The sequence below is a fragment of the Gymnoscopelus microlampas genome (genome assembly GCF_963454915.1).
Source record: "Gymnoscopelus microlampas genome assembly, chromosome: 14".
NCBI lineage: Eukaryota > Metazoa > Chordata > Actinopteri > Myctophiformes > Myctophidae > Gymnoscopelus > Gymnoscopelus microlampas.
This window is the reverse complement of record NC_139951.1, coordinates 50,142,887-50,214,975: the sequence shown is the minus strand read 5'-3', so window position 1 is coordinate 50,214,975 and position 72,089 is coordinate 50,142,887. Positions and strand designations below refer to the sequence as shown.

General features: G+C 43.3%; 1 protein-coding gene across 1 annotated transcript; it reads left to right on the top strand.

The window, feature by feature from the left end:
• The first annotated feature begins 30,480 nt into the window (after positions 1 to 30,480).
• LOC311061040 (uncharacterized protein) lies at positions 30,481 to 67,996 on the top strand. The gene is made up of 22 exons (XM_084079520.1): positions 30,481 to 30,531; positions 32,607 to 33,308; positions 44,730 to 44,848; positions 51,540 to 52,383; positions 52,676 to 53,098; positions 53,402 to 53,538; positions 55,139 to 55,187; positions 55,279 to 55,329; positions 55,445 to 55,480; positions 55,739 to 55,788; positions 55,993 to 56,045; positions 56,365 to 56,612; positions 56,837 to 57,123; positions 57,942 to 58,061; positions 58,259 to 58,394; positions 58,603 to 58,677; positions 58,796 to 58,867; positions 59,826 to 59,911; positions 66,682 to 66,775; positions 67,382 to 67,423; positions 67,570 to 67,818; positions 67,908 to 67,996. Exons 1-22 carry the CDS (start codon positions 30,501 to 30,503, stop codon positions 67,925 to 67,927), a joined length of 3,924 nt encoding a protein of 1,307 aa, XP_083935646.1. The 5' UTR covers positions 30,481 to 30,500; the 3' UTR covers positions 67,928 to 67,996.
• The last annotated feature ends 4,093 nt before the right edge of the window (positions 67,997 to 72,089 follow it).

Below are 72,089 nucleotides of genomic sequence, written 5' to 3'. Positions count from 1 at the left end.
TGTGTCCTCAAGAAGCACCCTGAATGTCTCTATGTAGTGTGTCCTCAAGAAGCACCCTGAATGTCTCTATGTAGTGTGTCCTCAAGAAGCACCTTGAATGTCTCTATGTAGTGTGTCCTCAAGAAGCACCTGTTTGGGCCACAGCTAGAGCCTTCTCTGGTGGTTCTGGACAACCGCCTCTCCGACTGAGTCGATTCCGGGCACTGACACTCCCTCGGGTCGTCTGTGATGTCTGTGCCGGATTTGCAGTCGGGCGGTCGTGCGGTTCTCGAGAAACGTGCATTACACACATACATACAGAGATTCGGTGCATTTATAGTAAGATGTTAGTTTGTCGTCAGTCGCTAACAAAGAACCTGTTAATTAAAACCAGAGAGAGAGGGGGGAGAGACAGACAGACAGAGAGACAGACAGACAGACAGGCGGTATCTGTCTACTGGAGCATTGAAATGAAGGCTACAGAGTGTAAAATTAAACCTTGTGAATAGAATAATGATGATTTATGTAAATCATATCAACAGAATAATGATGATTTATGTAAATCATATCAACAAAGCACAGTTAATAAACTGACTCTTATTTCAGATTAATTAGCAGCCAGTCAAGTGTGTCTGTTATAATAAAATATAGTTGAATATTACTTTCTCATTTAATCCATTGTTGATTTGATTTAATTTGGCTTCCTGGCAAACATTCTATGCAAGTACATATAAGACAATCAATAATCATTGAAACATTATGTTCAGTTATTGACCTTTTTTAGACAGTTTTTAGACAGAGATGTAAAGTTGATTTTTGAGGCGGTGTAACCGCCCCCTATAAGTGAGTTTTGGACACCGACCAAAACATTTGTATAACCCCTAGCCCTTCCATTGTTAATGCAAATCGATACTTTTGCAAAGTCAGCCAATCACATTACAGCTAGTGTCATCACCACTAACTGTAATGTGATTGGCTGACTTTGCAAATTCAGGACTGTGATTGGCTAGCGAAACACATGACACATGTGAAGCCCTATGAATAGCAGTATGGACTTTAAAAAATGTAATTTATCCTTTTTTTAAAGTGAGTCATGTTGTGATGACCACACACCGCCCACTTCACACTGGGTGTGATTTTTTTTTAATTCATAGATTTTGTGTCATTTTGTCAAGTTAGGGTGTTTGGGTCTGACAAATGGAACCAAATGGACCCTTACAGGTCTGTAACTCTGAGAGTGTACAAATGGAACCAAATGGACCCTTACAGGTCTGTAACTCTGAGAGTGTACAAATGGAACCAAATGGACCCTTACGGGTCCATTTGTACACTGTGACTCAGACATAACCATAAACAAACCTGATATGCCCATACATGGCCGTGTCACCATAGATATATATATATATATAAAGGCTAGATGACTCACCCACGCTGCTGGGCAATGGAGTGCGACGTTGCCAAATGGCGGCCACATGGTGGCCATCTTTCAACAGTCATTCATAATACATGTACATGTACTATGAAATAACCATAGCGGGCTCAATTTTCATCCGATTTTCAAACGGTTTGGTGTGTTGTAAACGCCAAGGATGTAGTTATGATACTGCATACTTAATGTTTTTTTTTTTTTAAACATAATTACAATTATGAGTATGCAGTATCATAACTACAACTTTGGTGTTTACAGCACACCAAACCGTTTGAAAACCGAATAAAAATTGAGCACGCTATGGTTATTTCATAGTATGTACCATATACATAATGTTATGAATGACTGTCGCAAGATGGCTGCGGTTGAGCTGCACTTGCGACGCCCCGTTGAGCCATCTAGCCATCTATATATATCTATGCGTGTCACTATGACTCAGACAGCCAAAAACAAACCCGATATGCCCATACATGTATATGACCACGAGAATCGGCCATATGTGGGGGGGGGGGGGGGGTTGGGCGTGCTGTCGGAATAGTCCGTTCCATAGTTATGGGCAGTTGAATGTGGCTTTTTTCCCACCAAAAACGAGCATTGTTATAATATAATAATTTAGATCCACAAAGTAACTAGTAACTAAAGTTTTCAAATAATTGTAGTGGAGTAAAAGCACAATATTTTCCTCTGAGATGTAGTGGAGTAAAGTAAAAGTATTGAAAATTGGAAATACTCCAGTATAGTAAAAGTACCTCAAATTGTACTCAAGTACAGTACCTGAGTAAATGTTCTTAGTTACTTTACACCACTGGTTCGTGGAAAGTGTTGAAAGTGTTGTGAAGGAGGTTGTGAATTCACGTCCTGTTTTGTAAATGACGAAACAAAAGCCTTTTTCATCATAAGAAAGAGAAGACAACACTTCCCTTTTCTTCAGTGTGTCGTGTGGAAGTCGACCGTACCAGATACCTGCGAGAACACTTAAAGATAGGGTAAGTGATATTTTTTGGTTAAAACAAAAGTTTTTTTTTAAGAGGTGGTGCCATGGTTTTGCACCTCTGTTTTTCATGTGTCTATGAGGTTGATAGAACTTCATTAAGCCCCCTGGTGGTGTTTTTATGGTGTTTTATGTCTTCTCTGACTATTTTGAGTTTCTTCCTGGAGGCTGAAACCTTGAGGGTCAAACGTGCCAATAGAGACACAGCGCTTTAATGACGCAGTAGAAATATACCCTCCCCCTCATTATCATAACACAACAGGTGTGGGCATGAGGAGGACGGAGGGACTAGGACAGGTGGGTGGTCTTGTAGGAGGAGGCGGAGGGACTGGTTCAGGTGGGAGGTGCTATGGTGAAAACCAGGTATACTTAATGAACTGGAAGCGTGTCCACATAAAAACATAATTTTAACACTTTCTGTACACTTTAAAACAAAAAAATCTTCCTCCTAGTATAACCATAATACCTGATGATCATGCTTTAGGGGGGGTAAAAATCACTGAAAATCACGGCATCACAGTAATCATTACTAGAGTGTTTGTTCAGTAACAGTGTTAAATAGATCTATATTGTGATAGTAATCATTGCTCACAGACATTTCACCAGGGGGAGCCCTACTGATTTTAAGCCCTACAAATTTTCCACCAATCTGGGAAAAACATCATTCCTTTACTCAGCAGCAGTTCAATGGAATGATTTGCCTTCCAGCCTCAAATTGACTGGTTCTTTTGACAATTTTAAAATGGCATTAAAGAGATGGTTGGCCATTAACATGATGTAACTTTTAAACAAAAACATTTAGATGTTTTTAAAAGTAAAAGAGAGAGAGGGATCTTAGGTTTTGTTTAGTTAATGTTTAGTCTTCTGTTTGTCCTTTTTGAATTTGTAAGTTTTATTTGGCCTTGTTTTATGTTTTTTATGTTATTATATTGTATTGTATTGTATTGTTGCTCCCTATGTCCCCTTTCCCAAAGGACCACAATTGAAACAAGCCTACGGGCTTTCTTGTATTTTTTTTATCCTTTTGAATTTTAATATTCAATAAACTGATCAATCAATCAATCAATGCTATAGAGTGTGTGTTCAGTAACAGTGTTAAATAGCTCTATATTGTGATAGTAATCATTACTATAGAGTGTTTGTTCAGTAACAGTGTTAAATAGCTCTATATTGTGATAGTAATCATTACTATAGAGTGTTTGTTCAGTAACAGTGTTAAATAGCTCTATATTGTGATAGTAATCATTACTATAGAGTGTTTGTTCAGTAACAGTGTTAAATAGATCTATATTGTGATAGTAATCATTACTATAGAGTGTTTGTTCAGTAACAGTGTTAAATAGCTCTATATTGTGATAGTAATCATTACTATAGAGTGTTTGTTCAGTAACAGTGTTAAATAGCTCTATATTGTGATAGTAATCATTACTATAGAGTGTTTGTTCAGTAACAGTGTTAAATAGATCTATATTGTGATAGTAATCATTACTATAGAGTGTTTGTTCAGTAACAGTGTTAAATAAATAGCTCTATATTGTGATAGTAATCATTACTATAGAGTGTTTGTTCAGTAACAGTGTTAAATAGATCTATATTGTGATAGTAATCATTACTATAGAGTGTTTGTTCAGTAACAGTGTTAAATAGCTCTATATTGTGATAGTAATCATTACTATAGAGTGTTTGTTCAGTAACAGTGTTAAATAGATCTATATTGTGATAGTAATCATTACTATAGAGTGTTTGTTCAGTAACAGTGTTAAATAAATAGCTCTATATTGTGATAGTAATCATTACTATAGAGTGTTTGTTAAGTAACAGTGTTAAATAGATCTATATTGTGATAGTAATCATTACTATAGAGTGTTTGTTCAGTAACAGTGTTAAATAGATCTATATTGTGATAGTAATCATTACTATAGAGTGTTTGTTCAGTAACAGTGTTAAATAGATCTATATTGTGATAGTAATCATTACTATAGAGTGTTTGTTCAGTAACAGTGTTAAATAGCTCTATATTGTGATAGTAATCATTACTATAGAGTGTTTGTTCAGTAACAGTGTTAAATAGATCTATATTGTGATAGTAATCATTACTATAGAGTGTTTGTTCAGTAACAGTGTTAAATAGCTCTATATTGTGATAGTAATCATTGCTTTAACGTCTTAAAGGTAGAAATGGCCGTGGCTTTCCACTCTGATGACATCGAAATCCAAGAGGAAGACTACGACGATATCGACGCCCAGACTGCAGAAGAAGACGTGAAACGTGATAATGTGGACGAGCAGACTCCAGCTCCGCTGGAACAACCACCCAAGAAACGCAAGTCTGGTAAGAAATGTTATTAAAAAAAAACATTCAAATATGAATGTATAATGTGTTATTAAAACATGCACATATAACTTTATATGTTATTAAAACATGCATATATAACTTTAACTAATTTAATTATCCATATATTAATATATGTTTCTAGATTTTCACATCCAGTCAGAGCATGGTCACTGAGTTATGGCCGTTTGACAGTTGTGAAAAAAGTACTCACATTTGTTAGAATACTGCAATGTAGAAATACTCTGTTACAAGTAAAAGTCCGTAATTCAAAATTCACTTGAGTAAAAGTACAAAAGTATTGGCATCAAAATATACTTAAGAATACTTATGAGTATTTCCTTATGCAGAATGACCCATTTCACAAGTTTTCAAATGTATACAAATCTTTTGAAAATGGCCTCGATCTACAAGCTCACAATGATCACGGCGCATTGTGAGCTTGTAGATCTGCTATTTTCAAATGGCCGGAATGTATAAAGGGCTGAAGTGGTTAATGTATGTTTTGTAATAATACAGCCTTGTGTCACTAGTTGTGACACAAGGTCCTCCGGACAGGATTGCATCAGAAAAACAGCCTTCAGAAACTGTAACTTCCTCTCAGTGTTGTAAAGTAACTAAGTACATTTACTTAATTAAGTACTGTACTTAAGTACACAGGCATTTTTACTTTACTGGAGTATTTCCAATTTTCAGTACTTTTGCTTCTACTCCACTACATCTCAGAGGCAAATATTATACTTATACTCCATTACAATTATTTGAAAACTTTAGTTACTTTGTAGATTTTGATTATTATTACAAAACATACATTAACCACTTCAGCCCTATATATATTTCTGCCATTTGAAAATAGCTCACAATGCGTCGCGATGCGACGCATTGTGAGCTTGTAGATCTGCTATTTTCAAAATATTTTTTCATACATTTTGAACGTGTGAAATGGGACATTCTGCACAATGAGTACTTTTACTTTTGGTAGTTTACATTTTGATGCCAATACTATTGTACTTCACTCAAGTACATTATTAATTCCAGACTTTTACTTGTAACAGAGTATTTCTATGTTGCAGTATTGATACTTTTACTTAAGTAAGAAATGTGAGTAGGCCTACTTTTTCCACCACTGGTTGTGACACAAGGACCTCCGGACAGGGATTGCATCATCAAAACCAACAGCCTTCAGAAACTTCCTCTCATTAATGACTTTCTGAGTTCCTGACAGTGGAGGAAAAAGTACTCACAAGGATAATTCCTTTTAACAGGTCGTTCATGAAAGTCCTTGCGGTCTTGTTTCCAATGAGAACCTGTGAGCAATTAGGGGTTAAGAGTCTTGCTCAGGGACAAATTTCATTTCATCGACACATATGCTGGCCTGGCCTGGAATCAAACCTGGGGCAACCAGGGCCTCTGGCTCCCTAGGCTCCCTAGGCGGGCTCACTAACCACTCAGTGAGTGGTCAGTCATGTTTTACTTAAGTAAAAGTATCAATTCTGCAATGTAGAAATGTAATGTAAAACGTCCAGAATTCAACGTTTACTTGAGTAAAAGTACAAAAGTATTGCATCAAAATGTACTTAAACTACCAAAAGTAAAAGTATGCATTATGCAGAATGTCCCATATCAAGTGTTCAACTGTATACAAATCTTTTCGACGCATTGTGAGCTTGTAGATCTGCTATTTTCAAATCACCAAAATATATATATAGGGCTGAAGTGGTTAATGTCTGTTTTGTAATAATCAAAATCTACAAAGTAACTAGTAACTAAAGTTTTCAAATAATTGTAGTGGAGTAAAAGTACTGACAATTGGAAATACTCCAGTAAAGTACAAATACTTCAAAATGATACTTGAGTACAGTACTGTACTTAGTTACTTTCCACCACTGGCTGTTTCTGACAATGTGCTGTTAAGTTACAGTATGAGCGGTTGGTATGGTTACAGCTGCAGTGTTTATGACTTAGGGCTGAAGCAATGCCATATAAGGTTTGTCTGATGTAATCAAAACAAATAAATAAATACTGCTTCAATATTCTGTCATAATAACATTAAACTACATTCTGGTGAGAGAGGGGATTAAAAATATAAATCACAAAGTGATTGAAAATATTTGTATTTCATTGCTGACCGCATTCCCTCATTTCTCTCTCACTGTGTGTGTGTGGGTGTGTGTGTGTGTGTGTGTGTGTGTGTGTGTGTGTGTGTGTGTGTGTGTGTGTGTGTGTGTGTGTGTGTGTGTGTGTGTGTGTGTGTGTGTGTGTGTGTGTGTGTGTGTGTGTGTGTGTGTGTGTGTGTGTGTGTGGGTGGGTGTGCAGTCAGTAGAAGGGTCAAGCTGGTAGGACTGGCTGTTGGGTTGCTGTGTGTTGTTCAAGCTCTCCTCAACATCGGTCTCAGACTGTCTCTCTGTAAGTCAACTTTCATAACAACGTTTTATACGTCTGTGATATGACATGTTTTATACGTCTGTGATATCATTCAATCATATATTGTGGAAGTGCGCCCCCTATCGTAATTGTTTTTCTTAAATTACGGAAATTTCCAGCAATGGCAGGGAATGTGTTAATTGATGAAAAGTTGTGACTTTTTAAATCTTTTGAAATGATATAGCTCAGCTCAGGGTCCTGTTAGAGTTAACATACAGTACAGTAGAGCTGAGGGAACATAGACAACCTACCCCACAACCTCATGAAGGGTAACATACAGTAGAGCTGAGGGAACAATCTTCCTCACAACCTCATTATTGAGGTCAGACCTGTGTGTAAAAGTCATCAGTTTGTTGATTGTCCTTCTAACAGATTCTGAATGGATGAAAGAGAAAGACAACCTGGTCAAAGACCTGGACCAGATGACTGACCAGAAGGACCAGCTACAGTCCAGATACGACAACCTGACTGACCAGAATGACCAGCTACAGTCCAGTTTTGAGCAGCTACAGTCCAGATACCACAACCTGACTGACCAGAATGACCAGCTACAGTCCAGATGCAACCGACTAATTGAACGAGATGACATCATGAGGGCCATTTGTGGTCAGTGAGACATCAATGTTTTTATTCATTGTTATATCATGTTTTTCATCATGTTATCGTTCATTAGAGCAAATGGGGAAAAACAGTGGCTAACTTTATCATTTTTGTTATTAGAAACAGATGGATTTACCTTCGATGGTGGTGTGTGCTATTACATCTCTTCTACTGAGGGGAAATCCTGGGATGAGAGCAGACAATACTGTAGAGACAAACAAGCAGACCTGATCATCATAAACAGCAAAGAAAAACAGGTGTGTGTGTGTGTGTGTGTGTGTGTGTGTGTGTGTGTGTGTGTGTGTGTGTGTGTGTGTGTGTGTGTGTGTGTGTGTGTGTGTGTGTGTGTGTGTGTGTGTGTGTGTGTGTGTGTGTGTGTGTGTGTGTGTGTGTGCGCGTGTGCGTGTGCGTGTGTGTGCACGTGCTAGTTTGTACCTCAGTAACCAGTAGCTTTTCTGTCCAGGACCTTGTTGACAGAGTTGCTCCCAGACACTTCTTGTGGATTGGTTTGACTGACAGAGAAGAGGAAGGAATCTTTAAGTGGGTGGATGGAACACCACTGGCCTCACCAACGTAAGACTTTACCTTCATTAATAATAATTCATTTACGAAAATACACGAAAAGGTTTCTGCCCGACAGCAACAATATGTATGTTTGCCTTAAGACACACACACACACACACACACACACACACACACACACACACACACACACACACACACACACACACACACACACACACACACACACACACACACACACACACACACACACACACACACACACAAATTAAGATGTAAAAAATAAATAATTGTAAGGAATGAAATGTTCTTTATTTCTACAGGTTCTGGGGATCTGGTCAGCCTGATGTCAAAGGAGGAAACCAAAACTGTGTTTACAATAATAATGCAGGGTCTGGTGGACAATGGGTTGACTCATCATGTTCTCCCACTCACCATTGGATGTGTGAAAGAGTTGTGTAGCAAATCATCATGAAATCATCATACTGAAACATGTATTAATGCCATGTTTCATTATTCAATCAACACTGGTTGTGTACTGAAACATGTATTAATGCCATTAAATCATTACTGGTTATCTGTACTGAAACATGTATTGATTAATTAATTAAGTCACATTGTCTGTGACTTAGGCTAAATTATATGTCCTAAGTCTCAATTACACCCCTGCCCGACCACTTCGGTCTGCCTGAACTCCCCACTGATGTCAGGAAAGCAGAGTCACTGCCCATTTTTCGCCGCAGGCTGAAAACCCACCTCTTCAGGAGACACTACCCTGACCCTTCCTCTTAGCCTTGCCTACTTGTTGTCAATTAGTTGTACAAGCTCTTGTTTTGTTGGATCTTGTTTATTTGATACACTTATTGGTTTTAGCTCTTGCTACTTTATCTCATCTGTTTAAGAACGTAGGTCGCTGATATATTACACTTTTACCTTAGCGCTAGGTATACTCTTAGTTGCTTGTTTTAGAGGAGAATGCACTTAAGACTTATGGTGATTAGTAGTTTTCTTCCCTACCTATGTTGAATGCACTTATTGTAAGTCTCTTTGGATAAAAGTGTCTGCTAAATGACTGTAATGTAACGTCTGCTACATGGGACGCATGTCATTAGAATGACTTATTCTTCATGCTAAATCAATTACAATACTGCCAAACCTCAAATAAAATATGTGTGTGCCCAACATGTGTCAAACGGTTTATTGCTTTGATAGACATGATGCAAATTCAACCCATTTTCATTTATTTTCAGTTGACATATTTAGAGCTGAATTATTAGTTCCCTCGGCATTTGCATCATAAGTCTTAGACTTAGACATCATTAAAAGTCCTAAGTTCTGTTTTTATGTCTTTAATGTAAATCACTTTGAGCTGCTCATGCTTTGTATTAAATACTAAATAATAAAGTTTCCTTTGGAGACACCAATAATGTGTATTATTATTATTATCATCATCATCATCATCATCATCATCATCATCATCATTATTATCATTACATTTATTATTATTTATGGTGTAAAGTAACTAAGTACAATTACTCAAGTACTGTACTTAAGTACAATTTTGAGGTATTTTTATTTTACTGGAGTATTTCCAATTGTCTGTACTTTTACTTCTACTCCACTACATCTCAGAGGCAAAATTGTACTTTTACTCCACTACTATTATTTGACAACTTTAGTTACTTTGCATTACATTACATTACAGTCATTTAGCAGACGCTTTTATCCAAAGCGACTTACAATAAGTGCATTCAACATAGGTAGGGAACGAAACTACTAATCACCAGAGGTCTTAAGTGTATTTCCTGTAAAAACAAGCAACCAAGAGTATACCTAGCGCTAAGGTAAAAGTGCAATATATCAGCTATCTACTTTCAAGCACATGAGATAAAATAGCCAAATCAAATGAGCACGAGCTAATCGATCCAATACAACAATACAACAATAGTTCCTAATTTAGTTAACAAGTAGGCCAGGCAGAGAGGAAGGGTAGTGTTTCCTGAAGAGGTGGGTTTTCAGCCTGCGGCGAAAGATGGCCAGTGACTCTGCTGTCCTGACATCAGTGGGAAGTTCATTCCACCACTGTGGGGCCAGAACAGAAAAAAGTCGTGACCGTGTCGATCGACCAGAAGGACCGTTGAGTGGCGGGGGAGTCAGTCGCCCCTTGGTGGCAGACCGGAGTGGTCGGGCAGGGTTGTGGGCATTGACCAATACCCGGAGGTAAGAGGGAGCTGTTCCTTTCACTGCCCTATAGGCTAGCACCAGGGTTTTAAACTGAATGCGAGCCGCTACGGGGAGCCAGTGCAGGGATATAAATGAGGCACCGTAGGCTGCAATGCCAGCCTGAGAGCGTGTCGCGGGTTCGACTCCCGTTCCCGACGACCTTTGCTGCGTGTCACCCACCCCCCCATCTCTCTCACCCTCTCCTGTCAGCCTACTTTCCCTCTCCACATAAAGCCATAACCCCCCCCCCCCCCCCCCCGAAAGAAAAATAGAAAACAAAAAAACTTAAAAAATAATAATAATAATAATAAAACATACATTAACCTATTAAGACCTGAGGCGATTCTTAACAGGTGCAACGTTATGGAAAAGTTGCTTTACAATAAATCTCTATAAGAGAATATCACGGAACTGTCCTTTAAGGCAGGGGTCTTCAAAAGGTGGTGCTGGACCCCCGGGGGGTCCTCACAGTTACTGCAGGGTCGTAGCCAAATCGTTGTGTGATAAGAACCTTTTTCTTTTTTGTATTTTGTGAGGGGAACATTAGACACTAAATCAGCAGATCTACAAGCCTGGATTGAGGGGAAAAAGAGACCTAAGAGAAAAAAATGTCACGTTTTGAGGGTTTAATTGGTTCAATGTGTGAAAATACAATGAATCCAACATGTTAACAGAACATACAATTTGTAAAATAAAACAAAATGATCAAACATGAATCTAACACTGATGACAGTGTGTGTCAAACAAGTCTATGAAGATATCTATGAAATCTATGGAAAGGTTTAATCTGCAACACAATGTTATACAATATGTTGTGTTTCATCTCTCTCTCAGCTAAGGGGTCTTAGAGCCTTGTTTTAAGGCATTTTTATTGATATATAAATTGGCTTGTTACACCGCAGAGCACAGGGACGTGCACAGATAGACTCTAGGTGGTGCTAGAGCACCTGCCCTTTGCCCTCTTGACCAGAAGTGCCCTTTTGAAAAAAAGGGGGAAAAAAGTTTTTTTTTTTTCAGTTTACAGCAGGGGTCTACAATAGGGGGTCCGGGACCCCTAGGGGGTCCTCAGAGCTACTACAGGGGGTCCGCCAAATCTTTATGTTTTCTTTTTACCATAACCACTCGAAACCTAGCATCCCTTTTCTGAGGAGAACTTTAGCGAAAAAATAGCCGATCTACAAGCTCACAACGCCTCGCGCTGCGAGGCGTTGTGGGCTTGTAGATCGGCTATTTTTGGCAAAGAGGCATAGGTGTAGAGGGAAAAAAGAGCAGACCAAGTAAACAAAAAAAAGTATAATTTACTTGAGCACCTGCCCCTCAAAATGTCTGTGCACGCCACTGTCAGAGCAGACATAACAACGTACGCGTTTGGGCATCGAGCCTTCATCAGCGAGCGTCGTATCTTCCAGCAGACACACCACTGGCTGCTTGTAAAGAACAAAACAGCTGCCTTGGTGAGAGCTCTGTGTAAAAAGCATCTCATGTTTCCCTGTTAAATGGCCCCAGCCTGCTGTGTAGCGGTGCGGGTCTGGCTGCAGAGAGCTGTGTTGCAGCAGCACTTTGAAACGAGCTCAGTGGCGTTTTTATGGAGACAAAGTGTCATCTTTATGGACGTTGTAACATTGTGGCCATCATTGCCGTCGTCGCGGCGTCGTTGTCGCTGATGCATGCAGGTAGCCGTGTGCTCCTCCTGTCTGCAGTAGATTTTAATGTGCAGCAGCATCCAGTATGGTGGATATCAGCAGTGGTGTAAAGTAACTAAGTACATTTACTCAAGCACTGTACTTAAGTTCAATTTTTAAGCGTTATTACTTTACTGGAGTGTTTACAATTTTCAATACTTTTGCTTCTACTCCACTACATCTCAGAGGCAAATATTGTACTTTTACTCCACTACAATTATTTGAAATCTTACTAGTTACTTTGAAGATTTAGATCATTATTACAAAACATACATTAACCACTTCAGCCCTATGTACATTTCAGCCATTTGAGAATAGCCGATCTACAAGCTCACTGTGTGTGTGTGTGTGTGTGTGTGTGTGTGTGTGTGTGTGTGTGTGTGTGTGCGTGCGTGCGTGCGTGCGTGCGTGCGTGTGTGCGTGCGTCAATGGTGCTTTTACTTCTACTCCACTACATCTCAGAGGAAAATATTGTACTTTTACTCCACTACAATTGTTTGAAAACTTTAGTTACTAGTTACTTTGTAGATTTTGATTATAATTACAAAACCACTTCATTTCGGTCATTTGAAAATAGCAGATCTACAAGCTCACAATGCGTCGCGATGCAACACATTGTGAGCTTGTAGATCTGCTATTTTCAAAGGATTTGTATACATTTTTTGCACTTTACTCAAGTGCCACAAATGTCGTCACCTTGCTAAACTAATGGCCTAGGCAATTTGTTTACAAGTTAAAAAAAAAAAAAACTGATCCAAAACTATATGATATTTCTATGTCATTTCACCCAAAAATGTTATAACAAATTATGACTATTAACATAAAAATAACACTGTCTGTCAGTTATGTAACATAGAGTAAAACCCTACTCTCCTTCAAAACTGCCCTAAAGATACACCTTCAGGAGGCTGCAATTGGAAAATGGCCCCTGTCTAAGTCCTAAAGATACACCTTCAGGAGGCTGCAATTGGAAAATGGCCCCTGTCTAAGTCCTAACCTAACCTACCCCCCCCCCCCTCTCCTTCTTCTTTTGTACATATTTCTCACTCTTTATACCAGTAACCTGTAAACTGATTGTATGACATTCTATAGTAGTTGTGTATATCTGTCTGTCTCTTATATGTCACCATGATTTGTGTGCATGGGGAACTAATTTGAAACAAGCTCAGTGCTTTTATGAGTCTTCCAGTTTAGTAGACCTCGTATTGTGAATTTGTACTTCCATGTACTGTTGTTCTCATGTCTTACTAAATAAAGTACATCAATCAATCAATCAGAGATTTAAATAGGTTTAAATAGGATTAAACCTGACTTAGGCCATTATTTTGGCCTAAGTCACAAAACCATGTGACTTGGAACAGCATGATCCTTTTCAATTAGGATATAGTCGATTTTACCAGACGTGCAGTGTCATGAAGAGCTGACTTTAAGGCAAAAATATAATTTTCTTCAAAAAATGACTTATGCCATTAGTTTAGCAAGGAGACGCAATGTTAGCAAGTTGATTCTGTATAGTTTGTTTACGCGTTAACACAGTTAAAGAACATTCCGTGTAGTTTTGTTTGCATGTCGTTTTAAGGGACTTTGGGCCCTATAAATCATCTCTTCTTTGGCTGTAAGAGGCACTGTTATCAAACGGGTCTTTTCTCTCTAAACAAAAGGAAACACTAACGCTAATGATGAGGCTCAGGAGACAGACGTTGTTTGTGTTTATTCAAATCAATTAACCGCGGGTCAAACTTTTCATCATATTAACCCATTAAGACCTGAAGAAGCATCTGTGTCACTTTTTCATTTGAGCTAAAAAGCATTATTTTACACAAAGTTTGAGCACCACTGATATAGAAACATAGGTATTTCAGAAAACTGTTGGAATTTAGAAGACATTTTGTAGATGTCGGCTTCAGGTGTTAATGCGCTAACCGCGGGTCAAGCTTTTAATCATATTAACGGCGGGTCAAGCTTTTAACCGCAAGTTTGAGGATTTAATAATTGCTGACGTGTTAAACAATGCTTAACCTTCTTCTGGTTAGTGTGATCCTCGTATGACAGAAACCCATAGAGTGGATCAGCTGCACACGGAGTCACTTATTACATTACAATGCAACAGAAGAGGTGTGTGTGTGTGTGTGTGTGTGTGTGTGTGTGTGTGTGTGTGTGTGTGTGTGTGTGTGTGTGTGTGTGTGTGTGTGTGTGTGTGTGTGTGTTTGTGCGTGAGAGAGAGATGGATTAATCATGGTGTTTAGGCTGCCAGTCATTTCCTTTAATTATAGATCAACAGAGTTGATCCAGCAGTGCATTATGATGACATAATTAGTCTAAATGATGTTGAATTAAAAAGCTAATCAAATAAATAGAGGAGGAGTGGTGAATTGGAATGGATGTGTCGTCCATCAGGATTTGAGTGCGTGGGGATCTCGTTTTAAAGCCGTTGTGCTTTTATGGGCGCTCCAGTTTAGAGGACCTTGTATTGTTAACTGTACTTCCATGTACTTTTTCCATGTCTTTCTAAATAAAGTAATCAATCAATCAATCAATCAATCAGAGTCAACATCCGTCTAGCCTCGATCTTCAGGCATTTTTGTTCCTTCGCATTTTGCTCAACAAAAACAAAGAGCCTGGACCAGGCTGTTGACATTTCTGGCAAAGGAAGTGGGAGTCAACCTTTCATTTCCCCAACCAACCAGAGTCCAGTGGGCGTCGCTCCAAATGTTGTGACGTCAGGGCTCTCAATGCTGCACAGTGGGGGAGGAGGAGGGGGGCGGGGGCGCGCACGCGCATATCGATTAACCAATGGGAGCCCACGGATGTTTTCTTTTAAGTACCCAAAGTCGCTTTAAATGTCTACAGTAGCACAACATTGTCATGGGCTAAATAAACAAGCATGTTGTTCAAAATAGTTTTTTTCTTTTTTTTATGCGTGTGAGAGCGGCTGACCCGCTCACCCGCAGCCCGCATAATTGCCTGACTCGACCACCCACGCCATGGGTTGACCCGCGGGACCCGCGGGTTACGGGTCGGCCCGCTCATCACTACAGGCTACCATCCGTCTGATACAGACATATAGAACGTTATGTGAGAGCGAGGTCTAGAGAACACCAGCTCAGGACTCCTGTATTGCTGCCCTCCACACCCTGCACTCCAGCCCAGTGGTTCTCAAACTGTTTCATGTCAAGGACCCCCAAATTGACACTTATTAGCCGGCGGACCCCCTTTTGAAAAGATATGCCCCAGGGACCCCCATAAGAGAAGATGTTTTACAGCTCTAGCAGTGATTTTCCACCATTTTAATTTCAAGGTTCCCCAGTTTGAAATGCATTAGGGCTACGGACCCCCCATTTAATGGTATTTCTATCTCTGGGGCCGCAATTATTATTGTAAAAGCAATGTTAATTAAACTCTGAGAGTGAACATATGGAACCAAATGGACCCGTTAGGGTCCATTTGGTTCCATGCAACCACCCAGTGCCATCGGCTTCTCTGATTGGCCAACCCCCAAGCCATCAGGCTTCATGGATTGGACAGGGTTTGCGTCACGTTTGTGCCACTGTATCAATATAAGTGGCAACACGTTCACAAGTTCTGTATTCTGTTTACAGACTCTATCCTCAGTGGCTCCTCTCTAATTCTAGTTTTTAACTGTCGTCTGAAATGCTGCTCTGGACACTGCATCTGGAAGGAGAGGAAAAGGAGGGTGTTTATCCAAAGGGAGAACACCATGCTGCTATAGCGGTGAGGCACAAAGTGTACTTTTTCGAAGGGTGCTCCTTTGATGGTCTTGGGTACAAGAATAACATGGAGAATATGAAGAGTCAGGAGATTGGCGTTTGTGTTTTCAACACAGTGTCTTTATGCTGGGTGAAGCTGCCTCCACTGACACCTGGAAGAGGAGAACATCACCCTGAGGTACCATCCATACGTGAGGGACACACAGCTGTGCTGATAGAAGATACAGTCTACATCTGGGGAGGATTCTGGAGACAGGAGTACTACAATGTGCTTTATGCATTTGATGTCAACACCCACAGATGGTTGAAACCCAGGGTTTCTGGGGCTGTTCCAGAGGAGAGGTACTACCACTCAGCCTGTGTGTTGGAGAAGGTCATGTTTATCTATGGAGGATACAACAAGCTGACTGGATGGACTAATGACATGTACAAGTTGGACACCAGCACAATGGTCTGGTCTTTAATTAACACCAGAGGAACTCCACCACCTGGCTCATCTAGGCACTCTGCCACCATCATCGGAACAAAGATGTTTGTATTTGGGGTCTTGGAGGGGAACCAGTTGGCCTACAACACCATCAGAGTGTTTGACACAGAGACCAACTGCTGGCTGAACACACCTTCTGCACAGCTTCTTCCAGAAAGGCGCTGCTGTCATTCAGCCTTTACCTACAATGGAGAGCTGTACATATTTGGTGGCTACAATGATAACCAGACCTTCAATGATCTGTGGAGATTCAGTCCAGAGACCTTCTCCTGGAAGAAGGTTGAGCCCAAGGGGAAAGGACCGCGTCCAATGTATGACATGTGCTGTTGCATGATGGGAGATCGTATCATCCTCTTTGGAGGAAACAAACACAGAGTCTACACACCCTCTGATGATCTGTATATCTTAGACTTAAGTCCTAGTCTTAAGACACTATGTAAGTTAGCAGTTATTCAGTACAGTCAGTGGAGCTGTCTGAACTCCCACACAACATCAGGTGGGAACTGGCAGCCACCAAAAGAACATTTGTGGCAGGTTTTGCAAAGCGGGTCACTCCTGCAAACTCCTCCCGCCAAGCACTCCCTCCCCGCTGACATGCTCCGCCCCCCCCCCCCCCCCCCAGCCCTGTGGAATATCACCCTCCTCCCGCCCCGGCTTCCCTTCCCCCAAAAAAAGGTCAGATTGTGTTCAATATAGACGCCTGACAAAGCCGGATGCTCCGTGCGGGATTCGAACTCACAACCTCTGTGGTGGTGGGCAGGGACTTCATCACTGCGCCACACTGAGTGCCGGAAATATATATATTTTTACCACATCGAGTGCCAGGTATTATCATCCTAATCATCCTCAGAGTGCCAGCGTTTTGACTCTGTCTCAGCGATGTTTAGACGGCTGTAGAAGCCACAACCAGGACCCGGATGTAAACAAAAGACCTCCGGGCGATGGGGTAGCGTCCCGTCTATCGACTGGAACAATAACTACCGCGATCCGCCATTGCAGAGTGAACACCCGTCAAAAATGGCCTGTTTTGACCACTGTAAAAAGATATGGGGATATGGACCTTTTTCTCAAGATCCCATCATTGGGGCGGATGCACGTCAGTTTTTTTGGCTGACGTCACATCCGTCCATTCCCTTTTAAAGGGTCCTAGGATCGTTTCTAAGTTACGTTAGAGCGCCCCCTTGTGGGAATATATATATATATATATTTGCAAAATTGTAGATACTCGTTTTTGGTAAGTTGAAATATGGAGCTATGAGGTTTATGGGCAATGCTGTTTTTTTTTTTTAATGTAGGAAACAAAAAAAGGGGATATTTACTTGCGACTCACATGAAAACCTCATACGTCCAAAACATACTTTCAATCGTCAGGATTCAATTTCAATAAAAAAATGCATAAACAGCAGATCTACAAGCTCAAAGGGCCTTTTGAGCTTGTAGATCTGTTATGTTTTGACTAGTTTAGTGTGACACTTTAGGATGATCAAGTAGGGCGTTGAAGTTTATGAAAATAAATTGGAAAACAAACTGTGGAGATAAGAGGTTTCCACCTTACAGCAACACTATGATCACTGTTGTCAGGCAGAAACCTGGTATCTCCAACTTTCACATTTTGATGTATTTTCTTTGTGAATCAATGACTTACTTCATCGCACAAGAATGTTGCATAAAAGTAGTAAAAATTGCCGATCTACAAGCTCACAACGCGTCACAATATGACGCGCTGTGAACTTGTAGATCGGCTATGCAATGGCAGATTCGTCTGGAACCAGGCTATGACTTCACTGCCACTAAGGAGCGCTAATCCCCCTGGGGTCACAGCTTTTTTATTGGATGTCTTGTAGGCATACCGTATCTTAGAATGGTAAATGGTGCATTTATATATCGCTTATATCCAAAGCGCCCTTTACATAGATTGTGCATTACATTCACACATTCACACACACATTCACACACCGATGGCGGAGGAAACCATGCAAGGCACCAACCTGCTCATCGGGAGCAGTTAGGGGTTCATCGTCTTGCTCAAGGACACTTCGACATTAGCTCTGGGGGAGCCGTCCAGCCCGGGATCGAACTGGGAACCTTAGGGTTTCCAGTTCACTCTACCCGGCCACTCTACCCCTGAGCCACTGCCGCCCCAGAATGTAGAGGCTCTCCTCTCCTTTTTTTTCCCCTCTACACCAAACCTCTTTGACCTCCAAAAATAGCCAATCTACAAGCTCATCGGCATAACGACTTAAGTGGGGAGAAAAAAAGAGGATAAAAACCCTTTTTTCTAACCCTTTTTTAGTCCCTGCTTCACCTCTCTCAGCTAAGGAGTCCCTGCTTCATCTGTCTCAGCTAAGGGGTCCCTGCTTCATCATCTCTCTCAGCTAAGGGGTCCCTGCTATTCAAAAATAGCAGCTCTACAAGCTCATGAGCTCATGAGCCATGAGCTTGTAAATCTGCTATTTTTGAAAAATCGTGACAATTTGTGCAAATCTTCGAAAATATATAAATGTTTTTAAAGCAAGCATGTGTAACTCAAATCTTCTGCTTCTGGGGGGATTCTAATGTCTTCTAAATCCTAACAGTTCTCTGAAAAATGTATGTTGCTGTAATATCAGTGGTTCTTAAACGTTTTCATGTCAAGGACATGAGGTTCACAAGAAAGTCTAAAAAATAGCAGATCTACAACCTCGGACCCCCATCTCTAAATATTTTGCTCCAGGGACCCCTTGTAGATCTGCTATTTTTGAATAGTATAAAATATGGATAAAGTGGTTACACAGATACGTTCCCGGTTTTGAATGGCTTAATAGGTGAACATTCGACAAGTCCAGAGCCTGTTGTTTTCATCCTGGTGTTTTCATCCTGTTGTTTTCATCCTGGTGTTTTCATCCTGGTGTTTTCATCCTGGTGTTTTCATCCTGTTGTTTTCATCCTGGTGTTTTCATCCTGGTGTTTTCATCCTGGTGTTTTCAGACAAGAATGCTGGCTGCGTTCCAAACGCCTGCAGCTGTATCCGTTTTTTTTTTTCTTCTAAAAAGACGTTTGAATGAATAAAACATATAGAACTGCACTGTTGTGACGAAAAGAGAGCTGAGCCTGGAAGGCAAGGCAAGGCTCTCCATGTACTGAGCAGTCTTTGTTCCTATAAGATCATGAGGTGTGGGGTCTGAAAGAAGGAGAACGCCAATACAAGCGACCGAAAGGAGTTTTTTTTTTTTTTTTCCAGACGGGTGGCCTCTGCCCAAGGCCAGGTTTGTGGTCAGGCAACGGGTTCTAGAGAAAACGCCAGAGGTTGAAATGTATAAAACATTTACTTGAGTAAAAGTACAAAAGTATTGGTATCAAAATGTACTTAAAGTACCAAAAGTAAAAGTACTAACATTTTGAAAATAGACGATCTACAAGCTCACAACGCGTCGCGAGCTTGTAGATCTGCTATTTTCAAAATGTCCTATCTCAGCTGTTTGTAATAGGAACCATACATGAAATGATTCTTTAGCAGGTGACTTGGTGGAACCATATAACCTTTTTAAGAACCTTTTAAGCACCGTTATGTATTTCTGTATGTAATGTTGTGATTGTTTTAGCATCAGTAGAGAGACCCGTCTGTCAATGGGAAGGTTGCAGGTTCCAACCTCGGCTGGCCTGGTCGGTGCGTGTCAAAGGGCCCATGAGCAAAGGTTTACACCCATGAGCAAAGGTTTACACATGTAACCAAATGGACCCGGAGAGAAGTTACGCATGGATGAATGAACACCGAGGATTTTACAACAACACTGTTCATTAGAAGTTCATTCAAATAATGTTCAAGAAGATAACACAACGTGTGCTACAAAATGCCTCTGGATTCATGATCTGTTAAGCTTTTATATAATTAATATTATTAATAATTAATATTACAAGATTAATATTATTATTTAGAGATCACATTGATATGCCATTGATGATTCTTAGAGAATACACATGTATTCAATACTGACATGCAGTATATGTTAGACTGCACTGCCCTCTACTGGTTGAAATCTCTGTCTGTCTCTGTCTGACCATGCGCTAAAGCTCTCTCTCTCTCTCTCTCTCTCTCTCTCTCTCTCTCTCTCTCTCTCTCTCTCTCTCTCTCTCTCTCTCTCTCTCTCTCTCTCTCTCTCTCTCTCTCTCTCCCCATTTATCTGTAAGCTTTATATAACAGAGAGAGAGAGAGAGAGAGAGAGAGAGAGAGAGAGAGGGGGGATAAAAGGGAGGGTGAGTAAGAGAGATTGTCTCCAGACAAAACATGCAAATAAATAATCCCTCTTCATTGTTGTGCTGTTCCACCTCACTGATCAAAACCCCCAGCAGTCTAGCAGCTTGTTAAAGAGTCATATTGTCTCTATGATGTTATGTGATATATTCTTATATGTTATATGTTACATACTATATTATTGCGACCGTAGGTCGCATTTACTATAGAAACCTGCTCCAGGTGTCCGTCCGTCCCTCCGTCACACACGTCCCGTCACTCCGTCACACACGTCCCGTCACACTTTTGCCCTGCTCATATCTCCGCACCCGTTGCCCCGATCCATGCCAGATTTTGCACACACACTCCTTACCTGCCAAACTACACCCTCCAAGGACCCCCGGAGCTCCAGGGACCCCCAGCTGCCTCGGGGACCCCCAAGTGTAAAAAATGAGCACATGTGGACAAATTACCAAATGACCACCCCAACGGGGCTGCTCACGGGGCATTCCCGGGGACCACCCACTCCTGGTGCTCCAGAACGGATGCAAAAGTGGTGGCGCCCCCAGTGGAGGACCCCCTGCCACTGCAGCTCACATAAAATGCCGTAACTCGGGCTAGGAGCGTCCGGGAGAGCCGCGGCCGGTACCTATTCGTCCGCCAAGGCAACGCGGACACCCCACCCCTAATTTCTCACATGGCCCTCTTCTAGCGCCACCTTCAGGCCGCTTTTCACAACACATTTTTGCCCACTACTCCTACAGTTTTGCCCCTAAAAACACGCAAATTGCTACACACTACACAGTATGTGTACACTCATGTCATCAACATGCCTGCCACCACATTTCTTAGACCACCAAACAAAACTATACATTGCCCACACAACTAGGAACCAATCGCCGTTACAGCCCTCTTCTGTATACATGTGACCTACGGTCGCTTATCTCCCGATTAGGGAGTCTTACTGGTGTTATATACTGCATATACTATAGGCCTATGTGAGTCAATCCCACATTGTAATAGACCAGCAATATGTACTTACTGAAACAACACACTGTCACCCCCTAAACGGCATCATCTCTCCGTCTCTCACAGAACAACCTGCTGGAGCCCAACCAACCCGGCACATCACTGCATGTCTGGCTGACATCTCACGGTGGATGTCTTCTCACCACCTCAAGCTGAACCCAGACAAGACTGAGCTTCTCTTCTTCTTCCCAGCAATCCCAGGTAAGTCCTGCCTCAAGCGGTATCAACCTATTTCCATAGACAACGCCCTGGTGACTTTGGTTCCAACAGCCAAGAACCTTGGTGTTGTCCTGGACAGTCAGCTCTCATTCAAGGCACACATGACAGTGTTAACTCGATCCTGTAGGTTCACACTCTATAACATTCAAAGGATCAGACTGTTCCTCACCCAGGAGTCAGCCCAGCTGCTTATCCAGACATCAGTCATATGAAAACTTGACTACTGTAACTCTCTCCTTACTGGCCTCCCGGCATGCGCACTTAAGCCGCTCCAAATGATCCAGAATGCAGCAGCAAGCTTGGTCTTCAACCAGCCAAAGTTTCCACATGTCTCCCCCCTTCTCCAGCAGTGGCTCAGGGGTAGAGTGGCCGGGTAGAGTGAACTGGAAAACCGCAAGGTTCCCAGTTCGATCCCGGGCTGGGGCGCTCCCCTAGAGTTAGTGTCGAAGTGTCCTTGAGCAAGACGCTGAACCCCTAATTGCTCCCGATGAGCAGGTTGGTGCCTTGCATGGTTTCCTCCGCCATCGGTGTATGAATGTGTGTGTGAATGGGTTAATGGCACAATCAATGTAAAGCGCTTCGGATAGAAGCGCTATATAAATGCACCATTTACCATTTCTCCGCTCCCTCCATTGGCTCCAGTTACTGCCCGCACAGAGTACAAAATGCTGATGTTGGCCTACAAAGCAACCAAAGGCATGACCCCCCATATCTTCAAATCCTGATACAACCCCACAACCCCCCCCCCCCCCCCCTCACTCAGATCAGCTAACACAGGGAAGCTGACAGAACCTTCTCTAAAACATCCAGGACAACGGTCCACACGTCCCAGACTCTTCTCCCTTCTGCCTCCCAAACTGTGGAATGAACTCCCCATTGCAGTCAGAACTGCAGACTCACTCCCAATCTTCTGCCGTAATCTGAAGACTCACCTCTTCAGACTCCACCTCAGCCCGTAGCACTAGACCTAGCCTTGACGACCTTACAGGATTATGCCAAGTTAAATTAAAATGTAATTGCGACCGTAGGTCGCACTTACTACAGAAAGCTGCTCCAGGTGTCCGTCCGTCACTCCGTCACTCCGTCACACACGTCACACTTTTGCCCTGCTCATATCTCCGCACCCATTGCCCCGATCCATGCCACATTTTGCACACACACTCCTTACCTGCCAAACTACACCCTCCAAGGACCCCCGGAGCTCCAGGGACCCCCAGCTGCCTCGGGGACCCCCAAGTGTAAAAAATGAGCACATGTGGACAAATTACCAAATGACCACCCCAACGGGGCTGCTCACGGGGCATTCCCGGGGACCACCCACTCCTGGTGCTCCAGAACGGATGCAAAAGTGGTGGCGCCCCCAGTGGAGGACCCCCTGTCACTGCAGCTCACATAAAATGCCGTAACTAAATTGCCCCCCACAAACAATCCCTCCTTTCCCCTATAAACACACTCTCAACCCCACATTTAGACCACCAAACAAAACTATCCATTGCCCACACAACTAGGAACCAATCGCCGTTACAGCCCTCTTCTGTATACATGTGACCTACGGTCGCTTATCTCCCGGTTAGGGAGTCTTACTGGTTTACATAGCATGCTATGTAAACACATATCAGGTCATTGTTGACCTGGCATCATATAGTTTCACTACAGATTATTGTCTTTTTCCCCCTGATATTCTACTGTTTAGACCGATGATAGGTTCTTGGTTTACTTATGATCCTAGATTACTATTTCTATGCATTAGATGTTTTACCTCGTGTTTTCCTTGCTTACTGTAAATTGCTCTGGATTAAGAGCGTCTGATAAATGCCTACATTGTAAATTGTACATTGTAGCAGCCTGTGGGCAGTAATTTATTCACAACTGTGTCTAAATATATGTATCTTTTCTCTCTCTGCCTCCTCTCCATTTTTTACACCTACACTCTCTCCCTCTCTCTCTCTCTCTCTCTCTCTCTCTCTCTCTCTCTCTCTCTCTCTCTCTCTCTCTCTCCCTCTCTCTGTGTCTCTCTCTTTCTATCGCCATCTCTCTCTCTCTCACACCAAATACACACGCACGCACACTTAAACACACACACACACACACACACACACATTTATATTTGTAATTACTTATTCATGAGTAAATAAGTCATGCTATAAATAATGGAGCAGTATCAGGGGTGTGTGTGCATAAAAATGAGGCAGAGCAAATATTTACACAAACACAGGATTCATAAAATAATAATAATAATAATAAAAGTTTACGTGAGAAGTTGTATATACATATCCCTTTTTTATTTCCTGCAAGTATTACATTTTAGTTTCTAAAGTTAAAATAACATTAAAAAAATCTGGCGGGAAAAACTTTAAACAAATAAATTCCATAAATGAATACACAAAGTTTTAAGAATTAGAGCTAGTGTGGGTCCCAGAGAGCAACACGGTCTCACTCCCAAGAAGGCACATATTGCCTTTTGGTCAGAACCCCAGGAAGGCACTATGTGTTGTCCAGACATAACATTTATTCTGGGAGTCAAGCTAAAACGTTTGGGAACCATATACTAAATCTCTCTCTCTCTCTCTCTCTCTCTCTCTCTCTCTCTCAATTCAATTCAATTCAATTCAAATATGCTTTATTGGCATGACAAGCATTCTTATATTGCCAAAGCATTACATACATTATGATACAAAACAATAATACATGTTCAGAATCACAACAAATAATACAAACAAGACAAACATAAGCAAAAATGACATTAGTCTATTAATTGTAGTAGACGTATAGTGTTCACCCATTGTCCCTCATTTTGTGACAGGCTGCTACATATTTTGCTGCCAACCTTGAACATTGGGCTTTCTCACCTAATAAGTAGGGGATTGCCTGGATAGAGTCAAACTGTATCTTTGTTTTTGTTATTTTTGTGAATGTAGGGTAGTAATCTTCTCTTATGTGTTTATATTTGTCACATGCAGTCAAGAAGTGGAGCTCTGTCTCCACCACTCCTTGACCACAGTGAGAGCACAGCCTGTCCTCTCTGGGCAGACAGGTTTGTCTATATCGGCCTTTCTCGATGGCTAGGCTGTGCTCACTGAGTCTGTACATTGTTAGGGTTTTTCTCACTTTGTTATCAGTCACCATGCTCAAATATTCTGCCACGGTGTATTGTCTGTTTAGGGCCAGATAGCAATTAAGTTTACTTTGGGTCTTTGTTGTTTCGATCCAATAGTTCTCGTATTTTTGTTTCTGTTGATTAATAATTTGGTTGGGTCGGATTTGTTGGGGAGTGATGTCACTGTCCGGAGGCTGGTTATTGTTAGGATTGTCTATAGGGGCTGATGTTGGTTTGTTCAGCATCAGGACCATCTGACTGAGGGGACTCTTCTCTATGTTCATCTCTTGGCTTTTGAGGGCTTTATAATGATAGGATTTGGGGTCACTCATTTTTAGGTGTTTCTAAAATTTTATGGCTCTTTTTTCAATGTTGATGATTAGAGGGTATTGGCCTAATTCTGCTCTGCATGCATTGTTAGGAGTCTTCCTCTGGACCCGGAGGATTCTCTTACAAAACTCTGCATGCAGGATTTCAATTGGATGTTTTTCCCATTTTTCAAAATGGGGTTTTGTGAGAGGACCCCAAACTTCACTGCCATATAGTGCAATAGGTTCAATCACTGATTGGAATATTTTGAGCCAGGTCCTAATTGGGATGTCAACATGTGTTGACCTTTTGATGGCGTAGAAAGCTCTCCTTGCCTTCTCTTTCAGTTCATTAATAGCCAAGTTGAAATTTCCAGTGGAACTGATTTTCAGCCCTAGGTATGTGTAATTGTTTGATTGTTGGATTTTTGTTGTTCCTAAGGTGAAGTTGTACTTTCTTCCATGACTTGTGGACCTTTTTTGGAATATGACTACTTTCGTTTTTTCAGGGTTAATTGCCAGGGCCCAGTTCTGACAGAATGTTTCGAGCAGAGCCAGGTTCTGCTGTAGACCCTCTTCTGTTGGTGACAGCAGAACCAGGTCATCTGCGTAAAGGAGGAATCTGATTTCAGAATCATGTAGAATGAAGCCAGGAGCAGTAGATTGTTCTAATAACTTGGCCAATTCATTAACATAGATGTTGAAGAGGATTGGGGAGATTGGGTTGCCCTGGGTCACTCCACGCCCACTCACTCACTCTCTCTCTTTCACTCACTCTCTCTCTCTCTCTCTCTCTCTCTCTCTCTCTCTCTCTGTTAAATTCTAATCCTCAACCAATTTGTGTTTCCTTGACTCCACTTTCTGGCCTCTGATTCCGATCGACAAAAACTGTGTGTGTGTGTGTGTGTGTGTGTGTGTGTGTGTGTGTGTGTGTGTGTGTGTGCGCATGTATGCGTGCGTTCAATCCTCACCCTCTCTGACTTTGCCTGAAGCTCAGAGATTGAGAGAGAGATTAAATGAACTGGGGTCAGTCTCACCACCAACCTGTGTGTATGTGCGTGCAGGCATGCAATGCTCATTTGGTATGTTCTTGCACTCTATTTCAATGAGGTGACGCGCACGTGGCTTAACACCTACAACACTGCAAGTCACACAATGGACAATTGTTATGCATCCAGGCTTATTCCTATGTTAATTCACTAGGTGTGAGTCGGGAGCCTTTGTAAACGTTGTTGAGGTGTGAATTTAAAGTAGTTTTAAATCTATGTGTGTGTCTGTGTGTGCTGCTGGTCAGATAGGTTCCTGCACGGCGTGCAAGGCCGTCCAGTGAGCATTGCACCCCTGTGTGTGTGTGTCTGAGCATGCGTGTGAGCATGCGTGTGTGCCCGTGTGTGTGCCCGTGTATGCCCGTGTGTGTGTGTGTGTGTGTGTGTGTGCCCGTGTGTGTGTGTGTGTGTGTGTGTGTGTGTGTGTGTGAGCATGCGTGCATGCCCGTATCCGTGTGTGTGTGTGTGTGTCCGTGTGGGTGTGTGTGTGAGCATGCGTGCGTGCCTGTGTGTGTGTGTGTGCCTGTGTGTGTGTGTGTGTGTGTGTGTGTGTGTGTGTGTGTGTGTACTCTGACTGCATGGAAGACGGCTCTCATTATTTTTAGAGATTTCTTGTGGGTAAGAAAGCTCCGGAGGGAGAGAGAGAGGGAGGGGGGATGTCACTTTTACAATCGCGCACGCGCGCACACACACACACACACACACACACACACACACACACACACACACACACACACACACACACACACACACACACACACACACACACACACACACACACACACGAGAACAGGAAGTAGCTAGTGTAGTATACTGTTGGTCCTTTTATGTCAAACAGGAAGTGGTTGTGGCGTAACGCTTACGGTTCGTCTCGACTGTGTTTTACAACAACCTGCAGAATCTGCTGAACTGACACTTTATATGAAACCATCTTCACACCAAAACAATGTCCTTCTCATTCCTTTAACACATTTTAATGTAACATTGTCTTATCTGTTACATAATTAAAATAAACTCACAAACACTCAGATACATTTAATCCAATTATTTATCTAGATTTGTATGGCTGTGTGACATAATCATTTATATGTAGGTTATGAGTGAAATAATGTAATAATTAGTGTAATTAGTAACACAGTGGCTCCATGACACAAAGCATTACTCTGTGTGATGTCAGCAGTCGGTTGCTAGGTAGAGTTACATTGTATTTATTTATGGTCTTCACAGCCTGAAACAAACATTTCACTACATTTCCCAGAATGCATGAAAATAAAGCTGAACTCTATAATGACATCATTGAAATATGGGTTCATTCAGTTATCCAATCATGTAGGTTATCAAGGTCACATGACCTTTTGTTAACTGTCAGTCATTCCCCTGATGCACACCACCAGCAGAGAGGAAACAGACACAAAGTGCTGCTCAACTTAAACTTATTAAAGTCTATGAATCAACATTTATCCATCAAGCATTACTTTGATCTCAATCCAAGGTGAGTTAAGAATTTATAATGATTCAAAACGTATCAGTAAATATCAGATCTAAAATCAAGCCATTTGTTGAAACATTGGTTATATTGTTGCTGTTCGTCATACAAGGAAGTATAAAGGGTGTAAGGGGTTAAACGTGTATATTTTCTGTCGGGTGGAAACAGGTACGTATAAAACAGGAAGTTACAACATTGTGTTTGTTAAAGAGATATTTCACTTTCAAACATGTTGGAGGTCATTTTAACGTCTACTCAGGCTTTAGTGTTTCATCTCAGACAGTTTATAAGTTGTTTGATTCAGAATTTAGATATTTGATATTCATTTTATCAGACACGCCCCCTTCCTATACAAACCCTATACAAAACCCCTTCCTATACAAAGCGGAGATGTTGTTTTGTTTCACTCTCAACTGAATAAAGAATGTTTTTATTTGCAGGATCTTTTACATCACTGACAACAGAACAGATGCACCAACAGTGAGTTACTGAGACCCATGTGGAGCAACCAGAGGCCTCACATGTTGACAAGCACTCTGTCTGATTAGGTACGTTGTGAACCTGTTTCAACTGTTCATATTGTCTCCACCAGGCCCAAGGCGTGGCCCAGACTATGTTTTACACCCTGTCTGTCCGTGTTTGTGTCGGTCCGTCCGTCTGTCTCTCTGTGTCCAGCTAATCTCCGGCACCGTTGGGCCCATCGTAGTGAAACTGTGCACACACACTCCCTGGGTCCAGTGCAGAACCTGAATATTTCAGATCGGCCTGTTATAGACTTTTGCAGAACACTTTTCTGATATTACTCCCACAGATTTGTCCTTCCAAAGTTTGCAGGATTGGCCAGTTTAAAAAAAAAGCCTCAAATCATGAACACAGCGTGCAACTTCCGTGAAATTTAGCACACATTCCCACTAGGCTGAGGAAGAAATGCCACCAGAACATTTTCAAATAAGCCTCATGGTGGCGCTATAACAGGCACGTTTTTACCTATACCTGCACTGATCAACGTGAGACTTTGCACGCACAATCCCTAGAGGCCAAGCAAAAACCTCTACCCTGCATATTTCACATCAGCCTTTTATAGCGCCACCAGGAGGCCGATTTTCGCTAAACCCTTTCTTTATATCACTCCTACAAATGTTGTCTAAACATTAGGCAAATAGGTACACAGTATCTCTATAGACAAGTGACCAAGACGGATCTGTCAGATTTTTCATATTCCATCCTGATTGGTGAATTCTGAACATTGCTGCCCACAATAACCTGACCTGGTGGAGACCTGTGCTCCGAGGAGCACTTTTTCTAGTTTAACCCATTAAGACCGGGAACGCATCTGTATCATTTTATATTTCTTTGGCTATTCCAAAACAGCAGATCTACAAGCTCGGCACCGAGTGCCGCACTATGAGAAAAATCGTGAAAATGAGTGCAAATCTCTGAATATATATATATATATATATATATATATATATATATATATATATATATATATATATATATATTTCTTTTCTTTTTTTTAAGTAATTAATTCATTTTTACTCCATTTTTTGCTTCTGGGGGGTCCCTGGAACAACATATTTGGAGATGGGGGTCCGCGGTCAAATACATATCATTTTGGCGGTCCTTGACATGAAAACATTTTGAGGACCACTGATATTATAGCAACATATTTTTTTTCAAAAAACTGTATTTAGAAGACATTTGTAGAATGTCCGAGAAACAAAGCTTTCAGTTAAAATGTTCGCTTTAAAAAATATATATTCAAAGATGTTCACACATTTTCACAATTTAAAAAAGAAATAGCAGATCTACAAGCTCATAGCGCAGCACGAGTGCCACGCTATGAGCTTTTTTTAATAGACGCAACACAGACGCGTTCCCGGTCTTAATGGGCAGTGTTTAGCAGATTCATGTATTCTTACACTACAGGCAGTACAGCGGAAAGTAGGTGTGTGTGTGTGTGTGTGTGTGTGTGTGTGTGTGTGTGTGTGTGTATATATATATATATATATATATATATATATATATATATATATATATATACACACTTTTCCGTTTGTTGGTCGTTATTTGGGGGGGGATTTAGTGCAATATGTTCTGGAACCGAATTAACTGAATTAAAGTAACAAAAAGCTCCACACACGCTGGTTACTAATGTCATTACATTAAACCATTAAAACCAGGAAAGCATCTGTGTCATTTTAGCATTGGCTATTCAAAATTAGCAGATCTAAAAGCTCGCAGCACGTCACTTCGTGCCATGCTGTACATCTGCTATTTTTTACACATATTTTCTCCTCTGGGGGTCCCTGGCACAAAACAAATTCTGATGGGGCGGGGTCCCCAGCTAAACGAGTTATATATAAACATAAATATAAATATTTATAAAGAATCAGTCAAACCACTTTAACACTATTTTATACTTTAGCTATGAATAGAAAGCTCAAGCTTGTAAGATCATCTATTTCGGAAACACTTGGGGAAAATGGGGAATCATTTCAAATTTCCTTGACATGAAAACCTTTGAGAACCAGCACATTAATGAGTAAAACGTATATGAATATAGAATGTTATTTAAATCTATAGAATAATGTGAACCTCTAACATGTTGATGACAAATGTAGCAGTGCAGATACATTGAGCGTAATAATAATTATAGTAGATTGTTGTGTTATTTTTTTCCAGTTTCTACAACAGCTGTAGACAGGATGTCCAGTGGAACCTCAGCTTCCATCAGAGGTGAGTTCTATTAAAACACATGAAACCAACAAACTGATACTGGTTTAGTCACATCTGTGATCTTTATGAATATTATATTTATCTCTCCATCCAGGGAAGAACAGGTCAGAACTGAGAATTGTTCTGATCGGGGGAAGTCATGGAGGTCGATTCAGTGGAAAGAGTTCAGTAGGAAACATCATCCTGGGCAGACATGTTTTTGACACAAACAGAATAACATCTCAGAGTGTCATGAGACAAAAGAAAGTGTCAGGCAGACAGGTCACTGTGGTAGACACTCCAGGATGGAGGTCTTATCTTCCCCTAGATCTGACCCCAAAACTGACTCAGTTAGAAATCCAACAGAGTGTGAATCTGTGTCCTCTAGGACCCCATGCCTTTGTCCTAGTGATCAGATTGGTCAGCCCATATGTAGGAACAGGGATGTCAGCAGAGGAGCATGTGAGATTTCTCCTCAGTGACAGAGTGTGGAAACACACTATTATAGTGTTCACTGTAGCTGATAGAAACAACATGAGAACTGATCTCATTAGTTCTAACCCTGACTTAAGATATCTTACTGAGAAATGTGAAGGTCGCTTCCATGTTCTTAACATTAGTGACAGAGGAGATAGAAGTCAGGTCACAGAGCTGATGGAGAAGATAGATCAGATGGTGACTAGTAATGGTTGTCACTATGAGACAGAAGAACACGTCTCAGAGGAACTGAAGGAGAAGAAGAGAACCATCAGAAGAAGAGCAGAACAATGGAGGACAGACGCTAAGAAACAAACAACTGGACTTCCAAAACACATTGGTATGTTTTGTTTACTTTGTTTAAGTGACTTTACTTGCTGTTGAAATGTTATTGTTTAACCCATTAAAACCGGGAAAGCATCCGCGTCATTTTAGATTTTAGCGTTGGCTATTCAAGAATAGCAGATCTACAAGCTCCACAGCGTTAGCCTGATTATCAGACTGAAGCTGCAGAGCTTTTTGTACCGAATAAATCCTATAGGTTCACATTTACAACACCAGACCAAGAGGCGGTCCACTCAGAGAGTGGGCGGGGTCTATGGTCTGGAACCAGCCTATTACAGCGTGTCACTTGGTGCCGCGCTGGCAGTTTGTACATCTCTGCTTTTTGGATTTTTTTAACCCAAATCTTCTCTCCTGGGGGTCCTTGGCACAAAACACTTTTGATTTACGTTGCAACACGACAGCTTGTAGATCAGCTGAGAGAGAGAGAGAGAGAGAGAGAGAGAGAGAGAGAGAGAGAGAGAGAGAGAGAGAGAGAGAGAGAGAGAGAGAGAGAGAGAGAGAGAGAGAGAGAGAGAGAGAGAGAGAGAGAGAGAGACTTTCTACAAGTATCTATCGATCGGGCCGCGGACCCCCATCTGAAGATGTTTTGTGCGATGGGCCCCCAGGAGAGACAATTTGTGTTAAAAGGAAGACAAAAACTATTCAAACACTTCCAAGATTTTTTTTTTTTTAAATAGAAGATCTACAAGCTTGCAGCGCGGCACAAATTTTCACGCTGTGAGCTTGTAGATCTGCTATTTTTGTAAAGCCAACGCTAAAATCTTTTCGTTTTAATGGCTTAAACACTAACATTTCACCAGCCAGTAAAATAAAAACAGAATACAAGAACATATTTAATGTGGTTGAGCCCTATATACTTCATCATATGCCAAATAGTGAAAATAGCAGATCTACAAGCTCACAACGCGTTGCATTGCGACGCGTTGTGAGCTTGTAGGTCTGCTATTGTCACTATTTTTGGGATTTTCTTTTTGGTTTTTAACAGTGACACCTGGGTTAGCATGTTTAAACAATAACATTTCGCCTGCAAATAAAATTGTAGATCTGCTGTTTTCACTACTTTTGTGCGACACTCTTGTATGGTGAAGTAGGGCATTCATTTACAGTAACAATATTTGTTATATGACAAATAGCTAAAACAGCAGATCTACAAGCTCACAGTGTGTTACGCTGGGAAGCAATATGAGCTTGTGGATCATCTATTTTCGCTATTTAAAACAAAAACCTTGAAAATGTTATTAAACAAAGTGAAAGTAAACAACGTTTTCTGACAGGACTGACTGACCTCAGGATTGTGTTGTTGGGAGAGCAGAACTCTGGGAAGAGTTCAGCAGGAAACACCATTCTGACAGGAAGTGGTTTTAAAGTTAAACAGGGAGGTCAGAGGTCATCAGTGCAGTGTGAGGTGAGACAGGGTAAAGTAGCAGGGAGACAGGTGACAGTGGTGGACTCACCAGGCTGGTGGTACAACAGTCCACTACAGGACACCTCAGAGATGGACAAACTGGAGATCCAGAACAGTGTGTCTCTCTGTCCTCCTGGACCACATGCTGCTCTTCTGACGGTTCCTCTTGATAAAGCATTCACCAAAGCACAGAGAGTAGCAGTAGAGGAACACATGACACTTCTGTCACAGAGTCTCTGGAGTCACTCTATGGTACTGTTCACCCATGGAGACCGTCTGGGAGACAGAAGCATTGAGCAGCACATTGAGGCTGAAGGAGAAGACCTCCGCTGGCTTGTTGACAAATGTGGGAACAGATATCATGTCTTCAACAATAAGAGGAGAGATGACACTCAGGTCACACAGCTGATGGAGAAGATAGAGGAGATGGTGTCAGGAAACAGAGGTGGACACTATGAAGATGATGGAGATGAGAAGATGTCAGAGAGGAAGAGGAACATAGAGGGACATGTCCAGACATTTCTGAAGAAGACACACAGACAAAGAAATGCTCTGAAAGCTCTGTCTGCAGGTAATGTTTGTAGACATTATTACTATTATTATTAGTATTATTACACTTACCCTTATTATTATTATTACATCATTGTATAGTGATGATGATGATAATTATAATACACTATAATAAATAATAAACTATTAAAATAAAAAGAACAGAAAATAGCCTAGCTTTGTGAGCTTGTAGATCTGCTATTTTATCTACTTTTGAAAAACAACTGTCTGTGGATTTTATAAAGATTGAAGCAATGTATTAACAAGAGCATGTGACTAAATGTTGAGAGCGAGGCCCAAGCCATCAATGTGACCCCTAGACCCCGAGCTCCTGTAAGGCCCTTGCCCCAAGCGCCTGCCGTGTCGGCCGGCAAGAAGAAAAGAGAGAAGCTGAAACACAACCGTGCTGCCAGGGCACCTGCTGCTGCCGCTGGCTGGCCCGGAAGCAGCGAGCGATGGAGCAATTGGAATGCTCCCTACAACGCTGTCCCTACAGCAGGGGGGGGGGTGTTTACCATGGGTTACACCACCATACCCCCACCCGTATGCATCGAGGGAACCCCAGCAAGGACCCTGCCCCAGCCCCGATCCTACAACAGGATTCTACGGGGCACCCCCCAGCCAATACCGACCCGATCCAAGAAGCCAACATGGTCCATACTATTAGAGATCATTGAAACATGCAAAACTGATATTTAGCTTATAGCATTATAGCTCTGCTATGTTTTTGCTTAGATCGCTTCCCACACACTTTCTCACCAGCTGCCTGTGTAAGCTGATAACAGGCCAGACAGCCAAGGTCACGCACTGTCTGCTTGGCGGAGGTGAGACGTGACAGGAAGTAACCACGTGCTTCGAGAGTTGGAAATTGGACTGGAAGGGAGGGGTGAGATGATGCCATGTAATGACAGTGTTCTGCCACAGGGGTTGATGTACTTAACCTCCGGTCGCCCAGGGATGGGCAGATTTTTCCTGGACTTTGCATCTAGAGACTTCTGTTTTGCTCAGATTTAGCTGCTAGCCACTTCGGTGGCCTTTTCCTCTTCTCAATACTTTACTCTCTATATTTGTAACTCACTTCCTTAATAAATCTTTTTATTGAACTTCATTTTCGTGTGACGGCTGCCTCCCCACTGCCTCATTAGCCAAGAAAGATATCCGGGTATTTTGTCCTTTTCCTGTATTTTTGTGGTAAGATTGCTAACACATATTATTACATTAATATAGGAGCTAACCTGTGTTTGAGAAATTCTCTCTAACCGACACAGGTTGGGACAGGCCCTGTCAACGGTCTAAAGTTTCATTCTCAGCTATCTGCTATTTATTACTAAGTAAGGTGGTTGGTGCTAGGTTCATTTCTCAACGAGTGGCTCTCATTTATTTCCTATAAAAGCAGGATACAGAGCGCTACTCACGAGAGATCACTAGACACTAGCTGCCGTGTAATAACGCAGAGCCAGGAGTGAAATTAGGTCTGTTACAGTTGATGTTGGAGCACACGCAGAAACAACCGTAGTTGTGTCCCGTAACTGCTGGTCAAAGACGCCAAGGCAATAGTATTGGTTTCCGATCACTGAGTGTTATTAAATCTTATTTTAGATTTGTGCCTGAGTTTTGAGCAATGTCTAGTCCAAGTCTGAGTCTAGTCGTTGTCGGAAGCCACTTGTAATCTACCGAGAATAGATCCTCTAGGTTGAACTCAAGAGACAAGAGTTTATCCATTCTAGATATAAGCGATTAGTAGGAGTAAGGTTAAAATTCCAGTAACCGGAGAGGAATTAGCATGCCTCGAAGGGGTTCTGGTGAGGGAGTCTGGGTCTAACTCGCCCAGGGTCTGATTCCCTTTACATGGCGTCCCTGTGGTGGGCTTGAGACCACCGTTATCTAGGAGTTACAAGCCGTATATCAGAACTCAGGAAGTATAGCTATTATTACTCTAATTTGTGAGCCTAGAGCTAACTTGTACCGGAGGCTGTATCCGCTAGCGTATCCCTCCTAACAGGGTGAAACAGAGGCTGGACTGCGCAACCAGTGGCCACAGGTGGTAAAAACATCTCTGTGAAGGACCAACATAATTGCTCAAAAGCCACGAAATAAGAGTTAAAGATAATATTACTTGTGCGATAGCTTAGAAAAATCCAACCTAGCTAAAAGGATATGGCAACCTCAAGTTCCACTCCCACAGAGGGAGCGAATAATGAGGATTTTTCCTCCTCATCAGACGAGGAAGAAGGGGACGATCGTAGCGATCCTCCCCAAGCCTTTCCTGCCCGGTTACATATTACTGTTGCATTTAGGTATCTGGGCATGAGACAAATTACCATTGTAAGCCCCCCACCGGGCTGCAATGAAGCCTCCCCTAGTGAAGGGCAGGAACAACTCAGTCATGAGGTTATCGATTGGGATCGACGCGATGCACTAGCACCGCATCGACGCTCGAATCAAGCGAAAACCTCAGAGGTAACAGAACCCCGGGCTACAGGTTCCCCAAACGAACCGCCACCCCGGGGGCTCAGTCATGAGGTTATCGATTGGAATCGACGCGATGCACTAGCACCGCATCGACGCTCGAATCAAACGAAAACCTCAGAGGTAACAGAACCCCGGGCTACAGGTTCCCCAAACGAACCGCCACCCCGGGGGGAAAGAAAGGCCAGAGAGAAAAACACCTCTCAGCCAAAGAACGGGAAAAAGGGAGGGAAGCCTCAGAACCCCCCCCCGAAAGCCCAGAGCCCGAAGTCCCAGGGGGAACCCCGGACCACGGGCCGAAAACCATTGGTACCCTACCTCGAGAAGGAGGAATGGGATAAACTCTCAAAGGAGGAGCAAGAAGCGCATCGCGCCAAGCGCGCTGCCCGGAAAGCTCCAGTCCAAGAGCAAGAGTGAATACCATAATCTCGGCTGTTTCAGAATACAGGCCTCTATTAGCGGCACTGGAAATGAATACTAATGAGAAAGACGGAACGCTCCTCTGTAATATGAACGGGGAAGAATACCTTGTAAAACACAGGAGCTGAAGTCACATTGCGTGCTAACATGCCAGCTATGCGCCTGTGTAATATATGCGTGTATATATATGTATACATAGTATGTATGTATATATATATATATGTGTGTGTATGTGCATATGTGCATATGGGTATATGTGCATGTCACTCTTTAATGCCCGCTGCTAGAAAGCATGGGATTGAAGGGATAGTGGCTAAGCCTGGTTTGGCGCCTTTTATTGGCCCCAAAAGACCTCTTGGCCTTAGCAAAACCAGATGATGAAACCATCATTCAGGTTTGATAAAGGTGTTTCCTACGTTTGCACCTACTGGCTTGCAAGTAGCTATCCAATTATGCAGCGTACTGAAGGAGTGACCAGCAATGGAATCCCTCCGGATGGACAATGCAACCTACTTCAAAGCCGAACCAGTAACCAGGGTATTGGAAGATAGGGGAACCCAGGCTCTCTGGTCAGTACCTATAATCTAGCTAGTACCAGTGGTGTGGCCGAACGCACTGTGCGGGAGGTCAAGGATTTTATGACGCGTGAGGGGGTGGAGAGTACGTGGGACGAACCCCTCCCTCTCCTCAGGTTACATGACACTCTAAACCTAGGAGGAGAGCTGAAGAGGTATGTGCCAGGCACTAATCCCTCTCCTCCTCTCTTTTCCGTAGGTGAAGAAGTGTGGGTGTGCCGCAAACCTGAGGGGCGAAATCCTAAGCTGTAGAGTGAAGGACGTGGCACTGTGTTAGAAGTGTTGAGTCCACACGGGTTGGTATTACAGGAATTTAGTGTAGTTCATACTATACAGATTCGCAAAACTCAGTGATCAGTACTATGGCGTCGAAGCATTCTAAGGCAGAAAGGAAGGTTGGAACCCAGGAGTCCCTACCTTTCGCTTTGGAGTGTGCCAACAAACGGGCACTCTTTGTTATGTCTCCAGGCACTAACGGAAAGGATATCTGGCTAGGGAGAGGCATGGGGATGGCTAAGGAGGCGAGGAATGGGTTCTTGCCAATAATAGGTTTTGACAAGAAGCCCATAGAGTGGTTGTGGAGAAACTCCCCCTGCCTGTGTGCAATGTGCGACGTCATAGTTGCAGCACAGCGCTGGGCGGGGCAGGGTAAATGCAAGCCAGCTGCGGTTCCACCAGGGTACGTAACACAGCTGAGTATGAGTGAGAGTACGACTATAGACCTAGGCCCTAGAGAAGGCCCTAGGGGTTGTCGCATCCTACTCTGTGGCATGTGTTACGTTAAGTGGTGTGGCAGAATAGCACTGGCGAGTTATCCTCCCATGAGTAAATCATGGGCCAACAAGTGCCAGTGCGCTTGGACGGGAGATGAGTTGTTCCCATGCCCCTTGCATAAGGGCGCAAAGGTTAACTCTGGCGTTTGTATTACAACGGGAAAAGGTTACCTGCAGAGTGGGATGACCCCGGTTCGAAAGGCTCTGGCCAATAAGGCTGGGATCCAGTTCAAAGGGAGCACGGAGGACTTATACCTCCTAACCCTGTCTGACCTGGAAAAGTCTATCAACTGGTGTTATCCCATCCCCGTGCCTTCCCGTTCCTCTCGCACCCATTGGAAAAAGGGCCGAGAGACCATAAGCATCGCCGACACTCCATCACGGTGGATGGTCCTAGGGGTCGACCCCAAGGGCAAGTCTGCTGAGAGGATGGTGGGCAAAGCAGTGGTAATGAGCGTACAGGCATTGATAAAATGCATGCTAGGAGCTCGTACTGCATTAATAGTGGAGTGTGAGCGTGCACCATACCAAGATGATAGTTATAGTCTATCTCACTGGGACTGGTACACTGAACACACTAGCTATATGAGGAAAAACCTAACCAGAGAAAGTCTGGTATGGGAGATCCTCGCTAGCGATGGCCCGGCTAGCGCCCCACGTGGCGCGCCCCACGTGCCACCCAACGTGGCACCCATCGGGTCTGAGGTTGCCGGGCTGGCATTAGGTTCCTGTATAACCCATGGTGAACACCCTGAGAAGGAGGGATACCAGTGGGTCAGGGCGACCGTGTCAATGGACGTGGACCCTGAAGGTAATGTGATCTCATTTGGGTTTGGAGTTATTCCCGTACCCGATAGGACCCTTACGCCTAAACTGCAACGGGTTTCATATGCTGACGCCCTACAGGGCGTGCGTGGCGTACCCAACGTGTCTCTGCCCTTAGGGGAGAGACAGGTGCAGCCTGGTGGTTGGGTGGAAGGGACCGAGAAAGGGGGCCTATGGCGCAAAGCCGTAAGGACTTTCATGAGAGATAGAAAGGATGCAGGGACCTCTTAAGGTGGTCTTGACTGTGGCCCTTCTCCCCGCAGGTCTCCGGCGGTGACAAGGGGAGGGGGAGTGCCAGGATGACCGACCGCGCTGTTGAGAGGGATGACGGAGGAGATGATAATATCTTTAGAGAAACCTTCCTGGGCGCCAGGACAGGTATTACTCCTCCAGAGATTCCCCGAAAAATCAGTATTACCCGTATGACGGCGAAACTGCTAGTAAAAGTCACCTTCACGGCCATAGCTCTGATAGTGACTTTAGGACTCATAAGGGCCCTGTCGCACCCCCAGACACGGGTGCAATGGGAATATGAGTACCCCCCTACCCTCAATACCAGGGAAGGGGGGGTGATGGGTGTCCTTACAATAGTAAGTCCCCTACCATGCATGAGACAGAATGACTCCCAGACACATTGGGAGTTATGGAAGTCATTCCAAAACGCTGAGAATGGAGGCCCTCCTTTGGACGTAACAAAGCTAGGGCCACCACCTCAGTGTTCCCATATGGAGAATGACATCGACTGTCACGTCATGAATCCCGAGCACTGTAACTCGCACCTTACATGGCCCGAGCTAACGGAGCAGAGGGAGGAGGAAGTAAAAGGATTGTTAGACTACAAAGTAGACTCAATCGAGGTAAACAGGCTACGTGGTGAGGTGGTCCAGAAGCTGAGAACAGTAAAAGGGCCCCGAACCGCATATGCTTGTATGACTGTGACAACACGCTTCCGCTATGAGGGGGACCCACGATGGGAACCTTGGGAAGAAGTTTCCAATTGTTTTCTGACCAAAGTCAATCAGACTAAGGCAGTAAAATTGGAAAACAGTCGCAAATTCATATCTGTGTTGAACCCTGAAACTGCTGAGGTGCAAGTTGTTACTACTGTGACAAAATGGCCCATTAGTGAGACAAGAGAGCTAGATGCTTTCTTAACGGAAATGGCAGATCTTATGGAGGTTATCATAGTTATGAACGAGCTAGGTCTTAAAGAAACCCCTCAGGAAGATAAGCCAATAGCAATTCCTTTAATGGCTGCACCTCTGGTAAAACATGGTTCAAAACAATTGGCCCGGGAAAGACTAGCCTCAGGGTTCTCTTTATCCCCGGTCAAAAAATGGTTCCCTTGGGTCCTCGCCAAAAAGAAGCCAGGACCTGGAGGATACCGAGCCTACCCACCTGGTTTGCCATGGATTCTTAAAGAAACCATGGCAGGGGGCCATACCCTGTACACATTTGAGGCTCCTGTCCTCGACCCAGAGCAAGTAAGCAAAATCACTGGCTCCTTTGGGACCCGGGTGATGGACGCTCTCTTGCACTGCGTGGAAGGAGGCCTGAATGAAACAGATAGGCCATGGAGAGACCTGGATAAAACCACGTTTCTCAAAAAGGCAATCCGCGAGGAAGGAACCTTAGTCCCTATGTGCCGCGAGGCACGGACTATGGGAATCCAACTTGGCGGAAATGGAACAGTGGGAGAACCGGCCTCCTGTCGATTCAACTTTAGAGATCGATTAAGGAGATATAGAATGACGTTGAACAGAGACGGAAACGCTCTCAATGACTGGGGCTATTATGCGGGTCTGGGGCTAACCCATGACGAGACACTGCTAATAGAGCACTGTTGGCATAAGAGCCGCAAGTCAGAGGACGATAAGCTAGTCATGTTCCTACATCAGCAATTCGCAGCTATGGTCACAGGTCTCCAGTTATCAACCGAAAGAGTAATCTCCGAGGAGATGCCCTCCCTCCCTGGGATGTTGCGGGTGACTCTAGGCAAGATGGCTAGAGACATAATACCCCCAACTACGGTGAGGGGAAATACTCTTGAGGAAATACTGGAAAATCATGGCCCTAAGCGCGAAGGCAAAAAGGTTCTCCCACCAAAATTACACAAGTCATTAAACCCAATCCATGATTCCCCAGGGGAACTGGATATCCCCCCACCCTTGCTTTTAACCAGGAAAACGAAAGACGGTTACAAAGTAAGGTGGGGCCTGGAGCCCTCCTTCGGGGCGACGGGTGCGGAATTGGGCGACTACCCGGACACCACCTATGGGTATCCGGGGAAGCAGTATTGCACTAAAGATAACTGGATGTGGTGCTACCAGGTAGATTCGTTCCCCCAAACCCATGTGGACGAAGCCACATCCGCGATGGTAGATTTGGCATCCACTAGGAGGGTAACCCACGTCAATAACCAGACCTGGGTGACCTGGGGAACACAGCCATTAGGCATAACACAGACTTTTGGCCAAGACATGGACAAAATTCTGGACTGGTACTACGTTGCGCGTAACCCACCCCCCCAGCCGGGGGCTTGGGCTAACATGCACTGGTATGACGCTCCTATAGCTGCAACGCCTTTAGATGGAAAGAGGTGGAGGGCCGTACATGGGGATATAGGTACAGAATACTTAGACCCCAACTACCCTCGTAATATAGGAGCCCCATTGGCGATGCTTAATTGTCACCGCACTTCACCTGCCGGCTCTTTGGGTGTACGCCAGGCAACGGTTACCTGGCGGGGCAGGACCCTGAAATGTGGAACCTCAATGAATATCAATGAGGAGGTCTACGTTAAAGGGTACCCATACTTTTTCCCGCCTTCAGCGTACCTCCTGAATAGATGGAGCTATGCTAATTCCCGATTCTGCAATGACAGAGATCGGACTAGGCGAGAAAAACAATTATATGATTGCAATAGTTACAATAAGTATGCTGCAGTCACTGGACAGTGTGCCAGAGCCACCTTCGATTACCAGTCTCCCTGGCAAGGCCCCTCCTCCTATCTCCAGGAGGGGGGGTCAGTCACGGCTCCTGGTGAAGGATGGACCACTAAGAAATTCTCTCTTGAGGGGATCTGGCCCATAACTCACGGCTGGAACCTTAGCGAGGGGAATTGTTCACAAGATAGATCTCCAAGGGATCGGTGGAATTACAGTGATTTCACAGCTACCATGATAATCTTAGCAGCCGCTACAGGTAGCGCTGCCAAAGATTTGGGGAATTCTATCATAGAGGGAGCCTCTGAAATTTACACTCAGGTTACTTCTATTATTCAGACAGCTTGGGTTACCATAACAACCATCCACAAGTGGGGGGTGCCTGTAATGTTGGCCGTGGGAGTTGTTATCTTAATCTCACTCCTGCACAAAGCTGGCCTCTTTCCAATAGTGGGCGAGACCATGAAGGCAGTAGGCCAATCTGTAGTAAGAAGAATCAGGCCTCCCCTTGAGGGGGAAGATGTCTTCCTGCTGTAAGATATGTCACGATCCCCTGAGGAGAGAAATCATCCCTTAATATATAAGGATGGGTTGGGCTTATGCACACTCCGAGGTTTACTCTCCGAGGTACAGTGCCACTGCCAACATGACTCTCTTCCAAGGAAACAAGATCGAAATGGCAGGGGAAACAGTGGGGCCTTCTGGTCACATGACAGACGCCGAAATCACTGTTTTCCTGTCTGAGGACCAAGTCCTGGCACCCCCGACTGAGACCCATGCTCCGAGTGGTCCGGTTGAGGCTGCTGAGGACTGGCGAACAGCAGGGCCTTCTGCTCATATGGCAGACGCCGAGGAAACTGTTTTCCTGTATGAAGACCAGACTTCGGCACCCCCAATGAGTTTTGTTGAGGCTGCCAGGGTCTGGTCAACTCTAGGGGTGTATCTCCAAGAGACCCCCAGACCCGTTGGGGGTCCCATATCCTCCTCTACCCAGAAGGGCGGGAGAAGCTCGAGCCAGATAACTTCCACCTGGGAGTCGGTAACCGAGACCAGAGGTTTGGCCAGTCGCATGGCTAGGCTTCACCTCATCGATCTTGCTGGAGTACGGATGTCTGACTTGAGACTGCGGGATCCTAAAAATTGGATCAATATCATGGGAATCCAACCTGGGAGGAGGCCTATTAGAGAGCCCTACCACCCTATGGGATGGCATGGTAAAGCACGTTTTGAGGAAGTGTCCAAACTCATATCACGCGTCACCAATCTTCTTCTTGGGGATGGATGGGGTTCTACGTTCCCGACCAGAGTCTCCATCTACCAGATCGTCCGAGCTGACCAGACCATGACCGGATGGCAGGACATGCTGTGGGCCTGCATCGACGAGATCCAGAGTCATGACTGGGTCTGTGACACAACTAGGTCACGACTGGAACTGTTCCGCGAGGGTGCCGTGTTGGGCCCGTGTGCTGAACCTGACAAGATGTGCCACTTCACTGGGATCCGAGCTACAAGGAAGTACCGCAGTGAGAGGGAAGCTGGAGGTCCAGAGGTCAGAGGGGGTGTTGAGAGCGAGGCCCAAGCCATCAATGTGACCCCTAGACCCCGAGCTCCTGTAAGGCCCTTGCCCCAAGCGCCTGCCGTGTCGGCCGGCAAGAAGAAAAGAGAGAAGCTGAAACACAACCGTGCTGCCAGGGCACCTGCTGCTGCCGCTGGCTGGCCCGGAAGCAGCGAGCGATGGAGCAATTGGAATGCTCCCTACAACGCTGTCCCTACAGCAGGGGGGGGGGTGTTTACCATGGGTTACACCACCATACCCCCACCCGTATGCATCGAGGGAACCCCAGCAAGGACCCTGCCCCAGCCCCGATCCTACAACAGGATTCTACGGGGCACCCCCCAGCCAATACCGACCCGATCCAAGAAGCCAACATGGTCCATACTATTAGAGATCATTGAAACATGCAAAACTGATATTTAGCTTATAGCATTATAGCTCTGCTATGTTTTTGCTTAGATCGCTTCCCACACACTTTCTCACCAGCTGCCTGTGTAAGCTGATAACAGGCCAGACAGCCAAGGTCACGCACTGTCTGCTTGGCGGAGGTGAGACGTGACAGGAAGTAACCACGTGCTTCGAGAGTTGGAAATTGGACTGGAAGGGAGGGGTGAGATGATGCCATGTAATGACAGTGTTCTGCCACAGGGGTTGATGTACTTAACCTCCGGTCGCCCAGGGATGGGCAGATTTTTCCTGGACTTTGCATCTAGAGACTTCTGTTTTGCTCAGATTTAGCTGCTAGCCACTTCGGTGGCCTTTTCCGCTTCTCAATACTTTACTCTCTATATTTGTAACTCACTTCCTTAATAAATCTTTTTATTGAACTTCATTTTCGTGTGACGGCTGCCTCCCCACTGCCTCATTAGCCAAGAAAGATATCCGGGTATTTTGTCCTTTTCCTGTATTTTTGTGGTAAGATTGCTAACACATATTATTACATTAATATAGGAGCTAACCTGTGTTTGAGAAATTCTCTCTAACCGACACAGGTTGGGACAGGCCCTGTCAACGGTCTAAAGTTTCATTCTCAGCTATCTGCTATTTATTACTAAGTAAGGTGGTTGGTGCTAGGTTCATTTCTCAACGAGTGGCTCTCATTTATTTCCTATAAAAGCAGGATACAGAGCGCTACTCACGAGAGATCACTAGACACTAGCTGCCGTGTAATAACGCAGAGCCAGGAGTGAAATTAGGTCTGTTACAGTTGATGTTGGAGCACACGCAGAAACAACAGTAGTTGTGTCCCGTAACTGCTGGTCAAAGACGCCAAGGCAATAGTATTGGTTTCCGATCACTGAGTGTTATTAAATCTTATTTTAGATTTGTGCCTGAGTTTTGAGCAATGTCTAGTCCAAGTCTGAGTCTAGTCGTTGTCGGAAGCCACTTGTAATCTACCGAGAATAGATCCTCTAGGTTGAACTCAAGAGACAAGAGTTTATCCATTCTAGATATAAGCGATTAGTAGGAGTAAGGTTAAAATTCCAGTAACCGGAGAGGAATTAGCATGCCTCGAAGGGGTTCTGGTGAGGGAGTCTGGGTCTAACTCGCCCAGGGTCTGATTCCCTTTACACTAAATAATAACTATATTGGATGCATTAGAACACAGATTATTCTTTCTTACATTTCCTGAAAAGTAACAGTTTTGTCCATACAAGGTTTCTACCAGACAGATGATATGAAGGCTGTTTGATGTTATGATTGACATCTACCTTCTATTTTCTGTGTGTGTGTTTGTTTGTGTGTGTGTGTGTGTGTGTGTGTGTGTGTGTGTGTGTGTGTGTGTGTGTGTGTGTGTGTGTGTGTGTGTGTGTGTGTGTGTGTGTGTGTGTGTGTGTGTGTGTGTGTGTGTGTGTGTGTGTGTGTGTGTTTGTCTGTCAGGAGAACATCACAGTCTAGCAGATGTGAGGCTGATGTTGGTTGGTTCAGAGCAGAATGACAGGAACGTAGCTGCTAATCGCATACTGCAGGACGATGTGTTTACAGAAACTCTATACAAGGTGAGTAATATGATATGAATGTGATGTTATAATGAAAGAAGTAAACAGTAAAGAGATGAAATATAAATGTGTTCTGATGATAATGTGAAAGTATCTGCTGTCATGAATGTTAAAATATGTTCTCCCTGGTGTCCCAACTTTTCTTCCACAATTTTCACAATTACCCCCTTTTTTCTATTATGTTTGAAAATAGCAGATCTACAAGCTCACAACCTGCTGCATAGTGACGTGTTGTGATTCTATTTTAGAATAGCCATATGTGAGATAAATGAGTCAATATCACCATAAGGTACTCCTTGGGTGTCCTCACCACAATCACTCAAATATCATGAAAATGTAACAAAATAATGAAACTCTGAGGTCTTATTATGAATGGCCAAACATTTACACACTTATCAGTACAATGATGAGTCTCTGGAAATGTGTTTCCTTCATTTTATACAGATCTGTAACATTGGATGTATATGGTTTTGGCATGTCCCACATACCACTCTGCTAACTACAGTGTGTCTAATAAGTGGTTAATTTTTTGATTTTTCTTTTTCTTTTTACATAGTTTGATTGTCCACAACACCTTATTTGATAAAACAAGTCATTTTGATCTTAAATCATATGATATAGTCTGTTTTTATAATCATATTGAAAAAAAATTGTGTGTCCCTGACATTGCTGTGGGTAAACTGGCCCTTTAAGAAACTTACTTAAGTTTAAGTTCCCTTGTTGTCTTCTTCCTGTCTTACTTCAATGGAGGCTGAAGCTGTGGCAAGTTGCCAGTAAACATTTACACTTATATATATTGTATTTTTCATAGTTTGTGTGTGTAGTTGTATGTTGTCAAGCTTAGCATGTCCACTCTGTCATACTGAAATATCAATGAATATAAAAACTTTTCTGAAATTTGAAATATATCTGTTAACAACACATTGGGTGCCAAAACCGTATATATACGGTTTTGGGAATACAACCGTGGAGTGCCAAAACCGTATATATATATACGTTTTTTGAAAAAAAAATGTTTTTTGAAAAAAACATTTTTTTTTCCTTCACAGCACCAGGAGATATCATTTTCCGAAGATTTAGACTCCAATCCACTTCCTGGTTAACTTATGACTTCAAAAGCCTGTATCTCGGCTCCTAAAAAATGGTTAAAAATCCTGGCACTCAACGTACATTTTTTTTATAAACCTCTGGCACCCCAAGTGTTAAAAAGTATAGAGTCACCTTGCTAACTGAGCTAAGTTGCTAACAGAAGGTCCAGCATGTGCCAATTAAATCCTAAAACTGACCATGTTCCACCCTGTCATTGTCCACCCTTTGAATGTTTCTTGACAGGGTGGACATATTTTACTGTTGACATATATTACAGTTAATTCATAAAAAGTGTGGGAGCTTGACCAACATGCATTTCTAACTGTACAACATCCACTTAATACAATGAGTAAAAAGTTAAATGGAAAATCACAGTTTAAAAAAAAAAAGTCCCAAATTCAATTCAATTCAATTCAATGTTATTAAAGTGTCAAATCACAACAAGTTGTCTCAAGACACTTTACATGTAGAGAAGAGACCCAACATCCCACCCTGAGCAAGCAATTTTGCGACAGTGGCAATGAAAAACTCCCTAAAATGTACCTTATGGTGATATTGACTAAAATATTATATGATAATATGTTCTCTATTGTATTGAGATTATCTCTCCACCTAACATATTTCATATGTATGGAGAATGACCCCACCTCATTTGTGATGTGGATATTTCTTTAAGACACACCAGTCATACTGGCACACACAGGTATATAAGGTCCAGGTGTGCGTGATTACACTGATTTATTGGTTATCTCCACCAAGCAGTCCAAGACGTGGGTCTTCTTAGCAGAAGTGTAGAGCAAAATAATCAAAGACAGAGTTTTTTCAAGTTTTTTTTTTGGTGAGAAAACTACTTATGACTTTTGGCAGCCAAGTGAATCCACTGCAGGGTGCAGTTCAGAGAGCTGGTGTTGAGTCGCTCCTCTCGGGGTTGCTGTCGCTGCTGTTACTATACGGGCGTATTGTTGGCGGTGTCAGCTCATGTGCTCGGATGTTATTTCGTCTGTGGATCCGTGTTCGGTGACACAGCGGAGCGTGCCAAGGCTGTCAGGAACCATACAGTGTATCACGGCGTGGCCATTTACGCACCTAGGTGTAATTCTGCATGGGATTCTGGTGGGATCCGGTTATTGGTGTGAAGCTACAGAGTGAGCTCCCTTCTCATCCAGAGATAATCACGATTGCTACGCTGTGGATCTGTTGTGGTGACGCGGCGGGGCCCTGGTCACGCCATAGCAGCTTGTGAGGATCCCGCCTCCTCTATGAATTGTTTCATCTTGCCAGGCAGCTAAGGCTAGGGAGGCTAGGTGCCTGTTGTTTAGAGGCCCAGCTGTTTCCACTCCAACCCAACAGACTAAACGTCCCAGGGTGGCAGAGCTGGGTGAGCCAAGCTCAGGCTATGGCCCTGCCTGGTGTAGACTGGTTGTAGAGACTGATGAAGAGGAGGAGGAGATTGATGTCATATCATTCTCAGATGAGGAGGACGTCCCCTCTGCTCAGCCACATGCTGATCCAGAGGATGAAGATGGCGGTGAGCGCACTCTGTTGGCCCCGTCATTAAGGGTCTGGTGGAAAGGACATCGAGGGCTCTGGAGATCGATACCTCTGCAGAGAACGTCTACGCTCCCTCCCTCTTTGATGACGTCGGGGAGGCTACATCGGCCCCCTTCTCAGTGCCCATTCTCTCAGATTTGAGAGGTTGGTCCGGGGGACAGTGGGAGGACCCCTCCCCATACCTGTCCGCCTCTCCAGAGAGGGCAGACTGCTTACTGCCACCAAGAATAGGGGAACATCTGCTGTGATCAGCTGGGCCCTATGGACAGGGCTGTGGCTGCTTTCATCTTGCCCCCCCCACCCGCCCAGGTCCTTTCTGGGCGTGGAAGGCGCCCTAGGGTGATGGATGCCTTACTGGCTAGGATCAGTGTTGTGCCTGAACGCGTTCAATGAACGATCGTTCATGAACTCGTTCATATTTTGGGCGAACGCGAACTGAACGTACTGTATATCCGATAGATGAACGTTATCGTGAACGCGTTCATTCTGGCGTTTGTGAACGGCGTTCTCTCTTCGTTCAACTTCGTTCAAGTGTGTCCCAAATTTCCATGGTTACATCGGTTTGTCATGTTGTATTTCATCCTATTCTGTGTTTCCGAGGCTTCTTGAACGCACCATCAGCCCAAAAAAAGAAAAGCAGTTACGGCCACTCGACCAGGGCGAAGAGCTGACACTTTATCCGCTCTGCGAAGCTCATTTCCCGGCCACAAGCATTTGGAAGTTGACTTGTGTCTCTTCCAAAGTATCGGTGTTGTTTCCTTGGCTTCACTGCCGACAAAATTAACTTGAAGCTGGGCTGAATTAATAAGTAAACACCGCGGAACGGCGAAATGAGTTTGGGATCATGTCAACAACTTGGCTGATGCGTCGCAGCACCGTAGCCTAACAGCCGACTTTAGGACGGTAGCCCCGGCCCCCGAACCTCTGAATGACCGTCATATTGTAGTCTGGACGTCCGACCCGACTTTATTTTGGCATTAAAAGTGGACTTCTGCACCTGGCTTTTGATGTTAACAGTGTCATACACTCACTTTGACAAGCCCCCAGCCCGCCCCCAAGATGAATGAAAATAGCTGATCTACAAGCTCCAGAGGAGGATTACCCAACGGGCCGACTGGGCCCAGGCCCAGGGGCCCCTGAGCTAGGGGGGCCCCTGAGCTTGAGCCTTTTTTTTTTTTTAATAAAAAAAAATGTTAACATATTTTTTTAACAATTTTAACATAAAAAAAACCTAATAATTTCCCTTATTAACCGCAATATAACCAAACAATTTCTTTGTATTTAAGTTATAGGTAAAACATGCATTATATTAGCCTATCTGCTGCCGTGCACAGACGTTTTTAACCGAAAAAAACCCTATTAATTTCCATTATTAACCGAGATTTAACCGCAAAAAAATCGCGCGCGCGCTTCGCGCGCGCGGGGGTGGGTGCGTGCACGCGCGCTGTGCGCGCGTGCACCCACGGAAGGGGGCGGGGGGGCCTTTTGCGTGTCTCGGCCCAGGGGCCCGTTTCTTCCTAATCCGCCTATGACAAGCTCACTGTGTTGCACCGTGACCTGTTGTGAGCTTGTAGATCGGCTATTTTCCAATAGCCAAAACAGGGCTGAAGTGATTCATGTAATTGTAAAATCTACAAAGTAACTAGTAACTCAAGTTTTGAAATAATTAAAAAATAAGTACAATATTTGCCTCTGAGATTTAGAGTAGAAGTAAGTAAGTACTGAAAACTGCTAATACTCTAGTAAAGTAAAAGTACCTCAAAATTGTACTTAAGTACAGTACTTGAATACATGTGCTTAGTTACTTTACACCAATGGAAATAATAAATATAGGGTGCTTTGTGTATGTACACCAGAGAGGATATAATGTATAAGAAAATTAAATAAATAACATTGGTTTTATAATGTATTGGATAAATAATAAAAATATAGCAATAATAATAAATGATATATTTGGATGCATCCTGCTCCATATAAAATACAATGCACTGCTTTTCAGTTCATCATTCAAGTTTGAGCCAATACAAAATATGCGATTAATATGCGATTAATCGCGCGATTAACTACACAAATCATGCGATTAATCGCGATTCAAATTTTTAATCGCCTGACAGCACTAATATATATTGGGGAAAAAAAGAACGAAAAAGAACTGAACTAGTTCATTTTTTGAACCATGAACTTTAGTTCAAAATTTTGAATTATGAACTGAACTTTGAACTAGTTCATTTTACAATTTGTGAACTGAACTTTGAACTAGTTCATATTTTAAGTGGACTTTCCCAACACTGGCTAGGATGCACAGAGCCATGGTTATCCAGACGCAGCTAGCGAACACAGGAGCTATCCTCTCACTGTATCAGCGCCAAAATAGTCTAGACTTTATTGAGTTGCAGCAACTGGCATGCATGCTCCCCAGGCTGTTTAAGGAACCGGCGGTGGCAGCGGGCAAGACGATGGCTGCTCTCTGGTCGGTGAGGCGCCATCGGTTGCCGTCCCAGTCCAAGCTGCAGCAGGAGGACCGAGCCTGTCTGATGAAGCTGCCTATTGAGCCTTCGGCCAAGTTTGGCCGAGAGGCCAGTGTCTTCCTGCAACGAGCTCAGGAGGCTCGTAGATGTGCACAGGTCTGGTTCCTTTGGCCACGGCCGGGGTGTGTGTAGGGCACCAGCTGCTACAGCATTAGAGTCGTACATCAGGGCCACACGTGCCCACAGAGTAACAGACCAGCTCTTTGGGTAGACCACTGTTGAAGGTTAGACTATCCCACTGGATCACAGAAGTGATCCAGCAGGCATACAAGCAGGCAGGAGTACCAGTGCTGCCTGGAGTGTGGGCCCACTGCACCCGTGAAGTGGCGGCCTCCTGGGCGCTGTGGAATGGTGTGTCTCTGACAGAGATCTGCACAGCAGCAACATGGTCGACTCCATCGACATTCACCCGGTTCTACCGACTGAACGTGGCTGCATCCGCTCCCTTTGGGGAGTCTGTCTTGAGTGCTACTCAGCGGTAGGTGTCACTGTCTACTCACCAGTCAAGCCAGCCTTGCGTCTGGCGGAATGGCTTGAGCGGCTCTTCACCCCTGTTGTCACTGGCCTTAGCGTCTGGCCAGGCTCTGGGTAGCGTCTGGCGGGGCAGGCTCTTGCGTCTGAGCATTTAGCGGCGGATGGCGTCTGGCTGTCCGGCCGCCCGAGGGGTTGTAAATATTTTAAATTGAACATACTTGTAAATATATTCTGGGTCGGAGCCCACTAGTGTTGGCTCTGGGGTTCTGGGACTGTTTCGCTTCCTGACGAGGTGTCTTACAGAGTTCCCCATACATATGAAATATGTTGGGAGGAGAGATAGTCTCAATACAATAGAGAACGTTCGTTATTTTTTGTTCTCTGAGTGAAGAGCCTATCTCTCCACCTCTATGTCGCTCGGAAGCGGTGTCGATCCAAGTAAAACCAGTATAATCACACACACCTGGGCCTTATATAACCGTGCGTGCCAGTACGACTGTTGTGTCTTAAAGAAATATCCACGTCACAAGTGAGGTGGGGTCATTCCCCTTTTTATGAAAAATGTTGGAAGGAGAGATAGTCTCTTGACTCAGAGAACAAAGGTCACAACGTTACCGGACGATATGATTATATGAAACTGAAATTATTACAGTATTCTGACAGCTGATAAAAAACACAGTTAATAAAACTAGACAAAGTAAAAGCTCACAATGCGTCATGGGCTTGTAGATCTGCTAGTTTTTTTTAACTGTTTGAACATTTGCACCTGTAATGACATGCCCACTAAAGGGACGCCAGGTTGAAAGTGGTAAAAAAAAAAGAGAGAAAAAGCAATTAAGTAGTAATAATAATATTCATAATCATAATTCTCAGCAGCAGTGTTGATGGTCAACAGGGTATTCGGTATTGTATGATGTTGTGATGAGATGAAAATAGACACATTCATTGAGTTCATCTCTAACAAGTTTGAGACAAACTCTTCACTGAGGACATAAAAGAGTGAAGGTTTTGATTATTACGACTAACACACAGTAAACCTCATATTCCAGGAGTTTAAAAACCAGACTAAACTGACACAATGTGTCACACAACAAAGACCAGTTGCTGACAGAAATGTGAGTGTGGTGATCTGTCCAGACTGGTCGACTACACCTCCATCACTGAAAATCAAAGACGTCCTTCTACACGGTGTGACTCTGTGTTCTCCTGGACCCCACGCTGTCCTGGTGACTGTTGATGTCAGGTCCAGTTTCTCTGAAGCTGACAGGAGATCAGTGGAGGAACACATGGAGCTGCTGGGGGACAGAGTCTGGAGAAACACTCTGGTTCTGTTCATGAGGGGATGGTGGCTGGGAGGGAGACGTGTTGAGGAGTACATAGAGTCTGAAGGAGAACCTCTGAGGAGGATCCTGGAGAAATGTGGCTACAGGTATCATTTTCTACATGGTGCCAAGTGGGACATTTCAGAAGTGACAGAGCTGATGGAGAAAACAGAAGACATGTTGACGAGGAACAGAGGACACTTTGAACATTCAGTCTCAAGAGAAGACAACCCTGTCAGAGACACAGGACACTTCAAGGTGGGACATGACACAAGACAGAAGACACTGTTTGAAAGACTGAAGGGAAAGAAAACAAAAGAAACAAAAGAAAATAAATTAACAGAAGAAGAATGGAACAGAAGAGAAGAAGAATGGAAGAAGACAAAGGAGGAGATGATAGAGAGGATGTTGAGGTTTGTGGTGACGGAGCCAGAAGAACCAACCCTGGCAGAAGAATGGAAGAAGACAAAGGAGGAGATGATAGAGAGGATGTTGAGGTTTGTGGTGACAGAGCCAGAAGAACCAACCCTGTCAGCTGTCAGGAGAAGGAACAGCATGGATCCTGAAGATAGTGAGTATCAGTAAAATGGATCTGCTAACAGACTTATAGTGACTTTTATCAGATGAACCTCACAAAGACACTTGAAAAGCAATGACCTACACTTTGTTAATTCCTCTTTCAGTAATAGTGCACATGATTTAAAATGATATCATTGTAAAATGTATATGTGAACATTGTATATGTAATATTATTTTATTATCCTATTATTGATAATAATAATGCTTAGTTGTAATTGTTTCTTTCTTCTTGTATTTTTATCATTGTAAATGTCTCACTGTCTCACTGTTGTCTTGTGTTCCAGTGAGTGGTGGAACGCCATCTGAGACAGGAAGTTTATACAGCTGGTCAACTGACGAGGTTTCATCCTCACGTCGTGGATCATTAGCGCCCTCTTCAGGATTTGGCAGCTGGTTAACGTTAAGTGACAAGGTCTCATCCTCACATCCTGGATCATTAGCGCCCTCTTCAGGATATGGCGGCATGAGTTCTGTTCAGAGCCAGGCCTCCACTGATGATAAAGTTTCATTAATGAAGAAGATGTTTCATAGACTGAAAGGAAAGAGAACATTAACAGAAGAAGACTGGAACAGACGACAAGAAGAGTTGAGGAGGAGAGAGCAGGAGATGATAGACAGGATGTTGGAGTTTGTAGTGATGGAGCCTGAAGAACCAAGCCTGCCAGCTGTCAGGAGAAGTAACAGCATGGACCTCAGTCCTCCACGCAGTGAGTATCAATATAATTGATCTGCTAACAAACTTTAAAGTCATCGTTCTTACAGTGACTTTAATAAATGTGACATTTATTCAGCAGATAAACTTGAATGTGATTTAAAACACGACACAGACTTTATTAGTGATTCACCATTCATCATCATTCATTTTCAGTAATAATGTGTAAGAACCGAAGTTGAATGTATGTAATATTATCATTATCATTATTATTATTGATATAAATGATGCTGATAAGTTTCATTTATTTCTTCTTGTGTTATCATCATTGTAAATGTTTTGTTGTCTTGTGTTCCAGTGAGTGGTGGAACATCATCTGAGACAGGAAGTCTCAGGTCACCTGACAAGGTTTCTGATTGGCTGCTGAAGATACATCCTGGACCAATAGCATCCTCTTCAGGAGCTGACACCACGAGTGAAGCTCCTACCCAGCCAGTGAGAGATGAAGATTTACATTGACATCAATCACACACATTACCATACATATAATTATTACTCTCCGCCAGGAGAGTATTGTTTTCACTTTCTAAATATGACACACCGATTGGTCAAGCCTCACGTGACACGTGACAATACGGTGAAATACTGTGATCTGATTGGCTAGTGACGCATCGTGGTCTATAAATACATGGCGTCATTTTGAAAGTGTCTGCGCCACTTTCAAAATGAGGTAAGACAGGAACCATCACGGAATGGCTGAGAAATGGTGGATACTGTAACAATTAGATAGGATATATAATTGGACAGATAGGACAGATAGGACACTTATATAGACAGGAGGGATATGACACTTACACAGACAGGACGGATAGGACACTTATACAGACAGGAGGGATAGGACACTTATACAGACAGGACGGATAGGACACTTATACAGACAGGACGGATAGAACACTTACACAGACAGGACGGATAGGACACTTACATAGACAGGACGGATAGGACACTTATACAGACAGGAGGGATAGGACACTTACACAGACAGGACGGAAGAGGACACTTACACAGACAGGACGGATAGGACACTTACATAGACAGGACGGATAGCGGCCTATAAATACATGTGTCACTTTGAAAGAGTCATAAGCCAGATTCCAATACCAAAAATCCGGCCACTCGCTCACTCCCACTCGGTCCATACGGTGACCGAGTGGGAGACACGTGACAATACTGTGAAATACTGTGATCTGATTGGCTACACAGACAGGAGGGATAGGACACTTATACAGACAGGACGGATAGGACACTTATACAGATAGAACATTCCCAACATTCCCAACACAAGTCTTCTGGCGGAGAGTTGTGCTCCGAGGAGCACTTTTTCTAGTTATTATTGGTTTCATTAAGGGACATATTTGCACCTCCAAAATAAGATGTGTATAATATAGTATACATGCTAAAAGTATCTCCAAATGGACCCAGTCATATGTAATTTGTTACTAAGTAGTTATTCAATTAGGTCTCCTAGAATCTGTCCATAGACAGGAGAAGGGAGGAGTTGAAATTAGAGAAAAAGAAAAGACGAAATACAGCAAAGAAATATCACCTCCAATAAACATAACATGACATTAGTGTTTAAACAATCATCATTCTGACAATTCAGAAACACGTTCTGTAAAGTGAAAATCCACAAAGCTACACGTCTTTTTAACAAGTCAGCTCTTTATCCACAGTCTACAGTATGTTCAATATGACAATTCCCCTTGAATGCAGCTTCTGTTCTCTGAAAACAGGCTCTATGCAAGATGTGTATTAATTAATCTGATATCTTGCTATTATTAAGCTGTGTGTTCACCAAGTGTGTGTTTCCACAAGGCTCTCACCTAAAGTTGAGTTGAGAATATTTAGCTCTCTCTTTGGTGGACACAGCACCTTGTAGATGAATACAGACTATGCTTTATGTAAGCATTTACAATTGAACTGGGTTCATGGATTAAGTCACTTAAAAGATGATGTAACATTCTGAATGTTCATTTCTTGACTGGCTGAATCTGACTGAATATTCTGTTTTATGATTCTGCCTCTTCATTCTTAGGCAGCATGTGTAAATATGTCTTCAGAAGAAGAGGAGGATGAGGATTCTGGTGAGAGACATGGATCATATTCATCTTTTACACTGTAAGCCTCCAAGCTGCCTCTGATCCACTAACTGTCCTCTGTCTTTACTCTCTACAGAAGACTGCATGAACATGATGAAGATGATGGAGATAGAGAGTGGAGAGGAAGGTAAATAATGTAACTCTCCTTAATCAATTCTACAATGAACTGTGAGTGTTGGTGTGAATACAACGTGAAGGATTACACACAACTAAATGTTTTCTCTTTAATGTCCTTCCTGTAGAGCTGAACCAAACTGATCTGGATGATTATGATAATGGTAGGAGAGTTTATTTAATTAGTTAATACATAGATCTATGATTCATAAATGTAAATCTACACCTGGACAAACTGTGGAATTCATCTCCTCTCTCAGAATGTTGTTCCCTTTCACATCATGAGAACATTTGACTTGATGATTCTTATGTTTCTGTCCATGATTAAGCCCTGGTCCTGAAGCTGAGCTTTTCAATGGGATAAATACTGTATAATTCAATATAGTGTTAATATGTGTAACTGTTGTTATTTGTCCCTCCAGATGAGGTGTACTTGGGATCATGCTGTGAAAAATGCCAACATGTCCAGCAGGTCAGTTTGTTCAAATCAGATACTCTTCTTGATGTACGTACAGTATGTATGGCTGTTAGTGATCCTTAATGATGAGCTTGTGTGTGTGTGTGTGTGTGTGTGTGTGTGTGTGTGTGTGTGTGTGTGTGTGTGTGTGTGTGTGTGTGTGTGTGTGTGTGTGTGTGTGTGTGTGTGTGTGTGTGTGTGTGTGTGTGTGCTTGGTAGAGCTACGGTGATGAGATGATCATTCCTGAGAAACTCTCCAGAGGACGCTTGCAGTGAGTCTGGACGTCACTTTGACATCATCTTCTTCTCTGGTTTCATACTGTAGAGAACCAACGGCAGACATCACTGCCTCTAGAGGCCACTAGAGGCCACTAGAGGCTGATATCCCTCTGCATCACAGAGATATATTTTTTACATTGAAAATACCCATAACTTTAACTACATCTGGTTTAATTATATTCATATTACTTATAATACTGTGTGTGTGTGTGTGTGTGTGTGTGTGTGTGTGTGTGTGTGTGTGTGTGTGTGTGTGTGTGTGTGTGTGTGTGTGTGTGTGTGTGTGTGTGTGTGTGTGTGTTCAATCTTTAGGGCTCAGCTGGAAGGACAGGGGACATATGAGTGTGCATCAACAGGCTTGATATTTGAGGCGTCAGAGCAAGTTCTGGTGAGTTATTCCATCCTGTCCTGGTCCAAGTTCAACAAGTCCGTCCAGAAGTTGAACAAGTTCGTCCAGAACCCCTGGACGATTGCTGGTCCCATATTCAACGTACAGACAGTCAACAAGGATTCATCTACCCTCAAGACCATCCAGTTCCCCCACTTCCTGTGCCTGGCTGGTGAGAAGATATGCTGCCTCTGACATATTCATTATTGACTGTACAACTAAACATCTTCCTTGTCTGATATTATTTTGTAATACGATGAATCCAAATAACAGAATTATTCAGTGATATGGTACACTATTGTCTGTCTTCAGCCTTTTTTGGCTTCCATGCATTTTGTCTTGTTGTCTCTATAAAACTGTCCCTCCATCCTTCCTTCTCATTATCTTCACCTGCAGGCCAGGAAAAAGAAAATAAATTTGCTGTCCTACACTTCACTGGCAAGGATCTCGCCATTGAGAGAGTCCAGTCCTCTGGTAGTCATCTAAAGTGGTCAGTGTCCTCCCTGTGTCCTGTGTGTCCCATCGTCCAGAACACACAGACACACAGCCCGGGACACACAGACACACAGGGGACACCGCTGGAATACCATGGAGCGGTGCTGATCTACAAGGATCTGGGCAGCAGTAACGATAGTCACACTTTCCGCATCTACCTCGCCCCCGACTGCAGTTCATGGCATAAAGTAAGGATGGCACCAAGATGGAGACAGAGAAATTGCACGTGTGCTTCCAGTTTAGCATTATAAAAATATATTTTTATTATATATAATACACAGGCGCACCATTGCTCCGCCCCCTCTGTGCTCCTATTAGTTTGTGGAAGTGGCCGTTTTGCACAAAATACCACAAATCATGAACACAGCATCCAATTGCTGTGAAACTTTACACACACACTTCAATGGGCGAAGGAAGCACCCTAAATCTTTAAAAAATCGGGCCCTCATGATGATGGCTTATAGAGCTTCATAGCGAGTTTCCGGGAGTAAAAATCCTATTACCTTCTTCCCTAGAGGATTTCATTATCAGCTATAATGTCATAACAAAATGTCACATGGGTTTCTAGTTTTTCTGCGTTTTCCAAATGTTTTTGTGAACAAAATCAAATGTTTCATGGTCGTAAAACTCATAATATAAGAATGTTCTGAAATGTCTATGGAGAAATTCTATCTGTGGAACATGCACAGCTAAAAACCTGGCAGCCACTATGCTCTCTAACTCTTCAACTGCAGGTCGTACAATCAAAATTGTTTCCCCTTGGAACATCACACAACACCCCATATAGGCCACACCCATTTCCGCCTGTCAAGATTTACGCAAATTGCTTCACAGCAGTGTCATGGTGCCGTTACAACACAGCCCTGGGTAGGCAACCTGGCCTGGTGGGAATTTCCGAGGAGCACACTTTTCTACTCTACTCAGTCATAATATAACATAGTCAATATTACTGAGTACTGATAACTGTTGTAACTGTTGTGTCTCATTTTGTCCTTGTGTGTGGCAGGACATCAAGAGGGACTTGAAGAAAAGACATTACAGTAGGATTTACAAGAACACCTTCTCTCTGCTGGTAGAGAAAAAGTACCATCTCATGAGTGAGCCAAGAGGAGAAATTGACCCTGAGGTGTTTGTCTTGATGCTCATTTGTGTGTGTGTGTGTGTGTGTGTGTGTGTGTGTGTGTGTGTGTGTGTGTGTGTGTGTGTGTGTGTGTGTGTGTGTGTGTGTGTGTGTGTGTGTGTGTGTGTGTGTGTGTGTGTGTGTGTGTGTGTGCGCGCGCGCGCAATGTGTGATGTATTTATTAATGTTATATGTCTGTGCAGGACTTGAAATTCATCTTGGCACCAATTGAGTTCAGAGGTTTCTTTGAAGCATACTATGAGCAGCCACCTCCATTCAAATTGAATCTTAAAGTGAGTGGTTCTGATGTTCCTGCATGGACTGCAACCATTAGACAAGGTACCTACCTTTTTACTTGTGTTGTTTGTGTTTATTTGTGCTCTTAAAGTGAGTGGTTCTGATGTTCCTGCATGGACTGCAACCATTAGACAAGGTACCTACCTTTTTACTTGTGTTGTTTGTGTTTATTTGTGCTTGATCATAATGTTACTTTGCTAACTATACAGTGTATTTCTGTAATGAGGTCTCTCTGTTGTTCTTGTGTCAGATGACTTGAAAACACCCAGCATGCTACAACGACTACTTGGTTCGTTTCAGCGGGGCTCAAGCAAAAGGAAAACGTGTAAGTGTGATCAATTTGATTTACAATTTCATACAAATTATGATTTTGTTCAATGTGTGTGATATCAGGCTTCTCAGCATTATATAACCAGACAGTTTAATTTCCATCTCTCTTACAGTCAGAAGACAGAGAACTGATGCATCAGATGAAGGAATCACCAGTAAGAGACATTCTCTCCTACATCAGCCAGGTGAGTTTACATTTCCTTACTCGTTGGATAAATTAAATAATATAAAAAGAGAGCAATCCTCTGGACATCATTGGCATGGCAGCTCATTTAATTACATAGTAAGTTGAAGGTGTTTATTGTCACATAACAATAACTGATAGCAGAATTATAGGCAGTGAAATCCTTGTACAGTACTTCAACCTTCCCCAACAGTGTAGATAATAACTATGACATAGAATAAAATGAAATAGAAAGGTATAACAGGCTGTAATATATTGTATCACAATATGTACAACTATAGTGGGATCCATATTGTATCGTGACTCATGTACCAAGTTGACATGTTGATTTGATAGATTGTCTGTTTTATGTTAATTCTAATCTGATCTCTCTTTGACCTCTCTACTTTGCCAATATAGTCACCAAAGTAATTAATTAAATTTTAAAATAAAACACGTTGGTCAAATATTTTGTATACACGCCCTGTCAACATAGAGTGTACTACTACACTCTAGTGCCTAGAGCCTGTCATAATAGCATGCACTGGGCCTGTCATAATAATATAACCAAACCTTATGCCACTGATGCATGCATACTTTTCATAAGGAAACTCAAAGACAACAATAGACTGACATCCACTATTAGTTGTGGGACAGATGACGCAAATACTCACAATCAGTGTGATCACATCTGTATGGAAGAACATGTCAATGTAACTGATGTGTATTCTGGTCTGTAGGTGAGGCTACAGTGTCTCTTCTAGAAGAACAGTGTAATGTAACTATGTATTGTTGTCTCTAGGTGAGGCTACAGTGTCTCTTATAGAAGAACAGTGTAATGTAACTATGTATTGTTGTCTGTAGGTGAGACTACAGTGTCTCTTCTAGAAGAACAGTGTAATATATGTATTGTTGTCTGTAGGTGAGACTACAGTGTCTCTTCTAGAAGAACAGTGTAATATATGTATTGTTGTCTGTAGGTGAGACTACAGTGTCGCTTCTAGAAGAACAGAGTCTTCATCCTGAGTCAGAACCAAACACAGAGCCTGACTCACGTCATGTTCAGGTAAATATCTCACAGTCAATGGTTGCCATGGGGACCAGCCTGACGTGGCTAATGTGGCTACAGGTACCATGTTCTCCAAGTGAGACATTTCAGAAGTAACAGAGCTGATTGAAGATACTAATATTAAGATAATGATTAATCAAAGACAGATTGGACCTTTAGACTCAAAAGAAGACAGGCCTGTCAGCGACACAGGACACATGACACTGTTTGAAAGACACAATAAGAGACAAAATATTTACTGCTGAAGAATAACATAAGATAACATAATATAAGACCTTTATTGATTCCCTTGGGGGAAATTCAGGTGTTGCAGCAGCAGTAAGTGTTAAACACAGGATAGGTACTAAGAGAGAGAATATAGAAGAATATAATGTAAAAAAGAAAATCAAATACATTTATTTGGAATGGAACAGACAAGAATAACAATGGAAGATGAGACACACCACAATCAAGTCAAAGTTTGTGGTGACGGAGCCACTCAACCTAACAAGGGTTTGTTTGTCACAGTAACCTTTCGTTTTAACCTGGGCTTTGGAAAGTGACTTGGGTTGAGGATATTTTTCATCATAAAATTAATGTTGAATGTAGAGAGTAGACTAAACTTACTGAGCTAGACTTTATCACCCAGTCTTTACCCTGGGGTGTGAGTCCATTGTAACTAAAATGTGTGCACTTAGGCTATACTGGTGAGCTCTATAAAATAATGTATTTATCTACTTGCTCTACAGTTTCCAGAACAAGAGTGTGACTTTAAACACTCCTTATTTTAAAAAACACTCATGACAACAGAAACAAGTTCATTTATATTGCCAACACATCTTTTCAGGACAACCTGATCATTTCCTTAGAATGTGTTTATAATTAATTAAATTATTAATGGATTTGCATATAAGCATCCATAATGCATTCATAATGTCTTTTATTAATTCATGCTTGCAGTGGAGCCAGGGCCCCACTGAAAAACTGCAGAACTTTATATGGTTGTAGATATAAAAGAGCATTTGCATACAAGAACAGTTAAAAAACATTTAAAAACATTTCATTTCACGGAAGCAGAGGATGAGGACATTTAAAACAGTTCTGGTGGCCATATTGTTTATACAGTCTGACCAATATTATTATACAGCCTGACTGCCGCATACAGGGTAGAGTTTTTCAGCCTGTTGGTTTTGGCTTTGGGTTTAGGTTCTGACAACTCATGTTGATTCCTCAGTGTCCTGGTAGTATCTATTTCTCTTGTTTGAGGCAGCAGATCATGCAGAGGGTGCTGTTCATCATGCATGTCCCTGACCAGCTTCACTGCCGCTACCTCCCTCCTGGTCTGAAGTGATGGCAGTGGTTGTGAGAAGTTTCCATCTCTCCTCCTGATTATTTTACAGGCACGAGTCTGGACTCGCTCTAGCTCTGCCTGTTGTTTTTTTGAGCAGCCCACCAAGAGCACTGAGCTATACTCCAGACACGGCCTGATGAGCGTGGTGTAGATGGTGATGAGGTCATCCGCAGGTAGTCCATGTCTCGCCATGACCGTGAGATAGTGCAGCCGCTTGGAGAAAGTTTTAACTGTCTTCTCAATGTGCACATCTCCAGTCATTTTTTGGTCAAGGTGGTATCCCAGATACTTTGTTGTTTCCACTACAGGTACCTCCTGTCCCCCCAACATCAGTGGTGGAGGTTGTGGTGGGTTCTGTGCGAAACATATCCGAAGTTCCACCGACTTTTTTCCGTTGAGCATCATTTTATTTTTTGCTGCCCATTCATCCAGCCTTTGTGCCTCCAGTTGCAATGATGTGTCTGTCATGATTTTAGATATGCTCTCGACAACCCAATGTCATCTGCATATCCAACATCAAGGGTGTCCTCAAACACAGCATTCCGGGTGGCCATGTAGAGGAGGAAGACGTATGGGGAGACGACACCCCCTTGTGGCACCCCGGATGTGACTTCAATCCAAGGGCTGTGAATCTCATTTGCCACCACTCTTTGTCTCCTCCCTGTGATGTAACTGTGTAGCCAGGCTGTCAGATATGGGCACAATTTTAAGTCCAATATATTTGTCATCAGTGTCCCGTGGTCAATTAGGTCGAATGCTTTAGACATGTCTGCCAACAGCACTCTCACCATTGTTGGTTTAGAGTCGGTTCCGGTGAGCCAGGTGTGCGTAGCTCTAACTAAGGCCGTTGTGGTACTGTGTTTAGGCAGATATGCATATTGGTTCTTGCACACGTCAAGCACTGTAGGCATTAGTTTTTTTTAAACAAAACGTTCTATTGTTTTCCCCACAGAAGATGTTAGGGAGATGGGACGCCAATCGGAGATTGAGCCAGGGTCTTGACCTTTGGGTATGGGACAGACATTGGACTCTTTCCATACATCAGGAACACACCCCTGTTGGTAAGAGCTGTTGGCCAGATGTGTGATGACCGGGGCCAGGTCCTCTGCCTGTTCTTTAAGCAGCCAGGTTGGAATGCCGTCGGGCCCATTTGCTTTCCGGGGGTCCAGCCGAGTAAGGGCTAGCTTCATCTCTCCTATGCTGCAGATGTCACTTTGCGTGGGAGGTCTGGGTAGGGGGAAAACACAATAGGGCGTTGTTTCAGTCCATGATTTGCCGAAAAAGTTATTTAGTGCTTCTGCAGCCTCATTCTCTTCGACTCCTTGTATTTTGATTTTCATATCAGGTGATTTAGCTCGTCCTAGGCCTTTGTTTATGAAATCCCACCATTCCTTGGGATTCTTTTTCTTTAAATTTTGCATTTCATTTTCATAATATCTTGCTCTTGCCTTGTCTATAAGTCTTTGGACAGAGTTTCTAATTTCTCTCCATTTTCCGACTTTCCCCCATTTATTGTGGGCTCTTCGTCTTTTCTTTATAGCCTGCTTTATTTTCTCCGTCAAACATGGTTTGTCCACATTTGATATTTTTTTCTGTCTCACAGGCATGCATATGTCCATCGCTGTTTGGATGTAGTTGTTAAAACTTTCTGCCTTGGCATTGATGTCCTCAGCCTCATAGACAGCAGACCAGTCAGTCATAGCGATGCATGTTGCAAGGGCCTCTTTTCTTTCTGTGGTCACTAACCGACCCCTTCTCCGCTTCACCTGTTTTTTCTGCACTGTTGTGTTTATTGGGCTCAGCACCAGGCACTTGTGGTCACTTTTCCCCAGGGGGGCGAGGATGGTTGGGGGGCTATAGAATTTAGCCATTAGTAAATATCAAGTCTAGGGTGGCCTGCCCCCTAGTCTGACATTTAACTATCTGCCGAATATCAGGGTGGGAGGCAGTTAGCATTTTTGTGGGTAGTTTGTTAAAATCTCCACATAAACATAATCCCATTTGGGGGGAAGACACTTTAATTGCGTCTATAGTATTTATCAAATACTCAAGAGTTATATCCTGGTACAGTTTTATTTTATTTGGAGGGTGATACAAATTCCCCAAGAGTATAGTTGAGACACTGCTGGGGGTCCGACGGGGTTGTAGTTGGACCCATACACGTTCAATGTCATCTCTCTCCAAGTCATTTCTCTGTTTTGCCTGCAGACTGTACACGGCCACGCCCCCTGCAGTTTTTCCAGAATTCCTGTCTCTCCTAAAGAGTTGATAATCTTTGGCTGACAGCGATTCATCCGGTATTTCATCGCGAGCCCATGTTTCAGTGACACATCCGATGTCTGCATCATGGGTTTTTAGCTATAGTTCATACTCGTCTTTCTTAATTTTCAATGATCTCGTGTTGCAAAGAATTAGCTTTGGCATCCGCGGTTGCTCCCGTTCAGCTTTTTCAAAGCGTATTTCAGACAGGACACTCACCCGTTTCATTCTGTGTTTAGGGCTCGGTCTGTTTCCTTCTATGGTTGTTATTTTCTGCCGTCTGTTTTTCCCAGCTGTGGATCCTCTTTCCCGACTTCTTTTGCGGATAATGCCGATGCTTTCCAGCGTTTGTTTTAGATTCCCATCCAGCTGGGCTGCACTCTTCCTTAGACTCATTATGTGGTGCGGAGAGTATTTGCGATTATTTACTCCTTCCATCTCCTTTCAGGTTTACCGATGGCCAGAATCAGAATCAGAATCAGAATCAGGTTTATTGTCACATGACAGGTTTACAAGGTAAAAAAGTGGGTGAAATTCATTTTTGTACATCACTCCCATCGCAACGTTAAATTCCGTAGAAAGAAGAGTGGGGAGAGAGAGAAGAAGAGGGGGTAGGGGGGCAAGTGGGAAGATCAAACAAGAGAACAATAGAAGGCCAAAAAGTTATCTACATATTTACAAAGTACTTGAGATAAGAGACAGACTAAGGTGCCTGAGCATAGCAGCAATGTATGTATACTGTGCATGATATACTTATAGACGTTAAGGTGCTTAGAGAAAAAAAGCGCAATCAAAAGAACAACAAAAAAAGTTTGTGCGTTATACATGGGATTAGGTGCAGAAGCCTAAGGGTGGACTGACCCTGGTATAATCCTCTTAATGTTTAATCTTCAAGTGTTTCTTCAAATTAGCATTTTGACTAAAACTAAAACTTTTGCCACAGACAGTACAATGAGACGCTTTCTCCAAAAAATCTAAAAGCTTTAGTCACAAAAACTGTAGACCTAAAGGTTTTTTTGGTGTGATTCCTCAAGTGTTTTCCATATTACCGAGGGGGAGCTAAGTCCAAGTCATTTCCTGGTATAATCCACAGGTGTGTTCAGGAAGAGCCAGGAAAAAAAAAGTCTGCAACCAGCTGGGCAGTACCGCCTGTTGTCAGGCTGCTGAAAGGGCTCATGCTTCATTCAGCATTCTGACAACAGCCGGGTTAAAACTATTCCAGAACCTGGTGGTGGAACTCTTGATACTGCGGTAGGTCCCCTTGCCCGGTCGCGGTCGTTGTAGTGTTCTGAACAGTTTGTGACTTGGGTGGTACTTGTCCTTGATGATGCGCTTGGCTTTGACCACGCACCGCTTCTTGTACAAGTCCTGGAGCGCTGGGAGCTCGCTTCCCATTATTTGCTGTGCCGATCGTACTACTCGCTGTAGGTTGATCTTCTCTCGGGCGGTGCAGTTCCCATACCAGGCCGTGATACAGCCTGTTAGGACGCCTTCAACCGAACTGTTGTAGTACAGCTTGAGGATGCGCTGTCCTACTCCGATCTTATTCAGGCGGCGGAGCCAGTACAGTCGCTGCTGAGCCTTTTTCTTCACGTGTGTGGTGTGCGTCTCCCATTTAAGGTCCTCCTCGATGTGTACTCCGAGGAACTTGAACTCGCTGACCCTTTCCACTGCAGCACCGTCGATGAGGATGGGCGCATGGTCTCTCCGCGGCCTCCTGAAGTCCACGATCAGTTCTTTGGTCTTGTTGACGTTGAGAGCGAGGTTGTTCTCCTGGCACCAGAGCGCCAGTGAGTTGATCTCATCTCTGTAGTCAGACTCGTCGTTGTTGACGATTCGGCCTATCACTGTCGTGTCGTCCGCGTACTTTATGATGGTGTTGGAGACATGTGTGGCTATGCAGTCATACGTGTACAGGGAGTAGAGGAGAGGGCTCAGCACGCATCCCTGGGGTGCTCCGGTGTTGAGGGTCAGGGGGTCAGATGTGATGCTGCCCATTCTCACCACCTGATGTCGGTTGGACAGGAAGTCCTGTATCCAGTCGCACATGCTTGGGTGTAGCCCTAGGTCTCTGAGCTTTTTGTCAAGTATTGCTGGGACAATGGTGTTGAATGCTGAGCTGTAGTCCACAAACAGCATACGTACATATTTGTCCTTCAGCAGCTTGTTGTCCATGTGCGAGAGGACGGTATGGAGAGCCATGGCAATAGCGTCGTCGGTGGATCTGTTTTTGCGGTATGCATACTGCCACGGATCCAGCGAGGCAGGTAGTGTGGAGCTGATGTATTCCCTCACCAGTTTCTCGAAGCACTTGCTGACGATCGGGGTGAGAGCAACAGGTCTCCAGTCATTCAGGCATGTCACTCTGGCCTTTTTGGGAATGGGCACAATGGTTGACATTTTGAACCCTGCAGGGACCACAGCCTGGGAGAGGGAGAGGTTAAAGATGTCAGCAAAGACACCCGCCAGCTGGTCTGCACATGCCTTAAGGACCCAGCCTGGGATTCCATCAGGTCCGGCTGCCTTGTGGATGTTGACTCGTGCAAAGGCTGTACGCACTTCTCTCTCCGAGATGGTTAGAGGGTTCTTCTCTGCTGGTGTTGCTGGTGGCCCCGCTTGGCTGCCACGGTTGGAGCTGATCTCAAACCGGCCATAGAAAGTGTTCAGTTCGTTGGGGAGGGAGGCAGGCGGGTTCACCTCGCTTCTGGTTCTTGTTTTGCAGTCTGTCAAGGTGTGTACCGCCTGCCACGTGCTCCTGATGTTGCGCGTCGTGTTACGCTTTTCCGCGTCGCCAGATTTGAAACCAGCATCCCGTGTGTGCATGTGTACACGTACTTCACTGTTCATCCATGGTTTCTGATTGGGATAGATCCGAACTGTCTTTTTTGGGACTATGTCGTCTATGCACTTACTGATAAAGCCAGTGACTGAGTCTGAGAGTTCATTGATGTTATTCCCAGCGGCGTTCTTAAACATCCCCCAGTCAGTCTGGTACATGCGTGATGCTAAAACTGTCCCTCTAAAACTGCCTTGAAATGAAAACTTTAAAAATGCGACTAAGAACTAAAATAAGGACATAAAAAGTCGAGGGCACACGCCAACGACAAACACTTGCGGCTGCCGTGAAGCGCCACCAGATATTATTGTGGAGTTTGAATGTATTTTTTCCTACACACAGAGTGATGTGTCCAGTACAACAGCATTAAAACCAAGCCTCTCTGGTGGATTCAGTGATGATAAAACACAGGCTGAAGGTGTAATGCAGGATGCAGGTTAGTTTCCTGTTTCTAATATAATTAAAATATATTATTACAGCATTTATTGTTAACATACATGCTGTACTGGAGGAATAGCATTTCAATTAAAATAGTGTTGCTTAACTCATTGAGTGCCAGAATTTTTTATTTTTTTAAAACGTTTGGCAATTCTGGCACTCAATTTTACTACCTATGAGTATGTAAAAGAACAGAAACGAATAAACAAAAAATATTTAAAAATGATGTTGTCCCAGTGCCAGAGTTTTTTTCACAGAAAACAAAAAGTGCTTACGAAGCGAGATACAGCCTTTTTCAGTTCTAAGTTAAACAAGGAGTGGATGGAGCTGCACACCTTCAGATGATGATATCTTGGGTTCTGAACATGTTTTTCAAAAAAACATTTTTTTCATTTTTATGCTAATTTTTCAAAAACACGTCAAACACGGCACTCAGTGAGTTAAGTTATCAACTGAAAACATATTGAATTGATCAGATTTTCAGATTCCTGATTATGTAATTTAGTGAATCAGTTCATTGAATATTGTTTCTAGGGTTTGATGCAGCTTGTGGCTTTAGAAGGTTCTTCTGTTACAGTATCAACTGATTCTTGTTTTCTCTCAGGTGCATCAGCTGTGACAGAACCTCAGATTAGCCAGACAACAGGTAAGATCTTTACTGTCTGACTGTTATGTTTGACCCTCAGTCATCAATATGATTCATCTTTAACAATTTCATTAAACCTCTACTTCTCTGAGGGCAGAAGTAAAATTTTCAGCCTATGTTTTCTTCTTTTTATTTGTTCATGAAAGATAACTTTGTGAAGAAGAACTGGGGTGACCTAATTCGGCGCGTCACAGATGTTATGGGTATAGCAGATGACCTCTATCAAAAAAGAATTCTCACAGATGAGACCTATGAGAACATCTGGAACGTAAAGCCCTGCAGGCCAGAACAATTGAGAATACTGCTTCACACTGTAAATCTAAATGGAACAGAAGCAATATCAGCATTCTACGAGGCTCTGCAGCAGCACGAGCCGTGTCTCTTCAAAGACCTGGGTAAGAGCTAAACACTTCAAATCCCTCTTTCAGTCCAGTCTGTTGGAGGTCTGTGTGACAAGCTTTTTCTTTTTCTTTTCACATTCCAGCAGAAGGTCCTGGCAGATAAATACGTTCCAGCAGAAGTTCCTGGCAGATAAACACATTCCAGCAAAAGGTCCTGGCAGATAAAAAAGCACTGAATGAAGAGTCCACTGAAACGTCTCTTTGATTTGTACTTTTATTGAGAGAAACATGTGATGTGATCATTAACCTTTTTATGAGTTTCTGCTAGATTGCAGGATGTTGTACAGAAAGAAAATATTGATAGAAGAGGTTAGATTACTGCTGCTATGCATTTGATGTATTACCTCATGTTTTCCTATTGTTTACTGTAAATAACTCTGGATTAAGAGCGTCTGATAAATGCCTAAATTGTAAATTGAAGATAGAAACATTAGTTTTTTATAAAGAGAAAAACATTGTTTGAAAGCCTGTGACGACTTCTAACAGGAAGAAGCTGAACGAGCTTCTGTGTCTTACTTTGTTTTGATAAGTAGGGCGGGTCCCTGAATATTATATATCAAATACATTAAACTCATTTTGATGCAGCCTGGCATGAAGGACCACCAGAGAATGTGGTCCATGGACCACCAGAGAATGTGGTCCACGGACCACCAGACAATGTGGTCCCACGGACCACCAGAGAATGTGGTCCATGGACCACCAGAGAATGTGGTCCACGGACCACCAGACAATGTGGTCCCACGGACCACCAGAGAATGTGGTCCAGGGACCACCAGAGAATGTGGTCCATGGACCACCAGAGAATGTGGTCCAGGGACCACCAGAGAATGTGGCCCAGGGACCACCAAAGAGTCCCAAGGATGGAGACCCTGCTGTAACGTATGTACTGTATGATTTTACACTATCATTTTGTACATTTGATTTGTACATTTTGTATTTTTTGTAAATTTCAGCTCCTCTTGTACAGATGTGATGTGACAATAAAATAGAGTTTTATATTTATGAGAGAACGTGTTCAAAGATAATTATGTGGGTTTCTGTCTGTCTGTCTGTCTGTCTGTCTGTCTGTCTGTCTTGTCTGTCTTGTCTGTCTGTCTGTCTGTCTGTCTGTCTGTCTGTCTGTCTGTCTGCCTGCCTGCCTGCCTGCCTGTCTGTCTGTCTGTCTGTCTGTCTGTCTGTCTGTCTGTCTGTCTGTCTGTCTGTCTGTCTGTCTGTCTGCCTGCCTGCCTGCCTGCCTGCCTGCCTGCCTGTCTGTCTGTCTGTCTGTCTGTCTGTCTGTCTGTCTACTAGTCTGTGGCTGTGAGACAGACAGACATTCTGTGTTGAAAACATTATCCCACTGTCTGTCATATGACTAATATTACTAATCATTTGTATTAATGTCCTATATGATGTTTATAATGTAATGTAGTAATGTTAATATGATGTTTATAATGTAATGTAGTAATGTTAATATGCATTAATACTTCTAGTAATGGTCTTATGTTTATATTATGACCATGTCAGATATGAATTCCCCTCTCTGTCCACTTGGTGGCGCCCCATGCACACAGATTGATCATACAGGTGTGTTTGTCTTAATGAAGCAGACAGTTGAGAGAGAACAGTGAAGAAGAAGCTTCTTATTTGTTGGTTAAAACACATTGTTTTATGATCTTGCTTAACCTCTAAAACCCCATGCAGCATCGGTATTCTGGCTAAAACCTTTCGCAGAAAATAGCCGATCTACAAGCTCATAACGAGTTGCATTGTGAGCTTGTAGATCGACTATTTTCTCGGACCCCACGTTGACAACCACATACTGTTCAGGTAAAAGAAATATGAAAAGCACGTTTTGTTTTCCTTGTATGAGAGCTTTTATTGTGAAATCCATTCATACAGTAAAGTCACATCCTTGCCGTTAACATCACAGCCAATCACTGCTTCAGTCTTTGTCTTTTCAAATTAAAACAATTCGCCCAGTGGCGTAGCCAGACCGCTAGCCGAGGCTGGGCCTCGGGGGTTGTGGGTGCACATGCGTGCACATGCGGCCGGACTGTGCGTGCGTGCGAAGATTTGCGGTTATTAGCGGTTTTAGACACTTTTTTATGTATATACACTGTTATCAAAATGGCTGAATATGATATAAACAAATATATTAGAGCCTTTACTTCACAAAGCCGCCACAGGGGGGCGCCATTGGACTGTTAATTTTCGGTAAGGTTTAGCTAAGTCTCTGGCATTAACCAGGAATGTCTCTAAACAATGTAAATAAAGGCACCAGTTGGCAACATTCAAGCTTTATACATCACAAATAAAACAAAATACTTTGACACAACCAATAACAAAAACTAAAAAAAACATTCATTCATTCATGGAGAGGATGTTTTTCTTCTTCTTCTTCTTTTTATGGGGGGTGGGGGGGGGGGGGCAGTGCAAAAGACAGTGGGGTCAAGAGGTCAAGGGGGGGAGAGGGGGGGTAGAAGCCGCATTCACAGTTGTACAGACGGGGGAGAGGGGGGGTATTCTGGTGTCGATGGTGAGTGGACCTCTAAACTTTAGAGTTTAAAGGTCCAAAATGTGAACTGGTCTTCAGAGCCACTGTTTTTAATGTTATGTCATATAGTTGATAGTCTATTAGTCAGGGTTTAAATCTGGACGTTGGTTTCCCCTCTAAAATAAAACACCTTCATATTTGATCACATTGTGACGTTCTTTTCTTCATAGCGCGTTTCTCTTGCTTAATGCTCTGTGTAAAGAGCATTGAATCTCCCTGTTGTTGAAATGCACCGTACTAATAAAACCTTGCCTTCTCCTCTTTGTCACTAAAAGAACCAAAGTCCATCCCTGAAAAGCCTAAGATCGTTGACCAGCCGTTCACACAGCCTTCTGTGATCTGTGTAACAGAATTACACCCTCATTTATTTTTTATCAGTGGTAATTTAACTCTGGATTTTAGGGTTAGGTGGGGGGTTTAAACCGGGGGGTGGGGCTAAACGTGGGCTAGCAGCAGAGGGTTTTAGACCGGGGGGTGGGGCTAAACGTGGGCTATCAGCAGAGGGGTTTAGACCGGGGGCGGGGCTAAACGTGGGCTATCAGCAGAGGGGTTTAGACCGGGGGGTGGGGCTAAACGTGGGCTATCAGCAGAGGGGTTTAGACCAGGGGCAGGGCTAAACGTGGGCTATCAGCAGAGGGGTTTAGACCGGGGGCGGGGCTAAACATGGGCTATCAGCAGAGGGGTTTAGACCGGGGGCGGGGCTAAACATGGGCTATCAGCAGAGGGGTTTAGGCCTGGGGGTGGGGCTAAACGTAGGCTATCATTGGGGTTAACCACTTAATCCCGAGCGTCTCTATTCTGGGGAAAACATCCGGCGAAAATAGCCAATCGTACGCTCATGTGTAACGGCTCGCAGAATTGACTGTTTTTGGCAAGATATCTAGTGTAGAGTGAAAACAGGAGGGACCTAGGAATAAAGCCCTGCGGGACTCCGGTCAACAAAGTATAGTATAGTATAGAAGGTGGAGAGAGAGTACTTCCTCTCTGGAAGGGAGATGATCTGGAGGAGATTGTTTGGTTGAATACTTTATTAATAGTTTGTAAATAGTACAGTGGTAGATTATACAATGGTGCTAACTGCTGACTGTTGTACAGACAGCAGTTGAAACGCAGTCAATGATTGGCCCCGTTCATTTTCTGATTTCTCATACTCTCTGCCTATTGGCTGAAGTCCTTTCCTTGCACAGCAACGTGTCATTGGATTGTTTCTATATATTTTATAACAATGTGCTGATGAACTAAACTAAGTCCAGACTGACACCGTGGAGGAAAGTGTGAGTGAATCCACGTCATCAGTCTGGACAATGCCAGGCTAAGAGTCTCCCTGTCTCTACAGGTCTTTAATAAAGAGACAATACATTTTCAGCTTGGGATACCAATTTGATCCAATCAGGAGAGAGAACTCACACAGGATACTGAATAAACGTTTTTTTTTATAGTTAGTGACGACACAAAGTGAACAGACACATGAGGAACTGACACAAAGTGAACAGACACATGAGGAACTGACACAAAGTGAACAGACACAAAGTGAACAGACACATGAGGAACTGACACAAAGTGAACAGACACATGAGGAACTGACACAAAGTGAACAGACACATGAGGAACTGACACAAAGTGAACAGACACATGAGGAACTGACACAAAGTGACAGACACATGAGGAACTGACACAAAGTGAACAGACACATGAGGAACTGACACAAAGTGACAGACACATGAGGAAC

What these genes read in the sequence shown, in the direction of transcription:
- LOC311061040 (XM_084079520.1), top strand. Translation starts at nt 30,501, where the DNA reads ATGTCCAGTGGAACCTCAGCTTCCATCAGAG. An exon ending in ACTGCAGTTCATGGCATAAA is followed by an intron (nt 57,124 to 57,941) that starts GTAAGGATGGCA and finishes TGTGTGTGGCAG; the next exon opens with GACATCAAGAGGGACTTGAA. An exon ending in GTGTCTCTTCAAAGACCTGG is followed by an intron (nt 67,819 to 67,907) that starts GTAAGAGCTAAA and finishes TTCACATTCCAG; the next exon opens with CAGAAGGTCCTGGCAGATAA.